We start from the raw sequence: 66,906 nt of genomic DNA, 5'->3' as shown, positions 1-66,906 counted from the left end.
GAGGCCCGCGTACCCCAAAAAAAAAAAAAAAAAAAAAAAAAAGATAATTGCATTTTACCTTCACATATTTTATTTAAGTTTTTTTATGAATATTTTCGTGTATACTATTAATTACAATATTCCTGTAAAATGACCATTGTTAACCTTATTTTTTGAATATGAGACAACAAAAGAGGTTGTTCAAAACCAATGAGCCAATAAGAACCAAATATAGAAGCAGAGTTCAGGCCCCCTGGTTCCTGCTCCAGGATGCAACTCCCTGTCCCTTGAAAACTGAGTTTTAATTAAGTCTAAGTCACACACACACACACACACACAAAATGTGAGAGAGAACTTTGGATAAGCAAGGAAAATAATCTCACTAAGAATGAACTTCAAAGAAGATAAGTCGTTATTTAAACACGGCCAAAGAAGTGGACAGAGCATAAGGAGGAAGCAGTTAATCCAAAGGAGTCCACCAGCTTGTTTCATTTTATTTCTTAGTATATTGAGCACAATGTCCATCTGTGGCTAAGGAAGAGACCCAAGCCCTGAGTCTGTGCTAAGGGGATCCTGAGTCTGTGCTAAGGGAATCTTGAAAGTCTTCCCCAGGGTGGTCAGTACTTCGCTGCGAGGCAAATGGAGCCACAGACCCCGATACCCGCTGGGTGAAGGCAAGGCAGTGACTGTTCATAATTGAATCATTTGTAACCCTTTATCTTGTTTTGGTTCTTAGAAACAAATCAAGGACACCACAAACAGAATGTAAATTGGCCTTTGTAGTCTTGCCCTCTGGTATAATTAGCAGATGTCTGGTCATAACGCAGACCAGTGCAGGAAAAATCTATTTACGTAATGAAATATGCTATTTCCACATTCTCTGGAAAGTGCTTCTTCAAGTTCCTGTGTTCCTCTTGTTGAGATGACTTGGAAAGGGGGTGTTTTACCATGTTGATTCCAGCATAGAATCCCCGGACCTGGAGTCTTCAAATTATAAAGGAACATTTAAAAAATATCAACAAATGAAATGGAAATGTAATATGTGTTGTGAGCTTCCCTAAAGGAGTCTTTCCTTAGATCTACAATCATGAAAACACTGACAGCATGGATAAAAAAATGCAACTTTAATACTCAATAAGTATAGCATCTTTTGTTAGGACAAATGTTTGAAACTTGAGGTATATGGGGAAGAGAGAGAGAGAGACTTTCAATTGAAAATGTTGGGAATCTTTCCCTAGTAGACAACAACGGCAGGCCATTTTCAGATGGAAGAGAAAAAGAGATGAAGGTGTGAAGGTTCAGAGACTCATAAAGGAGAGAAACACTGGGAGTATAAACTCTGTAGCACTGTCACAAAGACTTATCAAGGTCTGGAAAGCAACGTTTCAGTGCAACTTGGAATTAGAAGAGAGAGATGCTAAATTTTGTTTGGCTACCCAAGTCTTCTCTCATTTCATATGCCAAAGTACACTTCATTGAAAAAGGTGGAAAAGATTTCTAGCAGGTATTTTATAGGATCTCTTTACAATAAAAAATGTTCAGAAGTAGAATGCATAGCCACCTGTAAGCTGGCAATCTGCCAATTAATGTAAAGTTTACAATCAAATTTAGCTATACATAAAGTAGTAACATTTAAAGTGCAATATTTTAAAGCTAAGAATATAAAACCAATAATTAAAAAAAAAATAGCAGCTATGCTGAGATTATCACAGCCCTGGTGGTACTGCTGAAATATTAAGAGTAAGACTTGTGTCCATGATCAGTGTTGTTTAGAGTATTAAATAAAAAACTCCAGGCAGATTTCTTTTAAAGCTTAGATAAGATGGATAATTTTATAAAAAAATACTTCCAACTCAAATTGACCCCAGTAGCGAGAAAACCTAAAAAGACCAGTTGCCACAGAATAAAAGGGAAAGTAGTTAAAAAGCAAGTGACCTTGATGGCTTCATGCAAGACTTGCTTCATCCTCAAAAGTACACTTTAAAAATCATATAATCTCAATGTGCCTTAATTATTTGATTGCAGGGAAAAAGAGGTAAAACTTTTAAGTTTATCTAAAAATTAGTAAAAGATTTTTTTCCCAAAACTTGACAGATTTCACCAAAAAGAGAAAACTGCAGACCAAGCCCACCTATTACTATCTGAGTAAAAATCTTAGATCAATTACTAGCAAATAAAATTCAACAATGCATTAAAAACGTAAACATTCTTACCAAGTAAGATTTATTCTAAGAATTGAAGAGTGGTTAAATATTAGAAAATCCATTAATAAAATCTAACACATTAACAGAGTTATGATTTTAAAAAAATCTTATGGGCATTTCTGTTCTTCATAGATGCAAGAAAGGCATTGGACAAAATTCAACACCTATCATGTTTAAAAACAAAAGCACTCAATAAAGTTAGAATTGATGAATAAATCCTTAATATGGCCATGTATATTATAAGCCTCTGTTGAGCTGGACTGAGTTATATATGCTTCTCAGTACTACATAAACATTTTAAAAATTGAGGGAAAGTATTACATGGATTTAAAAAATGAAAAATAGTATTAAAGAAAAAAATTTGTTTCAATATTAAAAAATAGAGCAACCAATCCATAAGATCTTTTAAAGCGGAAGTACACTGGGGACTAGGCAGAACCTGGAGAGGGAGACAAACCCCAAGAGAATCTGAAGTGACATCAGTAGGACCTGGGGGCCTTCACCAGAGCTCCTCCTAAAAAGTGAGTCCACATGAGTGAAAGGGAGCAAGGGGCGCCCTGTGCTACTTGAACTTCCAACAACAGTGTTTCTTTTGTTTTTTTATTCGCCTCCAGTTTTTGATAGTTTGGATGTCTCGAGAGTGATATTGATAATTTTTGATATACCGTTTTTCACGAGAATCAGTTTAAGGAGTGTAATGTAAAGAGAAATCCATACATTATTAATCTTAATACCCTGTCAGTAAGATCCAGGTTTGCTTCCTTCTACCTCACTTAAATATTTTTTTCCCTATTCCTTTGCTGTGATTTACACATTACTCCGAAACTTTTGTCTTCCTGGAATTCTTTTAAAAATTATCACATCTTGTCAATAATTTGTAAATATGACAATTCAATTTACTTTGTAATGAGAAACTGTAAAAGTATTTTGAGAATTTGAAAGTGATATATAAGGAAAATGTTTTATAAGTATATTTCAGTTTCACATATAACAGAAGGTTAAGGATAGCAAAGATGTTGGTAATTTTGCATCAGAATGTATGCTGTTTGTCATGATTGTGTAAACACCTCTAATCCATTACTTCATTTTTCTAGCCTCTTTTGGACAGACATACAGAGAAAGGAGGATTAACATTCCTCTGAATACAAAAACTTGGGATATTCTTTCCCTTTACTTGAGGGAAAAATGCAAACTGCATAGGAAAAGAATCAGTGGTCTGTAACACAGACATCTCATCAGGTTGACAGTTTGAGTCAACCACAGGGGCAACGCCACTGGATGGTGCATTTCCTGAGAGTGGGTACCATGTCTGTTTTAGGCACTGCCGTGTCCCTAAGGCCTAGCAGTGTGGCTGGCACATGTTGGATTAGTGATGTTGGATGAATGAATGAATGATTGTTAATGATTTGGCTAAGTTGACAACCTTTTCCTCTTAAATATTCTCCCCATGCCACACTGAAAGTCACATGATATAACCTTCTTTGCAGAGGAATGGCTTTCCTCAGTCAATGCTAAATAAGTAATAGGGACTGACTACAAAATAACTCCTATTCAAGTTAGAATGAATGTCACCAAGGTTATTTGACTTAGCCATATCAAAGTTAGGAGTCAGACAAGAGTTTTCCATTTTGAGGAGGCAAATCAATGAGGAGTTAAAGTGTCTAGTTAACAAACTCAAAATTTGTAATCGAAAACGGAGCATCACCTGAAAATTGTAAGCTTTTTAAACAAACGCAGGACATGGAGGTAAATGTTTCTAATTAGATTCACTTATCTAAAATCTTTCGCTTTCCTTAGTAGCTTGACGCTCACAGCATAAGGTCAATGTGAGATTAGTGATAAAATACACAGGACTGTAGAGTTCGTAACACAGCCTGCTTGGGAGGATGTTATGTGCATGGCCCACAGGCAGGACTGTTTATTTCAGCCCGTGACAAACATGACAAATGACATGCCACTCTGACATCATTGCTACTGGTCACTAGAAATGCTGGCTGACCATCAGCCCAGAACCCAATTCCCACAGGTCCACTGCCAAACAATTTGAATAAATCCAGGCAAGTTTACAATTTTTGCTTTGGCTGAAAAGTATTTCTTTCCCTTGGCTGTCTAAATAACTTCAGAGTATTTGAGGGTGGACTGTTACCTCCCATGCCTACAAAGTACTGTTAGTCTTTTTAAAGACATCTGTATTGAAATATAATTCACGTATCATACAGTCCACCCATGGCTTTTAATATTTTCAGAGGTGTGCAACCATGACCACAATCAACTTGAGAACATTTGCATCACCCTAAGAAAAAATCCCACACTCCTGATTGGTCACCTCCCCATCTTCCTACCCCAGCTCTCAGCAAGCACTAATGATTCCCCTCCCCGGCTCTGAGGCTTGTTTTTGTTGTTATTTGCTTGTTTATTTGTTTAGTAACTGTTTTAGTGAAGTTTGTCTCTCCTGAAGTGTGAAACCCTGGGTGTCGGAGAGGGCACAGCCACACAGTTATCTGAGATGACAGCGTTTTTAGCAGGGTTCTGTTTGAGTGTCTCCTTTCCTGACCATTCGGCCTCATGTGGTATCACACCCACCTGTTAGGCACCACTAATTACCAGCTGATTACTCGGATAGTTTTTGACAATGCCCTCAGGCATAAATAGCTCTGTAGTCTGATCCGATTAAATTCAGACAAGAGTATATTTTTGAGAATAGTCTTTATCTTTTGTACTCAGGAGGGTACTTCTTAGTTATCTCTGTTTCTCTCTGGTGAACTAGCTGGCCTGTAGTTAAGCTTTTTACTCCTAATTAAGAGGAGCTATTGTTTTCAAGAACACCCTTAGGCTTGAACCTCACCAAACTCTATTTCTAATAATGACTTTATCATTTCCTTTGGATAAAGCTTCAGAGGTCTCTTACAAACTGCTTCTCAACCTGGGCAAAATCTCTCGCTCCTATTCCAGGGCAAGCTGCAGCAGTTAGCCTCTCGTCCTCTGGTCCTTTGACCTGACTCTCCTGGTGTGGAACTTCTGCTCTATGATTAAGTTGATGTCAGGGTGATTAGGACCCCAGTATTCTTGCCAGCCATGGCTGGAGAAGACCTTCCAGGTTCTAAGTGAGGGCTGGGTGAACCTCTCAGTAACTCTCAGCCAACCTCCAGTAATACCTGGAATTTATCCTCTTCAACTTGGAGTTGGAGGGAATGAGAAATTCTGGTGATGAAACCAAAGGGGGCCCTGTGGGGTGCCCAGGCACAGAGGCCTTTTTTTTTCTAAGCTCGTCAGCACAAACAGAGCTTTATTTAATTACAAGTGATGTAACCTATGTACACGTTAGTTTCCCTTCCAAGTTTAACTGCTAAAATTACCCTTACAGAGATTAAATTGTAAATTGTATTTCATTAGTGATTTATTAAATTTGCCTGTCAACTGACACATTCTGTATGGAGCCTAAAATGAGGTTTTGAGAGTTTATTTACAATCATTGAAAGCAACAGTTCTGTCAAACAGGTAATTACAGCTCTTTAAACTCACAACATACATATATTTAAACATTTAAATAGAAGTCCATTTTCTTCAAAAGTAATTTTCTACTGCTTTTTCATAAAAATATGAAAAGACAACATCTGTACTTTAAAAACCTATATTTAACCGAAATCAAGATTTTTCTACAAATGATACCTCTTTCCAAAAAGCTTAAAAGATATCACAAAATAATGTGATGTTAAACCAAATAATTTCGCCATGGCCTACTACTTTAAAGAAATACTGTGCAGTATTTCTTTTTAAACTTTCATGCTGGATTTCAACTGTGTATATGCTATGTAAACATACCAGATTAATCCAATTCATTCATATTTATGCAGTAGACTGTCATATACGACCAGTTACCATATAAACTGTCATACCACAATTGCAAAATGGTAAAAGGCAATCTTTATGAAAACTTAAGACTACTTTAGTAAAAGGCAACCAACGTCACTCTAATTTTCTATAAAAATTACCTCTCTTCCTCCTACCTTTTTTTCCCCTTTGAATGGTACCTTTTATAGCATATCAACACACAATGGTATTTATATCACTTTTACTTGAGTTAGCTTTTTAAATGACTTTTCTCATACACTGAATTTATCAAAAGGCACCAAGATTAGAGTCCTATGTAGTTTCATAATTTTGTTCCTTTTTAAGTTCCTCTAGAATAATTTTTGTCATAAAAGGGTAACTTTAAGAACCAGAAGAAAATGAATGATACAACACAGTAACTTGAAACTTGTACCATCCAAAAGGTATACATTTATAAATAGATTCCTTGAACTTTTCATTTAGGACAAGAAGTCAGAACAACTTTCTGAATATAAACATAAAAATAGAGCACATTTATTAACAGTAGGAAAGCTCTGTTTATAGAGGTATTTAATCTTACATGATAACATACAGCCAAAAGCATTAGAAATTCACTGACAGATAGATATTCTGAGGCACTCTCCTGAAAACATGTCTGGTACATAGCACACACACAACAAAGTATGGCATTTATTTCCCAGGGAGAAGAGAGAGGTTTCATCACAGAAAGATTTACTAGATTTCAGCTTTGATTAATTTTAGAGATATATTTTAAAGATGAAAAACAAGATTCACCCCTAAAATAAAAGTCTTTATATATATAATCCATTATTAATACTCTTTATGCTCTTACAATGTAAAACATTTAGAAGCTTTTGAACTCTAAAAATTTTCATCAGTTAACCTATTTGGTCTTAACACACTCTAACTTCCCTTCTGAGAATCACATTGATGTTTTTAGTCCATCAGTCCAATATGGATGGAACAATTCTATTTCTTTTTCTTCTTCTTTGGTGGTTTGGTTCATCCTCAGAGCTACTCTCTGTGCTGCTGCTGCTATTACTAGAAGAGCTGGAATCTCTTCTGCATCAGAGGACGAGGGAGAGCTTGTGGAGGAGGCTAAAGATGATGAACTGGAGGAGCTTTCATCAGAGTCACTGTCCTCTGAGGAGGACGAGGTAGACGGCTCTTCACTCCCTGATGAAGAATCACTGGCTGAACTGTCACTGCTATTGCTACTGGAACTGGTTACACTCTTAGACCTTTTTTTCTTGATCTTTCTTTCTACAGTAGTTTCTCCAACGCTTTCTTGTAATAATAATCTGTTTTCTTTTTCTTTTAAAGCTTTCTTTAGTTCTGCTCTTCTTGAAGGCCTATGTAGGTACTTTCTTTTTCCTGTACATTCATAAGTCCAATGCCCAAATTCCAGGCCTTTCTGACATCTTACATGTTTTACAGATGGAGAAAAACCATTATTAAAAGATTTTTTGTGGATAATGAAATTAAGGAGAAAATTAGTATAAATAACAATTCTTAGTGTATTAACTCTAAAACTTTTGGTACATTTAAAGCTATTTTAAATATTCCAAGCTGTATCACTCCCTGTGTAAGAAGATAACCTTTTATTTCTGTAGCTTTAGTATCAAAGTTGGAAGAAAACTATGGCTATCTATTGTTCTCATCTCCTTCACAGTCCAAAGTATAAAATTGTGGAAGGGGTTAGAATATTATTAGCATCTTAAAGAGACTTTAAAATATAACTTTCACTAGCTTTTCATGTAGAATAATGATATTAACTAATTTCACCTCTCATTGTTGTAAAGATTAAGTTAAATACAAGTTCATACATGAAAGGTCAAAAAATCTGGTACCTTGTCTACAGTAGACATTCAATAAATGTTAACTTTCTGTTGCTTTCTTTTTTTTTCTTTTTTTTTTTTTTATGCGGTACGCGGGCCTCTCACTGTTGTGGCCTTTCCCGTTGCGGAGCACAGGCTCCGGACGCGCAGGCTCAGAGGCCATGGCTCACGGGCCCAGCCGCTCCGCTGCATGTGGGATCCTCCCGGACCGGGGCACGAACCCGTGTCCCCTGCATCGGCAGGCGGCCTCTCAACCACTGCGCCACCAGGGAAGCCCTCCATTGCATTCTTTAGAGCCTCAGAAATGTGAACCGAGATTCATTATTTCTCTCATTCTGAGATTATTCTAAAGGCAGGTAATTGAGGTCATGACTGAAGGCAACCTCTCTGCCATTTTACAGTGAATTAAGCTGAAGTTTGTGTTGCTCTGATGATGACAGGAGAAGATTTATGTCTGTTCCTTTCTCTCAATTCCTAGCACTTCATTTTCTTTTCGATCCAAATGCAAAGTTTCACAATAATTCTGTTTTAAATTCCAAGTTGCCTGATGGTCCCGCCCATCACATATAGATGTAAATTTACAGTGGCAGATCAGTTATATAAATATTCTTAAAAGCCCTTGTTGTTAGGACACTTACATATTCATTCATCCATTCAGTTGTTTATTCAACAACTCAAATTATGTGTTAGGTGATGAATCTAATATCTCTAAGACACAGAGCCTACCCTATAAAACTCATAGTCTGTTAGGGGAGCTAGGCATTATGGCATGTGCTATGTAAGGGATTTTTACTAGGCAATTTGGGAGGAAGAGGAGGCGTGAGTTACGTAAGAAGTAAAGAAATGATCCTCCCTGCCTTATTTTAAGGATCAGTCCTTAAATATTTAATATATATTTAAGAAAAACATAAAATATATTAGTGGGGATGGAATTGGAAGATATGTGTATATGTGAGACTTTTTTTTTTTTGGCGGTACACGGGCCTCTCACTGTTGCAACCTCTCCTGTTGTGGAGCACAGGCTCCAGACGCGCAGCCTCAGCGGCCGTGGCTCACGGGCCCAGCCGCTCCGTGGCATGTGGGATCCTCCCAGACCGGGGCACGAACCCGTGTCCCCTGCATCGGCAGGCGGACTCTCAACCACTGCGCCACCAGGGAAGACCTATGTGAAACTTTTTGAAGCATCCGGACAGATCATATGTTTAAACCTGTAGAAGCCAGGTTACTGTTCAGTTAAGTCAATAATCTTGAATTTGGAGACTCAGCCTTTCATATGTTAAAGTGAAACTATACCTGAAATTTAAGGAGAAAAAGTCAGTGACAGGTTGAGGGCCGTGAAAAACTGAATTGAGAGAGCTTTTTTCTTAGAGTGGAAAAGGGACATCATCTACTTCAAAGTTATTTCCACATAGTTATACTCATTCTCTTTCCTCATTTATTTCCGGATGAGAGGTAGAGGAATAAAGCATATCATGAGAACTATCCAGGGTGGGACAAAACAATATGGCCAACATCTTGACCATGTGGATCTCAGGAAAAACTCTTGTCACCCATCAGCACCCTGCTTGGGAACACGCATAAGTTAGGACTGCCTTGAGGAAGACTATTAAACCCTACGATGAGTATCAGGCCCACAGAACTGAGATAGTCTAGAAGCTTTGGTCAGATTTTTGCCTAGAGCAATACTATTGACTTTGAAATTAATCTTTATAATCTTCGCCTGTTACATATGAGGAAATTAAGACTGGGAAAGCTGAAGCGTCTTGTCCAAGATCATACCATTACATGAGAGAGAGGTAAGAACTACAACCCTGCTTTTAAAGTTAGACATCATATCCCCAATACCAGGCTGTCTCATAACTGGGAAATGCAGTCTTCACTTCTACAGAATTTTCCAGTGTTATCATATTTCGGATCCCTCCCCCCCTTAATTTTACCCAATTGATTTGACACTACAAGTCCCTATACTCACAATTTTGCATACCAGGAAAATTAAAACTATTGTCTGCACTTGAACTGGTGGGAGCCAAAGAAGGAGAGAAAAAGTAGCCTCTCTTCTAAGTCTTGCATGGTCATAACATTGGAGTCACTTTAGTGGACAAATAGTGATAGAAATCCAATTCAGCATACATTGACTGAATGTTCATTAGGTTCATGTCTACACACTGTAGATACTGAAGGAGAGAAAAAATACAATATGGGAATTTCAACATGTTGTCACCCACCTGGTCTTGGTTCACTATCAAATTCATGGAAATGGAACTCTGTGGACAGAGATGGAAGGTAGACCCTTTCAAGAAGAGATTTTTCTAAATATAATTCACCTGTATTTTGTTTATTAATATTTTCCCAGTTCCTAGCACAGTGGCTAAATGAAACAGCTCTTAATAATATTTGATGGATAAATGAGTAAATAATGCAAAATCTTTGTTTCACATTTTGCATCATATTGTATTGGTATCCTGTAATGTGTTGCCAAAAGCGTCATCCCAATCAACCTCAAGACTGACTACCAGAATTCAAACTTTACAAAGATTTGCTTGACTTGGTGGTTTCATTTAATCATTCATTCAACATACTCCAAATGCTAGGAGCACAAAGATGACTTGGACATAGGCAAAAATATGGAGGCAATTAAGACATAATAGTTAAATACCTTCCCTGGTGGCGCAGTGGTTGAGAGTCTGCCTGCCGATGCAGGGGACACGGGTTCGTGCCCCGGTCCGGGAAGATCCCACATGCCGCGGAGCGGCTGGGCCCGTGAGCCATGGCCCTTGAGCCTGCGCCGTTGAGCCTGCGCGTCCGGAGCCTGCGCTCCGCAGCGGGAGAGACCACAGCAGTGAGAGGCCCGCGTACCGCAAAAAAAAAAAAAAACCAAAAAACTTTGAGTATACCTGAAGCCTTCCTTGTTTTATCAAAAACCTTTCCCTCTCCCCTGCCTGCCTCCCTCTGAATCTCTGCCAAGTGCTAGGGACGGCGGCTGACTCTGTCCGTACAGCAACCTCCAAATGAACAGCCTCAGCATATTCTGTTTGGGTGGTCTTTATTTATTTCCACATCTGAATGATGCAACAGTCTTATTGCGTCTACCTGTTCCACCTACATTCGTCTTGTTTAAGTTATAACAAAATGTGTAGTTTCGGTAAAAAGAGGGAGGGTCTTATTTGAAACAATATGTTGTGTTTAGAATCTGGCTGGACTGGCAGAGGTCAGAGGGGCTGGTGCCCTGAATGTCTGGCCACTTCCTAGGAGGTTTGGGAGGCCCAGAGTCCCTTGTGTAAATTTCCTCTGCCCCAGGCTTCTCTCTAATGAACTAAAGGGAACACCCATCCTCAGATAAGGCAAGTAAATAGTCCATTGTTTGCTGTAAATTTAAGAGTATCTTTAGAGATTTTATAGGTTACTCTTATCTCCTTAATATTTCTGAGATGGATCCTAGGCTTCAAGGCTGGGAAAAATAAACACTAGACATTGTGCTTCTAAAAGGGTAGAGGAGGAAAAGTTAGGAGCAGGGCAAGCTTTATTGGGAGGTAAGATGTCTCCAGGCTTAAGTATAGGCCAGAATGCTTTTAATGACAGTGGGACTTTCCCCATACTTCCAGCCTTACTTAGTACTACTTAATACAGCTGTCGCTTGGTATGGGGTGGGGGACATTAGTTCCAGTATCCCCACACACACCCTCCCCCAGTACCAAAATCCGTGGATGCTCAAATCCCTTATATGAAATGGTGTTGTATTTGCATATAACCTATATACATCTTCCCACATACTTTAATTTTTACTTAAATTTATTTTTTTTTATAAGGGCAGAAAACAGAAAAGGAATGCTCCTTTTCATTAAAACAACAACAAAACTAAAAATCAACCCCCAAAGCAAATGTTCTAAGAGCTTTCTAGGTGGCAGGCATTATGAAATTTCTCCCATACGCTTTAAATCACCTCTAGATTACTTATAATAACTAATACAATGTAAATGCTATGTAAATAGTTATAAATGCAATGGAAATGCTATGTAAATAGTTGTCAGTGTGTGGAAGATTCAAATTTTGCTTTTGGAACTTTCTGGAATTTTTTTTTTGAATTTTTTATATCTTCAGTTGGTTCAATCCATGTATGCAGAACCAGTGTACTGCTTTTGGTGTAAATAAACTGAAAGGGAGGAATCAATTTCTAAGTGGAAGCTACTGTATAATTACTAAAGGAATCCAAGGTATAAAGGTTCTAACAGATAGCAAGCGTCAATGTAAATGCAACCGGATATCGATTATATTAGGAACATTTGAAACTTTTACAATGCCTTCCAACTTCTTATAGGGCCAGATAGCATTAGGGCAGTTCATATTGAAAGTGTTTCCTCAGGAAACCAGGGCAGATAGAGTGTGAAGAGCCAGCCTAAGAGGCTGGTGGCACCTGAGGGGTCCTTGTACACATATTCCCTTTACTCACTAACTGGGTGTAAACTTTGTAATGCTTTTTTTAATTTTCAGGGAGCATTTCTTATTAAACTCTGTAATTACTCTATTTTTTGTTGTTGCTGTTGTTTTATTGGGCGCCTTTGTCTTCAAATTTAGCCCTAGTAAAGACTTTCTTTGTCACTACCAAGTATGACAAAGTTTGAATATATTTATTAAAAAAAATAATACTTTAACATTGGACCAAAGTCTTTTAGAATGTTAATACAGCCTCAGCGCTTTAGTTCTTAATTATACTGTCAATTAAATTCAAAACAAGCTCAGCTAGGGCCTACTGTGGATGCCATGCTCTATGAGATGAGGGGCTGTGTCAACCAATATGTACACAAATAATTACAAAGTTGTGCAGAGTGATAAATGACATCAGAGATGTAGGAACCAACTGTTGTGGCAATCCAAAGGATGACAATATTACTGTAATAGGGAAGAACAAGTCTGACTCCATACTGGATCTGCCTCTTTTACTTTAAGCTTTGTATTGTACTGCCTTTGCTACAAGTTAATCACTAAAGGGATGTTGCCTATAGCTTAATGTACACATAATGGCCCATCTCCGGAACCCTGCTGCCCATGCCTGAGTGTTAAGCTAAAATACTTTTGTTTAGCTCACGGGAAAAATCCTGACCGGGCCCACCTGTAAATGTCTATAGGAAAGAAGAAATTAACACATCCCCTCTGGAGTCTGGGCAGAACCAGGAAATATTTGCAACAACTAACTACCTTTTTTACTTTACCTCCTCACCTCCCCCTCTTTGTTCTATAAAAGAAACGAACATCCAAACCCAGGCAAGATGGTTCTTTGGGACACTAGTCCACCGTCTTCTCGGTCTGCTGGCTTTCTGAGTAAAGTCGCTATTCCTTGCCCCAACAATTCATCCTTCGATTTATTGGCCTGTCGTGCAGTGAGCGGTACAAGCTTGGACTCAGTAACATCACTTCTGGTTGGGACACACTGGGAGCAAGCGTTTCCAAAGAGGTGATACTTAAATTGAACCTGAAGGCATTGGTAGGTTTTGAAAGACACTGATGGTAAGGATATTGATAGCTGGGAGTATAGCCATGGGAAAGGAAATTAGAAATCAGAAGGAAGAGTTTGAGCCAAAGCAGAGAGCTTGAACGGGCCAGAGCAAGTTTGGAAAAGAAACAGTTGTCAGCTGTCCAGGACACATGGACTGTAGGAAAAGGAATATAAAGCCAGGGTGGTAGATATGGTTCTGATTATAGCTGGAAAAATCATGTGAAGATTTAGTATAATACTATAGGCATGGAGGAAAGTCACTAAAGATTTTTATGCAGAGAATTAACACGATCAAATTTGCATCTTAGAAATACCGTTTTGTGTTTTAGGAAGATGTGCTACATTCAGATTAGACTTATGATAGATATGCATGATAGATTTTGATAAATATGCAGTGATTTATGAGTAGTGATATGCAGTCATGAGAAAATGTGGTAAATCAGCATAAATGCAAAGAACATTTAGGCCTTGGAGGTACACTAATTTTATATATTTATTAGGACATATCACAAGATTATTTATAGTGCTTCATAACTTGTGCTTTTAAAAAAACAGAGGGATTTGAAATTAATCTTCTCTGGATTACTGCCTAAGTGGTTTTAAGAAAGAACAACTTGAGGAGCAGCAGCTTCTTGCTTTTATAAGTTGTTAATTTTTCTGAAGTATTTATGAATCTAGACCATGTGAAGATGGGCTTTTGGCACTCAGATTTGCCATTGCTCAGGCCTTTCCACATGCCCTGGAAAACTGAGTGAGAAATGGGGAGAATTTTTCTCTTATGCAGGTAAAATAAAGAGAAAAATTAGACTACTAATCAACTCTAGTTGAGTAATTTTTAAATCAAGGATAAGAAAATGCTAGGCGTTGGAATTTTGGTCATGTGAAAGAAAAAAGTAATAAAATGTAAACATTTTACTCATATAAACGCCAACTGTGCCAGTCACCAAAACACTGAGTTTCTCTGATTTCCCATGGAAGGTTGTGATGACCCCACTTCCACTGAGTTTCCTCTTTGGTCAGATCTGATACTGTTGAAGAAAGAAGGGAGCTCTGGATCACAGGAGTCTTACTGAGTCTTACTGAGCAACACTGAGTGGATCTACTCTGAAGTTCAAGGTCCTAAAGAGATTAGAAGTAAAGGCTTCAGGTACTTTATTCAGGATTCTAGGAAGCCCTCTATTTGCAAGGTGGTTGGAGTGTCAGAATAGACCAAAACTTCAGAATGATTCATAAAACCTTTACCTAAAATATCCCTGGCTGGAAAGATCTGGAGATCTTATGATTCTGGTGTTGGGTTCTCACAGCCCCTGAAGGCCTTCCTTTGCTCCCCTTTTATTTATTTATTTATTTTGCAGTATGCGGGCCTCTCACTGTTGTGGCCTCTCCCGTTGCGGAGCACAGGCTCCGGACGTGCAGGCTCCGGACGTGCAGGCTCAGCGGCCATGGCTCACGGGCCCAGCCGCTCGGTGTCATGTGGGATCTTCCCGGACCGGGGCACGAACCCGTGTCCCCTGCGTCGGCAGGCGGACTCTCAACCACTGCGCCACCACGGAAGCCCTGCTCCTCTTCATTTAGCCTGGCTACCCTTTATCTCACCCTTTCTCCCAGTAAATCAACCACTTGCCCAAGGCCTAGGCTGACCGCTGGATGTATTCCAGCTGCTAAATGGGGTTAACCTGCTCAGCCGTGCAAGTGGATGAGGAGGCCTCCAACTGGAGCATTTGGGTCAATTATATCTACTTTTACTCCTTTCCTTGCCATTGAATAAATTTACTAATTGTAGTTCACTTAGAAATGCAGCCTTGCTTTTACATTTTTGATAGTCCAGTCTCAGATGGTGTAAAAAACTATTAATGGGAAATCTCTGTGCCTGCCACTCAATTTTGCTGTGAACCTAAAACTGCTTCAAAAAATAAAGTCTAGGGCTTCCCTGGTGGCGCAGTGGTTGAGAGTCCGCCTGCCGATGCAGGGGACATGGGTTCGTGCCCCGGTCCGGGAGGATCCCACATGCCGTGGAGCGGCTGGGCCCGTGAGCCATGGCCGCTTGGCCTGCGCGTCCAGAGCCTGTGCTCCGCAACGGAAGAGGCCGCAACGGGAGAGGCCACAGCGGTGAGAGGCCCGCGTACCACACACACACAAAAAAAGTCTATTAAAAATTATTAACACACCATGATAGCATTTTTAATCATCTGTGATAGTTTCTTTTTATGACTTTGATGAAAATCATCCAGTAAATAACTACTGCTCATGGATGTATATATAACCATATTGCCATCTGTCAGGGGCTGTCCTGGGAACCAGATTTTATGATGAGCATTTGTCCTAAAAGACAAATGGGTGCTCTTCACAGATCAACTATACCATTTGGCAATGCATGGAATTTAGTTTTCCCTTGCTGTTAATGTATAGAACAGCAAACCAAGAAAGTCAATGTATTTTTTCCTTCAAAATCTGAATGAAGAATTTCTTAAACTTCTTGGAAAATACTAACAAAATTAAACTGTTGACAGGAAAATTCCTCCAGATCAAATTCTGTTGTTTGTAATTATATCATTGTAATTGACAGTGATAAATATCTTTGAAGATCTGAAGTGCTTGGTATAATTAAATCCTGATAATGATAAAACAGCATATTATTCATACACTGTCTCTAGTGGAACAAGTGGGACTGATGTACTGAAACAAAAGATATCAGATGATTCACTGATTTTAGATTTGATTTTAAACTGGCTGAAAGGTTTTGATGAAAGGTAAGTATGACTTAGAAGAGGAGGAGCCTATGTGCTGTTCTCTTTTTACTGCCTCCACAAGAAAAACTCAGATAATTATAAAATGAATAGACCTCATCAATTTCCATTCTACCTTTTAATCAAAGGACTATAGCAGATATTGAAGGATATTCATCTGTTTTCTAACTTAAATGCATGGTTTAATCAGAAGCTACATTGTGGTTCAAAATGGAAATAAAGAATTAGATGATATATTCATTTCTTCATATAAAGGACTATTATGTTATGAATAGATTCCATACTGTAAGATAGCATAGAAGTTAAAAACTGGCAGGACACATTAGGTCATTTGGTCGATCTCCATACTGAGGACAGCATTGTTTGGTACAATATACTTTTCAGTGTTTTGTAATGTCAAAATATTCTAAAAGACTAAGTCCAAGCAAAAATATCTTGTAACCCTGGAGTTGTGAAGTAACTCAAAGTGATGGGAGATTAGATTACTTCTCAAAGCACCATCTGTGCCCAAAAGTCTACTAATGCATGAAGAAGTCATTGAGCAAAGCAATCGTTAGAAGAATAAGAAATATAAAACACTGCCACAGCAGAATATGGAGCTGGAGAAGGCAATGTTTAAACAAGCTGGAGTCAAGAGAAACTCAGACATGCACTCAAGATGTAGAAGATATCCCCTAGGGATAGACACCGTAGTTCCTTTAGACCTGATTGAAATGATTAGAAATCACACTGAAATGTGAAATGACTTCTATAGCTATTGTGTGTGGGAGAAACAGGGGAAGCAAAGACTTCAAAAGGTTGAGAGGGAACAGCGGGGCCAGGCCATGTCCTTCCTACCATGTAAACAGCTTCTGACAAGCCATATCCTCAATGAAGCCCTACTATGGGGATTAGAGAACTATTAACTTCTCCATCAAATGATATCTAGACATGGATATGCAGACCTACTCTCCCCAGTGCATCTCCTACCCCTTTATTTCCTATTCCTAGTGAGGAGCAGAAAATAAAACACCTGTCAGGGATTCATGTATGTCTTATAATCCACCTTCACAGTAACCCTACTGAAGTAGATGGGTTCCATTTAGCACATGGTAAAATGAGAGCTTCAAGGTATTGAGGAACTTGACCAAGGTTAGGCAGTCACTGGTCTCTCTGATTCCAAAACTATGCTCCCTTCACCAAGTGCATCTATGTGCCCTCTAACATACTTTGATCATGAGTTTTAAAGGAATGAATGTCAATGTCCATATAGGAATTAGTTAATTATTATTTGCCCCTCTTGTCTGGAGGCTCATGATTGTGGGCCCATATTTTAGATTACCTGCTTTATGTATTGAGATACTCCTAGACTCTGGCCTCACACTCGTAGTTTAACTTCTGATTTACTGAAGACACATTCTCAAGCTCTTTTATAGCATGCCTTCCTTTCTCTAACTTCTAAACTCTAGAATCCTCAAAGGTAAATCCTAGGCCTTCTTCTGATTTCTCTCTAAATTCTCTTCCTAGATTTTATCTATTTCCATAGCATTATATTTCATCTGTAAAATATAAATCCAGGATGAACCCCATATTTATATTTCTAGCCCAAAACTTTCCCCTAAGTTTGACTCATATATCCAGCTGCCTGCTTGATAAGTCCATTTAGATATCTCACAAGCATTTCACATGAGCCCATCTAAGATAAACTCCTGATCTTTCACTGTCCCCAACTCCCACACTTTCTTCCTGGAATCTTCCCCATATCAATAAAAGTCACCATCATTCCACCCAGCTGCTCAAGCAAAACATCTGAGATTGAGATGAATACCCAGCCTTGTCCCATTTGTAGCCTTCATTCTGACTTTCCCTACCCTCCTGAGGATGGAGTTTAATTCAAGGATTCCTTAATAGTAAACTTCACAGACTTTTTCTGGAAGTTCTGGACACAGATTTTTCTTTCTCACCTTTCAGTACCATGGCAAGGGGGCTGCCAAGAATGGAGTCAGCGCTAATGAAGCAAAGCTGTGAAATGGAGAGAGAGAAGCTATTTGTAGCTAAGAAACTATTTCCTAATCACATCACACGAGGCACTAGACCAGGTCTGGAATGAATCTAACCCTACTTCTGGACTTTTTCAGTGACTTTTCAATTTAACAGACTTTTCAATACTTAACCTCTAATTGTTTATCCATTTCTATTGAGTTTTCCACTCCTTGCAACCCAAAGCATATTAACACAGTTGTCTATGTGAGTCTCAAGAAAGTGGAGGAGGGGGAACTCGATGGTAATTACATCAATGGACAAATTAAAATCTGAAAGTGGATCCATGTGTATGTAGAAATCTACTATACAGGCAAGGTGAAAGTTTGAAAATCTGGGTAGAAAGGGTGAACAATCCAATAAAACAGTTTTGAGACAATTAACTTTGACTTTGGAAAATTATTTGTAGACTTTTACTCCTCACTATTAGTAAAAATGCATTGAAAATGGCTTAAATATCTGACTATAAATACTAGATATAGTAATAAATGAATAAACTGACAAACAAATCCCAGAAGCAAACACAGAAACATGTACATATTAACTGGGGTAGGGATGGCTTAAAACAAAAAAACTATAAACAAAGTTATACTGGAAGCACCATAAATGAAAAAGACAAATTTGATTCTTTAAATCAGAATTTCAAGATTTTATGTGACAAAAGACATGCTAAGACTGTTAAAAAAAAAAACCAGGAGAAAATATTAGCAGAATATATAATAGACAAAGAATTAATATTTAAAACATATAACTTTCACAAATATATAAGAAAAAGACAACAAGATAGAAAAAATGGTTAAAGAATTAAACAGATAACTGACAAATATGGAATTACAAATGATCAATAAGAATGTGGAAAGCTAGTCAAGTTTTCTAGGAATAAGGGAAACTATCGATATTTGGACCAAAACTGAGCTAGCCCTTTTCACTTGCTAGAATGGCAATAACTAACTAAATCAGTCAGTCAATCAATCAGTCAGTCAGTCAAAGTCTTGGCCAATGCATAGGTAAGTACTCTGCTGGTAAAACTATAAATTAGTTCTACTTTGTGATCAATTTGTTTCTATCCAATTGAAGTGCACATAGCATATGACTAGCAATTTCACTTTCGGCAATTATTCTAGAGTAAGACACATGATGTTTTCATGTGAACAGGTAATCATAGATGAGGGTGTTTTTTGCAGCCTGAGTCTTAACAGAAATACAAAAGAGAAATTTTATATAAATGGAAAGAGCTGAACAATTTATGGTATATTCGTATTGTAGGATGTATTGCAGAAGTTAAAAGGAATAAGACATAGATTTATTCCTAGAACTTTCTACCAGATGTATTGTTAGAAGCACGATGCAGTTTGCAGCATGACACAGAGTAGTACTTTTAAAATGTATATATACAAAAGAAAGAGAACTCACGAAATTGTGCCGTATATGTAAATATAAAGAAAAAGAAACACTAAATTATACCTATGGCATGATACATACCCGAAAAATATAGGCATAGATAAAGCCCAGAGGAGCCGAGTGTAGAATTTCCAGGGATGATACTCATGTAAGAAAATCATTTAGAGTCGTCTTCTGGTAGGCACAGGGGCAGAGCGTGGCCAGGATCATAAGACCAGGCTTTGGAAGGTATTTAACACCTTCCGTGGATAAACAGCTGAGACCCAAGAATCGAAAGGTCCTGGGACAGCATCATTGGAGAAAAGAGACAAGTGTTTGATGACAGCTGAGTTCACTGACAAAGAAATCATTCCTTGCTTCAACTTACTCACTGTCAGCTCTAACTTCAACATCAACACAAAGTGTGCACGGCATTTTCACGTTTTGTTTAACAAATCCCTATCCCTCTGTTTCCACCGCGGACCCCAGGAATCCATTCTCCACCCAGCGCCCAAAACGATGATTTAGGAACGCTACTCACTCAGGTCACTCCCATGGCTTCTCATCATACGTGGAATGAAACTCAAATCCTTCCCTGACTCTCCAGGCACCACGTGATTCACGCTAGCCCCGCCCTCCAATCTTCTGCCCACACCTCCCACACTCACTCTACCTCCGCCACCAGGACTTCTCGCATTTCCTTAGACATGGATGCATTTCTGCTACTTCCTATTCCTGGAAATCCGAAATTATTCTTCCCCTAGACATTCCTATCTTCACTTCGTTCACGTCTGTTTACTTCCCTTTCAAATGCTACCTCCTGGGAGACTAGACTGCTTACATTGCTGTACTTTTCATCATGGCACTTACCATACCTGATGTTGTATTTCTTAGATGTCTTTCTTGTCTTTGTAATTGTAAGGTCCAAAGGAGTAGGAAATTTGTCTTTTTACTTCTCTCCTGTACAACTAAGTCTAGAATAGCGACTGGGCGTTGTAAATTGGGTTTTTAGTGAATGAATGAATTAGTAAACAAAGAATTGGAACTAAGAGACTAACCCAAGGTCGCAATCCTGCCAGAGCTAGAAGTAGAATTTGAATTCCAATTTTTTAAACTCAAACCCAGTGTTCTTCCTATTATATCAAAAATGTCACAATTATTTGTTTAAATGATTTTTTCGGTTATTAGGCTATTTAACAAAGGATTATAATGTGAGTAATTTTTTCTTGGAAAAATAATATATGAATAGACTAGGATTAAATACCTGCTTCTGACAGCCACCTATGCCTGATGAAAACCTTCTTTAGGGAAAGGAAAGGGGGTGGTTGCCTGGGGCATGGGAGAAACCCATAATCGGTGGGAGTGTCAAGATTTGAAATACAAAGCTGACAGGTTTCCAGGTTAACTGTGTTCCATCTGCAGTACTTGAACCATGAATGTCCATTAAATAACGAGGTTGAAGAGATCTACGGCACATGAATGTTTGCATTCAGATGATTCTAAGACGTGTCATTTCAGAACTAAAGCAATGGGAATAATATCTTCCAATGTTGAGGTAACCTAAGACTGTAGTAAGAAAGTAGCACTTCTAGAAGATTCCACCTGTCACCTGGTGGCTAATTGTTTTCAGACTTAGTGCACAGGAAGGGATTATATCCTAAATGTAGGAAACTTTCACTGGTATTGGAAGAAGTTATCAACTTCTGGATTTATAATTTATCTGCAAAATAATTCAAACAGTTCCCTAAAATCTGTATGTTTACCATGAAAACATACCATTGGTCTCAACCAACAACACTTAGCCCAAAGAACTTGGGTCCTGGAAACAGTTGCTTAACACTCTTGGTGTGCAGAGTCCTGGCCCAACTGTACCTTTTCTGGCTATCTCAAGACATTAAGTACATCATTGACTAATGCACTGTGTATAAATCCACCCATGCTTGTTGCAAGAGTAATCTCTTTCCCTCCCTGGCTAATTTTCCTATGGTAGATTTATTCCGTTTTGGGGAAAATGCATTTACCCCCTTTCCAAATATTTAGGTCAGTGAACTCATTTCTGGAATTCAGAAGTCTGGAGTCTTTAAGATTTGGCAGATAAAAGATGATCCCTTTTGAGACTGTAGCTTAAATACAGTGAGTTGTGCACACGCTAATGGAATCAAAACGTAAGCTTACACATCCAGACTTATCTCAACATTCTGTGTTACCATTTAAAGAGAGCAGTTTGTGTCAGATCTAAGAGGCAGGGACCTTATATTACACTAGTTTATGACTAAGTCAAATGCATGTCTGCTTATTAAATAATATATCTTATTATATCATCACTTGAGAGGGTATGAAGACAGAAGAAAATATATCAAATGAGTTATTGGTATATTATAATAAACTGCACTTGCAATTAAATAATCTGTAAGGGAAAAGTTCCAGAACTCATATTGAGAAAATTCAATTACTAGTCTCCATATATATATATATATATATATATATATATATATATATATACACACACACGTATGTATATGTGTGGATATATATTTCAAAATTAAATACATATTGTAATTATCACAAAAATCATTACATTTTATTTAAAACCTGCTAGGTGCCAGATACTCAAGAAATTGAGACTTAGAAATTTAAGTTACTTAGTTTGTAAGAGGGTTCCACTATTATCCAATATGACTCTAATGTGCAGAATAGCTAATATTTATTGAGCGTTTGCTAAAATGAAGTACTCTACCGAGCTCTTAATCCTCAAAACAACTCCATGTGGTAGGTACTATCATCCCAGCTTTACAATGAGTAGATCAAGACTTAAAATGAGTAACTGTGCCAAAGGTTGACAGCTAGCCTGACAGGGAGATGGGACTCTATCCCAATGCTGTCAGCCAGAATTCCAGGGATTTTAGAACCTCTTGTGTAGGGACCATTCTATTTCCTTCAGTGGTGAGGATTGTTGCAAAGATTGAGATAGGAGTTTAGGGAAGGGGTGGTGGATTGCAGGCCCAGTGAGACTTCCAAGCAGGCCTACTGTCCCATAGGCTCCCCCTGCTGCATCTTCCTGGAATTACCTCTGATGTTGCTCAGGGAATCCGCCTAAGCTGGAAGCTTTGAATGATGATGATTCCTGGGAATTATCATTTCCTTTTCCAAACACCTAGATCAAGCAGGGATGATTGACAAAAAGATTAATTACAGCAAATAGAAGGTATAGTTTACCCTTTTTGCGTTTATCTGAGTTGGCCACTGAAAACCTATTGACTCACTCTCATTTTGCTTTCTTTTCTGTCCATTGCTTACGAATTGTATTCTAAGACTGTTGTCACCTAATTTACTTAGTCCATATTGTGGGAATGCCACTATCATATTCTATGAGAAAATTCTACTCTCTGATGCTGTCTTTGGGGGCTGTGTAATTTATTTATGCAAAGGTCATGCTTATGGGGTACAGCATTCTCTTCCTTTGCATTCAGGAATTGAGAATTGTATCTAGTTTTCTTTCCTCAATCTTCTAAATTATTTTTACTTTATGTGTTGCCATCAGAGTCATGAGAGGGTGCCAGTTGTCAATCCAATACCCCTTCTCTCCTTTCTTACTAACAGAATGACAATCTTTAAGTGACCATAGGGCCACTTAAAATAATAATTCCCAGGTAGCTTGAGGCTATTGTATCCATCCAGTTTAGATATGTAAGAGCAAATGTGTTATGAGAAACTTCCAAGAAGACTCTTTAAAGGGATCTTAGAGGCAGACTCATTTAGCTTTCTCTTATTTTTCTTTCTGCTGTCTGGAATGTGGGTGAGATGGTTGGAACTCCAGCATCCATTCTGAATCATGAGGTCACCTTAAATCTGGAAGCAACACATCAAAAATGGTAGAGCAGAAAGATAGGAAAATCTGGGTATCTGGTGACTTCATGGAGTTGCCACACCAACCCTGGACTTTCTGGCCTTAGTCTTCTTCTACGTTAGAAAATACACATTTGAGAGTTTGTCACTGTTATTTTGGTGTTACTGTTATTCCTAACCTATATAAGACCCTTTGTAAGATAAAAATAATTATAATTTTTTGAGGGAGAGCCAAGTATATCCTAGACTTGTTGTAAATATTAAACTGTATAATTCCCACAATAACCTTATGGAAGAGCTAAGGTAATCTTCACTTCATAATTACAGACAGTAAGCCTCAGAAAGGCTTATTTGAATATTTACTCAGTTTATACAGTTAGGAAAAAACGCAGCCACAATTTATTTTATTTTAAAAATATTTATTTATTTATTTATTTTGGATGTGCCATGCAGCATGTGGGATCTTAGTTCCCCAACCAGGGATCGAACCCCAGGCCCCCGCAGTGGTAGCAAGGAGTCCTAACCACTGGACTGCCAGGGAATTCCCAGGGCCACAATTTAAATTCAGATCTATATAGTAATTAGATTCTACACCTTACTCTTTTCTCCTTTAACAGTATTGGCTACCTGTGCAGTTTATTCATATCTCTACAAACTCTCTGCCTTGATTCAAATCCTGCCTCTGACTTCTTGACCTCAGGTCATTTAACTCTAAGCCTCAGGGTCCCTGTAAAACAAGGGACCTATAAAACAAGACTATTAAGAGTCCTTATTTCTTAGGATTGTTTGGAAATCAAGTACATTAATTCATAAAAAACACTTATCAAAGTAGTTCACACATATAATCTTGTCGATAAATATTTCCACTGTATAACTTCATTATTTCTACATTGTAGTAGCATTAATAATTTGTATGTCTGTCTTACTTAATAGATTCTAAGGTCACAGTGACAGGAAATATACTTTTGTCATCTCTGTGTCCCTTTTAGATTTTACACAAAGCTTTGCTCTTGTTAAGTGCTCTATAAATGTTCGTTGAGTTTAACTTATTTGAAAAACAGTATTGTGGGGACACACTTTGCTTGATGGCTTGTTTAAACTTTATTTTTATGATTATTTAGGTGTATTTTATGATCATTTTTGTGATCCAGATAAATAGTTAAGTCTGAAGAATGCTGTTTGCCTGAGTGAAACAGAGGTCAATTATCACTCATTTCTTTAATCTTGTGGTCATTAGTTAATGGGATTTAACCATAAAAGCATTAATTTACAAAACATTTTAAGAAGCCAAAACTGTTTCATTGCCCATATTAACCATTTTGAAATGTTATACTTAGGCCAAATTCCATTTTAATTTGTATCATTGGCTTATAAGAAATAAAGAAAGAGTCTGTGTTATTTAAATTTAGCTATAAAATACAAGAAAATCTTTGTTTTGTCCATGTGAAAAAGTTCTAAAACTGACAAACTCATCTATTATTCTCAAAACTCAAGTTTCGATGCCAAAGAGCATCACAATAGTTCTTTCTTCAAAAGCCTATTCCATAAATGTATCTATCATAAAACATAAATAACTCAATAAAATTTGCATAAATATTTATTTTTCTCTTAGACATATTTCAATAGGACAATCTTGGATTCGATGTGAAATGCTATAAAAAGAAAACAACTTAGAAGTAAAATATAGTTCAGTGTCCCTAAGGATCTCACATCTTAGGGCATAATCTTCCAGAGTTATCTTCTTTATTCGTTAAAGAAACATGTGAACTTTGGATGAGGTGACATATTTTAGCAAAGGAAATTTCAGTGCTGAGAGCATGAACTTGAATTCGAACCAATTAAAACATAATTAAATTTATTTCTCAAGGAAGAAGTATTTTGGTAAGTAAACAAACAAAATGTTACTGAATCCCATTCTTTACCACTAGCAGAGGTTTTGATTGTAGCTATTTGATAATCCACAACAGGATTTTTCCTGCTGATACGTTGTATACACAGTCAGTAGAAAAAGGAGAGAATTCTCTGCAGCACTCCATAGGAGGTGGTAGACGCCAACGTAAACTGTTTATAAAATGTTGTTCTGGTATACCCCTGTGTTGAAGAGTTGATTACGGAGGGTCTCTGTAATCCAGTTATTACATGACTGGGACAATATTTTGAAAATAATAATTTGATGTTTTGCATTCTTCTCTCCCACAAATCATTTTCCTTGGAAGCCATTATGCCATTTTGCCTCAGGAAGCAGGGAGGGTAGATACTTCTAAGTGAAAGAGATGCCAAAACAATGATCAGTGAACAAGTAGAACGGAGACACCATCACCTCAGAGTTTCTTTAAGCAGCACAGATCCACAAAGACCCTTCAGTTCCTCTCCACCCCATAAGGCTCTAAGGGGCTTATGAGGCAAGTTTTATTTAGTTTCTTTGTTGGGGGCAAGAATCAGGGTAGTAGGATAAAAGGTAGAAAACCAAAAAGAAAATATGTCCCTACCACATACTCTGGCTCAGTTATTTTAAGGACATTTCATTTTATTATTTATTTATTAATTTTTTTGAAATGGGTTAAAGTTTTTTTTTTAACCTTTTTATTTGATATTGGAGCACAGTTGATTAACAATGTTGTGTTAGTTTCAGGTGTACAGCAAAGTGATTCAATTATACATATACCTGTATCTATTCTTTTTCAAATTCTTTTCCCATATAGGTTGTTACATAATATTGAGCAGAGTTCCCTGTGTTATACAGTAGGAGGATTTCACTTTAAATTGATTAAACTTCATATTTATAGCCAAGAAATTCTTAAAATAATTTCTATATGTTTTCTCCTTAGACATTGTATTTTTTCTCTTTGAAAATTCAATTTGGGTCTTTTTATATCTTCCACGTTTCTCCTCAAAATGCTTATGTTTTCCTCTACCTTCTTGAACATATAAAATATAGTTATAACAACTCATAATAACTCTCATGATACTCTTGTCTACAAATTCTATCAGCTGTGTCGTTTCTGGATCTGTTTCAATTGATGGATTTTTCTCCTCATTCTGGGACATATATTCCTGCTTCTTTGTTTGCCTGTAATTTTTTACTGGATTCCAGACATTCTAGATTTCACCTCAGTGGGCACTGGATATTCATGTGTGTGTAATATAATATCAGTTCTTGAGCTTTGATCTGGGACACAGTTAAGTTACTTGGAAAGAGTTTGATCCTTTCAAGGATTGCTTTCAAGTTTTGCCTGGCAGGTCCAGTGAAGTCTTTAATCTAGGGCTGATTTTTTTCCCCCATTCCTAAGGCAATATCTGTCTTCTATAATCTGTGAATTATGAAGTTTTCCCACTATGGCAGCTGGAAACAAACTATGCCTAGTCTGTGTGATTATTCCGAGGGTTGTTATGCCTATTCCTTTCCAGTGGTTCTTTCCCCAGTGTCAGGCTGGGGGAAACTCTCCGTAGGTCTCTTTGCTACTCGGCCCTGAGGACTCTTGGCCTCCCAATTCCATCTTGTCAACTCAGGAAGACCACGGGGCTTCATCCACATTCCCTTTCCCTGCTCTAAATCCTGGTAATATTTCCAGGCAGTAACCTGGTACCGTCATAGGACTCACCTCATTTGTACGCCCTCCTTTAGGGATCACCATCCTCCACTGCTTATTGTTCAATGTTTGAAAACTATTATTTCATATTTTTTTTTCCTTTATTTTTTCGTTGTTTAAAAAGGCAGAAGAGTAAATCTGGTTCCCTGGACACCGTCTTGGTAAGAAATGGGTCCCTCTTTGCTTAATAGCTAAAAAACCGTCAATTTTATCTGGAAAATTTGGAAAGTCACTATACAAAACTATGCTTTGTAATAAGATTGTTCATAGTCTTGAGTTTTTAACACTTACTGAAACATTAATTCATTTTGTCAACAAACATTTGTTAAATGCTTACTATATGGCTGGTATTATGCCAGGAACTAGATTTCACAGACTTAAGTTTCTAGTATTTTAGTCATTACTTCTCTAAGGTAAATTTTAGTTTATTTTTATAATCTTAGAGATTTTATCATCATTAGTATGAATTAATCTACATGACACAGTGTATCAGAATAAATTTTGCTCCTTTCCAAAGTTGTTTGGTTTTTCTTCAGTTATAATTGGCCCTGTGCATGCTAATGAAAATTTAAATTTCTATACATTTTCACATATAATTACTAATTTTAGTTGAAAACACAGGAGTAGGGAAACACTTAAAAATTCACAGAAAATCAACAAAAATGATTAAGAGATTGAGGGTGACAAGAATAAAACTTTAAAAAATGAATTAAAAAAAACTTGCACAGAAACCACATTGACTCTTGGCTCAATGTGTATGTTTCCTGGCTGAGCAACAGTTGAGAAGGGAAGAAGGACAGTACCTCTTAAGTGAAGTTTGGGCAGCCATAGTGGAATCCCAGGTATTGAATGTGCTTTTCTATCTAAATGAGGGTCTCTAAATACTCAGCATCTCCCAATTATTTTACCTCTCCCTACCCCCCCCAAAATACTCTTGCTTTGTTTCCTGGTTGTATACATAGCATATCTTCATTTTCAAAAAGTCAAACAAAACTTAAAAGAGTATATATTTAAAAAAATAATCTTAAATCTTATACTCTGAAGTAATCAGCATTAATTTTCGATGACTATCATGTTATATATCTTGTTACATAAATAGCAAGCATAATTTCATATAAAAAGAATTGTACATTCTTTAAAATTATTTGTGGTCAATTTTTAAAAAATTAATTTATTTATTTTTGGCTGCGTTGGGTCTTTGTTGCTGCACACGGGCTTTCTCTAGTTGTGGCGAGAGGGGGCTACTCTTCATTGTGGTGCGCAGGCTTCTCATTGCAGTGTCTTCTCTTGTTGCGGAGCAGGGCTCTAGGCGTGCGGGCCTCAGTTGTTGTGGCTCATGGGCTCCAGAGCGCAGGCTTAGTAGTTGTGGCGCACGGGCTTAGTTGCTCCGCGGCATGTGGGATCTTCCTGGACCAGGGCTCGAACCCGTGTCTCCTGCATTGGCAGGCGGATTCTTAACCACTGTGCCACCAGGGAAGCCCTATGGTCAATTTTTGTTTTCAAATTCCTTTCCCTCCCTCTCTCTCACATATATTCCTATTTTTAAATTAGTTAATTAATTAATTAAGGTTACTTTCACTGGAACCAGGGGTTAGGTTAGCCCTTCCAAAACCACAAGGAATGAGAGTGGGGAAGGCTTCTTTTTCCAAAGAAAATTAGAGGTACCATTAGCAGAGCAAGGTGGATGGATGCTGGGCAATTAGAAACAGCAAATGCTCACCACATAAGGATTCTGGACATGGCGTAAAGAGACATATTAGCTTTGTGACCTTGAACAAGAGCCTTTAATTTCTCTGAGCTTTACCTTCTTCATCTGCACCATGGGCTTTTGGAAACTAAATGGAAAATGTACATGAAATGTAGAGTAGGCATTCTTTGATTGCTCACTACACTCCTACCTTTCTGCACTCATTCATGTTTTCAACAAGTATTTTGAATGCCTGTTATGTGCCAGACACTCTACTAGGTGCTAGAAATGTAATGTGGAGCAAAATCAGACGCATCCTGTCCTCAAGGAGCTTACAGATGTGGATACAACAGATACTAATCATAGAAGCACATTCATAAATGTTAAATTACATAATAAAGGGGCATGAAGGAAAGCTACCTGAGGAAGTAATCACTGTCCTTAGATCTAATGAAAGGTCAGTAGTTGACTAGGTAAGGAAGTGGGAGAGTTTTCTAGGCTGAGAAAAAGCATCTCAAGGCCCTGCAGTGGGAAGGGGCACTGTGTGTTTGAGGAACTGAAGGGAGGCCTGCACAGCTAGAGTGCCGTGAGTGAGGGGTTGTCCAGTGCAGATGAGGCTGGAGACAGAGTTGCCTTGAGGGACCATAAGAATTTTGTTTTATTATCCTAAGGACAAAGGGCAGTCACTGATGTGTTTTCAGCCAGGCAGTGAATAATAATGTTTGCATTTTGAAAAGATCACTTTCAGTGCAGTATTAGAGAAGTGACAGCGGGAAAGGTGGCTGGTAAGAGTGGATTTGACTAGAACAGCTGGGGTGGTCCAGACCAGGGAATCTGGCCACTTAGACCAGGTTAATGTTAGTGAACATTCGGAGAGGTAGATGGATGAAGGTAACATTGAGCAGACAAGAATGGCAGGACTTCATGATGGCCTTGACCTGGGAGGTAAGGGAGAAAGTGTAGGTGCCAGAAGTGAGTCGGATATTTTTGTTTTGATGCGGGGATGAAAGTTTTTACCATTCATTGCTGTGGTCTGAAGGTATAGTGGGGAGGATAGCCAGAGAACTTGAATTTGCTTCTGAATGTTGCGGAGTTTTAGATGCTTTTGAAGAATCCAAATGGTGTGTAGTTGACAGGTAGAAGTATGCATCTGTATCCCAGAAGTGAGATCTGGGCTGAAGACATAAAATGGTGTGCAACATCTCTGTGTGTAATAATTTAAACTACAGCTGAGGAAGTGATCACCTCAGGAGAACAGGAAAAGAAGTCCTTTCTTACCATTTGTATTTGCATATATTAAAAATTAGCCCACAAGATGTTATGAAAAAAGTTACGTTGTAAGTACTGCTGAAGTAATAAAAGTACTTATAAGTACTATATATAAGTACTCGATATACATATTCACATTTAATGTATGTTTATGTAAATATTATATGAAATCACTATATATAAGTATGTATAACTAATGCTTCATTTAAGTACTATATATATATATATATATTTTTTTTTTTTTTTTTTTTTTTGCCGTATGTGGGCCTCTCACTGTTGTGGCCTCTCCCGTTGCGGAGCACAGGCTCCGGTCGCGCAGGCTCAGCGGCCATGGCTCACGGGCCCAGCCGCTCCGCGGCACGTGGGACCCTCCCGGACCGGGGCACGAACCCGTGTCCCCTGCATCGGCAGGCGGACTTTCAACCACTGCGCCACCAGGGAAGCCCCTAAGTACTATATTTTTTATAACTATTACTTTGAACTAGTTTCCTTACTCCATATTAACAGTCATTGTTTGACCTGTTGAAGATTTAGCCTATAGGTCATTTTTTTTTCCATTACCTTCGACGTTAATGATGCCATTCTAGTTTTGTAAAACAATGCAATATATGACATGCTTTTTATGTCTAAAGAGTCTTTAGCTAATCCCTTGGTAATACGCTTTTGATAATTGTTTTTGTGGAAGTTATATTCTTTCAGGATTTATGCACTGAGACTTGGCTGTAGATTTATTAATGATTTATTAATGTCCTCTCTTTGCATTACCCTGTGTTGGTGGTCTATCGTATACAATTTCTGCTGTGTTTTTCTTTTCCCTTCATGACAGGCCTGAGAGTGAAATTAATACAAAGATTTATAATTTCCTGTTTTTCCTTCCCTGTACTATCTTTTTGTAACCTTTAGCTCATATGCGGCCATTTCTTTAAATATATGAATTTGTAGGGATTTATACTGCATACAAAATTGACAGTGCACTGACCTTACTTCTTACTTATAGTACTGCAATTTGCAAAAATTTCATTGCAAACAGTGGACTTTGATGGTTATGGAAAACATCCAGAAACACAATCTAGAACTTTTGGATTAAATAAGAAGCAAAATGAGCAAAGTAGATCATACAAAAGGGATTTTTTGAAGTGTCATTTTTAATCTTAACAATTCATGTGAAATTTGCCTTTTTGTCTAATGTAATCATATGAGTTTTAATATATATATATCACACTCAAATTGTCAATATTTATTGATACAATTATGTAACTTTATCTCTCAAAATCTTAAAGTAAAATTAACTTGTCAGGAAGATATACTATATGTATCTTGTAGTGCTTACATATTCTGTGGCACAGAACCAATGGGGTGTAGGCCTCAGTGTTAGGGCACCATATACTGCTTTTGGTTAAATTGTCCTTAGGAGCATTGAACTTTGGTTAAAAGTTTTATCTACAACAGCAAAATGGGATAAAGATACTGCAAGTGTCTGTTTCATTCAGGCAAATGATTTGAACATAGACTCATAGTCAATTAAGTTTCATTTCTAGGAATTGAAGTTGTACTTCCAGATTATGTTGCCTAGTTTTTTTGTTTTTTTTCATTTTGTAGCATAAGTTCTTCAGTGATAAGGGTTGCTAGCTATTTGGTGTTTTAGCATCCAACACAGTATGTGGCACATAAGAGGTGATCAGAAAATAAATGTTACATAAAGGAATGAAGATGGATAAGTGAGTTACCTGTGTTCAGTATGCTCTAGCTGCAGTGCTTTCTGACCCACTTTTTAATTGACTACTAATATATGGAATCCATTTGGACAGTATTGAAAGTGTTCTTAAAAATAATGTTCAGAATTTCAAGTGTATTTTATAGATTCTCAGAACATGCTAACATAGCCTCATAGCATACAGTTATTGGACATTAGGGGGGAAATGGTATTTAGAAGATGGAGAATATCCAGTTAAATTTCTAAATTAATTTTTCTTATAGATGTAAAAGGTTGAAATACAGGCCTCAAGAATAAATGAGACTGTGGTTTTCTAATTAAATGAAATTCATTTCTAAATATCTGCTTCTTATTTTTTCATAAACTGTACTAAATGTTGACATTACTTTGGAGGTTGTCTTCTACAGCTTTATTCTTAATTACTCTGCATTTTTTTCTTTTATCCTTTATTGTGTATTATCTTTAAAAGTTGTTGCAATTCTTGAATAGTTGCAAATTTTCAAAGATTGGACTCTAATCATTTAATTATCTCCTTAAGGTGGTTGTCTAAAAAAAGGTATCTTCTAATTTTAAATATAGTTTTAAATTAAGTCAGAGGAAGCAAGGTTTGAAGTAAAGATATTTTCTTAAGTTAATTTTAATTTTGACAGCCTGCAGCTATTAGCTAATTATGGACAGCTGCCTAAAAGAAAAACTCATTAGTATGTGAATAATAAGGCCATGTTCCTCATGTTCAGTTCAGTGTTCTTATGAAAAAAATCTTGCAAGTAAATATATCCACAGTGTTTTGAATTCACCAGTGTCTTGAATTTACTGGACTTTCAAATTTTACTACAAAAGACAGTTTTCTTCATAGTAAATTACCTATCCCACCAAAGCTCCATGTTAATGCAAACTAAAGTTGAAACAGATGGAGTAACAATAGGTCAGTCATGTAGCTGAGATTTTGTGAAGCTTTGGAAACGTGTAATATATCTTGATGTTAAAAAGGATTCATTTATATCATTTTTATATCTTTATTATGTCTTCATAGGGGTCAATCAGTGAAGTAGATGAAAATGATAATATATGAAGCCTTTACTGATTTTATGAGACATTAATCCATGTTTAAAAGGATGTCAAGGGCTTCCCTGGTGGTGCAGTGGTTGAGAGTCTGCCTGCCGATGCAGGGGACACGGGTTCGTGCCCCGGTCCGGGAAGATCCCACATGCCGCGGAGCGGCTGGGCCCGTGAGCCATGGTCGCTGAGCCTGCGTGTCCGGAGCTTGTGCTCCGCAACGTGAGAGGCCACAACAGTGAGAGGCCCGCGTATCGCAAAAAAAAAAAAAAAAGGATGTCAAAACACTTCCACTTCCAGGAAGATGTAGTAAATACATTTTTCCTCTTCATTCCCCTAAGTACAATTTTAAAAAACTTGGACATTATACATAAAACGAACACAAGAAAACTGAAAAGTAGAAAGACCAGTTAGGGATTTGGGGACTGAAGGAATGATGCGTTGGTCAGTTCCCAGGCTTTTTTTTGGCCTCATACATTCCAGACTCGGGGCTGGAGAAACCAGAAACCAGGGATACCAAAGAGCTCAGACAAAAAAAAAAAAAAGAAAAGAAACAACAAAACAACCCAAAACCAAAAATTCAACAAAAGTCTGCTTTTTCTAGCCAAGGACCAGGAAAAGGACAACCTAGCTAGACAGAAAACCTTTACATAATAACCTTCTATTACAGGCAAATAACACAGATTAAACTGTGGCCTCACTCCTACCCCACCAGCAAAGGTTGAGTGAGGCCCCTAGATTTCCACTTTTGCCAGGCTGTAATAAGGTGCCTCCAAAACTTCATCCTCTAGAGAAAAACAAAACAAAACTCATGTTCGCACAAAAGCCTACACACAGATGTCCATAGGGGCTTTATATGTAATAGCTAAATCTGGAATCAGCCTCCATGTCCTTCAGTGGTTGAAAGATTACATAAGTTGTTGTATGTCTATACCATGGAATAGTACTCAGCAGTAAAAATGAATAAACTGTTGTTGATACATGTGACAACATGGGTGAATCTTCAGAGAATTATGCTGAATGAAAAAAGCCAATATCAAAGGCTACATTCTAATTAAAACATTCTTGAAATGACACCAGCATAAAAATGGAGAAGAGATAATGGTTTCCAAGGGCTAAAGAGGGTACAGGAAGGAGGGGAGGGAAGTAAGCATAGCTGTAGAAGGGCCACATGAGGGATCTTGGTGGTGATGGAAATGTTCTCTGTTTGACTGTATCAGTGTTAATATCCCAGTAGTGATATTGGACTATAGTTTTGCAATTTATTGCTATTGGGAGAAGCTGTGTAAATGGTACGGGGTTCTCTCTGTGTTAGTTCTTACAACTCCATGTGAATCTATAATTATCTTAAAATTAAAAGTGAAATTAAAAAACCTCAGGTGAAAAGTAGACATTTTCCATGAATGAGATCAGATACTACAATTCCTCGCACAAAGAGGAAGATTTCCCACTTACAATGATTCTTTAACATGTTCCTCTCATGAGCTGTTTAAACCTCTAATACCTGGTTTGGCTTGCCCTGGATTTGAAATGTAGCGGGGATAGGTGGAGATATGGCGGTCTTAAAAACTAGAGGGGCCATGTTGCCAAGATCTCTCCTTAAACTTCCTTAAAGATTCCTTGGTTGTCATTAGGCCAAACTTTTAAGTACCTTCAAATCCCAATTCTCGGTTATCCACTCCCTACTGTCTTAACCAGCTTCCTTCTTGAAATAGTTTGAGTCACTCTATGAAGAGTGCACACAGAGTCAGCCCATTAAAATAAAGATAAAAACCAAGAGTTGTGTAATGCAGGCAGGGAGAAATGGGAGAGAAGGTATTGTATTAAAAAATCTAAGTCCCCCACCACTTTTTGGGTAAAAATGAAAAGAATTTAATCTTGGTTTTCTGGTATCTTTAGCAAAAGGGGCACCATGATGGTTTACATAACTTCCATCATGACATAAAAGTGAGTATATTAGTTTATCAGGAGAGAGAACCTTTTGCTAGGAATAAATTCTGAATGCAATTTACTGTGTGGCTCTTAACTAGTGATCTTTAACAACAAAATTATTTTTTTTACAAATGTGCTTTTACAAAAACTGCATATTATAAACTGTGTGGCTGGTCCAAAAAAAATTAAAGAATAGAACCAAAGAGCATTGAACAAATGATAAGGCCATACATTGAATAAGGCCCAGGGATTTTTCCCATTGTAGATAGAGAGGGGAGGGTCTAGACTGAGTCACAGACTCAGGGCATCTGGCTGTCTGGTTGTTACCCTGAACTCACATCTAATCATCATACACTGGCCTCTACAGTCAGCTTACTGTCCTCACCATCCCCTGCCTGGTAGCCTGACAGTCACTCCTATGTCCCTGCAGCACAATGTATCCCTTGAATAAGGGGTCCTCATTACAGTTCTCCTCTGCTTCTCTACATCCCTCTTTCCCCTGACTTTCAAAACTGGGTCCTTCAGGAGTCATCACTGTCTACATAGATCCCCAGCTACCCAGGTTGCTTTCACTTCCATAACTCCTGTTAATGTAATTTCTAGAGCACAGTGCACAAGACAACTCTATATATGGCTTATTATTTTTCCATGCATGTTGATTATATATTCCCAATGAGACTGCAAATGTCTTGAGAGAAGGATATATCCAGCTATCTACTGATCCACCTCTTTGCTTATAGGTGCAGTCTCCAGAGTGAGTCTAGCTGGATTCCTGGCTCTGCCACTTACTAGCTATGTAACCATGAAAAAATTGCTTACTATTTCTGGGTCTTTGTTGCCTGATCTGTATGGATGTGGGGATAGTTGAATTACATACCTCAAGGGTTTGTGAGAATTGAATTAAATTATACATGTATTGCCCATAGAACAGTATTTAGCACATTGTGAAACCTCAGTAAGGTTATCTATTGTCATCTCTTCTCTGTATTACTTAGCCCTGTGTGGGAGAATCGTTATCCAACCTTACATAATTAAAAGAATATCCTAAAGACAGAGCCTGCAAGCTTCTCACCAGAACATAAGTCCTCCTTTTCATTCTGTGTCCTCAGCTGGACCTTCTTTCCCAACTCCTTTTGGGACTGAGGGTTGGCCAATAGAATGTAAGAAGGAGTGATGTGTATCATCTCAGACTTGATTCATTAAAAACTTCCCACATGTACTCCTCCATACTTCTGGCCAGTTAGAATGGAGGTGATTTGAGATGTGGGAGTCACGTGTTGAAGATGGCAGAGTCTTTGTCAGCCTGTCACACCAAAGTGTTCACCTACCTGGTCAGTTGTGTCAGGCTGCAAGAAATAAACTACTCTTGAATAAGATCCATAATGCATTTCTTTTTGTCTGTTTGTTATAGCAGGTTATACAACCCTGCTGTTTCTCACAATGAGGAGCTCTAACAACTGTGCATGTGAGAAGCAGCTTGACATACATCAATGTCTCTATCTTAGCGTATCTGCCCAGTTGTCTTCTAGAGTGGGCCTCCCATCAAACAGCTGCTTGTTTCCTGTCTACAACATGTGTACATGCATGGCTAATGTCTCCCACTCAGCGATCTCATGGGATTGCATCTGTGTCTTAATTTTAGCTCTGTTAAATAAGATTGCCTATCTTTCTTGAGCTTATCTCAGGATCCTCTGAAGCAAAAGTTGCCATTGACTGTGCAGCCCCAGTTTTAAGTAAGAGCATCCCAAACATTAAACACCACCCCCAAAATAGGTTTAGCATTTTTCAAGTGACTTGATGACACAGACATGTATGTGTGTGAACATGTGTATTGGTTTGTTTGTGACTTTCCTAGGTCATCTAGCACAGGGCTGGCTGGGCTCAATAACATATAAATTCACTGATCAGTTGAACACAGCCTACTCCCTCTTCCCATAACTGCCAGAGCTGAGGTAAAGTGTTCTGGGTAACAGAGGAAGTTTATAGGTTGGAAAAGGTGGGTATGCTTGAGTAATCACTACTTTCTGTTCTTGGAAGCAGACTTTTTCTGCTTATTCATGTTTCTCAATTCTCTTTCACTGCTTTGCTCATTCAACAAACTTGGCTTTGTTTGAGGTGATGGGCAGACAAAGATGCGTCAGTGCACGTGACATTCTTAGGAGAGGTGCCGATGCATCTGCCCATCCTGTGACTTTACTGAAGAACCTATTCAAGAGCCACTTTATGGGATATTTCTACATGGGCTTGGAATTTTAGGATAAGAAAACATGTAAGATAAGCCATCAAAATAATACTGACTGAGAAAAATTAAGTTCCAACATGGAAAAAAAAAACAACCCTTTAGTCAGGGTCAGAAGTAGATGCTTTCCTTGAGATATAAAAGTTTGTTATCCCTTTTAGCACCTCTCTGGTTTGGGAACTAAACTCCCTGCCCCAGAAAGTGAAGTGCATGGGCTATTTCTTTCTGTGAGGCACCTGAATTATAATAAAGTGACTCTAGAATTACTACCAGCGTGACTCAGTCCAAGCTGGAATGAGGGGAATTGTACGCCCTGTGACTGGGAATTCTCAGATTCCTGGAGTAGTGTCAGAATGACAGTATCTTGACCGATAGAGGCTTGTTTCTTTGCCGGTGCTTGACGGAGGGTGAACCAGTACTAGTAGCCAAAGAAAGTCAAGGTTGAGCAATAGTCACCCTCCTTTTCTCCTCCCACTTCCCTTCAGAACTGCCTTCTCCAAGTCCCAGCAGACGTTAGTGTTTGTGGGATGACATTGCAGATGGCTGTGTCAGGACAAATTTGTGAGTTCCTGAGCTCCTCTCTTCTCCCTTTCCTTCCCCTCCCTGCAGCTGACAGTGCTGGAGAAAAAGAGAAGTGTCCTGATGGTTGGGACAAAGCAAGGAACAAGTCATGAGTTTGCTATTTTTTGAGGGGCTACTGCAACATTGCACAGCGTCGCTCACTAGGCTAGTAGTCTCAGTATGACACAGCATTTTTTTTTGACCCTTAAATGCAGTCTTAGAATTTTTAATACCACTTTAAGTAACTCATCATAAGACTGAAAGCTTAATGTCTCCTGATCCAACAAAACATGTGAGTCAAGTACCAGCTGTGTAGTAATACTTTTAAAATTCAGGATCTTGATCCTGAGGCTTGAGATACAAAACAATTGAAATATACCCATTTGGAAATTTATTAAATGCTGTAACTACATATTCTCCTACAGTACTTTTTAGCTCCAAAAGTTAGTTCTTATAGAAATCATAGATAGTTATTCTAGAAGTGGGCCAAATCAGGTAGGCCCACTGACAATGGAGAAAGATAATCTATTTTCGACCTCAGTTTGAATGTGGATTCCTTCTCAAATAATCCTTTGAGCTTACTCATTGGACTTTGAAGGAAATAAGAGCAATACTATAAAATATGATGTATAAGCATGTGTATCTAAACATTGTTTAGAATAGGACTCATTGAAATTAATCTAAGTACCCACCAGTGTGATACTGGTCAAAAAAATTATGTTAGATTCATAAAATGGAATGTGTTGGATTCATTTAAAATAATATTTTATAAATATAAATTTATTTAATATATTTTATTATTATTATTAAAAATTGAAATCAATTTTTAAAGTGTTTAACATAAGAAAAGGGTAACAAACAAAAACTATATATTAATGTGGTAAAATAATATTACACATGTATGATATTTTATTAAAAATATATATATTAAAAGTTCTCACTCTATTATCATAGAAAAATACTATCTCAGTGTTAATGATTATCACTTCATGGTAGAATTACAGACTTTTTTTCTTTCATTTTCATACGTATAGAGGTGTGTGTGTGTGCGTGTGAGTGTGTGTATGTAAACATGTATTGCTTCTGCCACAAAGATAAATTAATATTAAAATATTATAGATTTCAGGCTGAAATGGAAGAATAAAGCTGGGGCTCAGAAGCTCTATCTATAGCAGGTAACAAAAATGAATCAAGCATAGTAATATATAAATAAAAGTATAAAATGTAAGCAACAATCAAACAAGTTCAAAATGTGATGTTTGAGACAAAACCCACAATTTCTCACATGGAGCCGAGTATAGTGGCTCCTAACGTTACCTCCACATTCAGGTAGTCATATTGTGTAGAAAGTCGAATCATCAAAATTCTCAGCATTCTCGTTAAGATCTGTACCCACCACTACTAGTTTACAGAGCTGGAAGCAGGCTGAACTGGGAAGATGAGAAAGTTACTCCAAGAAGAGTTAAGGACAAATCCTGTAGAGAAATGGCCACATTAGCAGAGCCAATAGAAATGGACACAAAAATCACTGGAGAGACTTGAGATTATCCAGGACTTCCTGATGAATTTTGGAAAAAGTTCAAAGCCCCAGTGCATTCCCTTTCAGGACTAAAACACTTTCCAAACTAGGTGAAATGATCCAGAACATTTAAGAAAATCCCAAAGGAGAGAGCAGAGCTGGTGACCTTCAATGAAGTATACACACAGACCCGGCTGAGTCCTCCCCACTCCCGTTTCCCTTCCTCAACATCACCAGTGCCTCTAGGCTACAGAAAAGCAGATGGAACACTGCTCAGCCTTCAAGATGGTAGAAGGGCAGACAAACAGGTTCTAAATCCAGCATGGTAGGGATCAAGAAAAATTTAAACGCTTAAAGGAAGACCACTTTACTCATAACCCTTCTGATACCCAGTGTGTGGGTTTTCCACACCAAGCAGTTCTACGATTCTCTGTAGTCACCAAGTGGTGTCCTACAGTTTAATTCCATTGTGACCCTAACTATCCGAAGTTAGCACAGATCCCACAGGTTAATGGCTCAGTCCCACAAGACTACCCCCGGCTTCAGATGCTAATCACGAGTCCCCAGGTTACCTACACTTCTGTCCAGCTTGGCTACCAATCAGAGAGTCCCACAACCCCCTCCTCAGTTTCTATAATTTGCTGTAAAGACTCACAGAACTCTGGGAAACACTTTACTTACATTTGTGGGTTTATTATAAAGGCTATTGTAAGAAATACACATGAGGAGGCAGATGAAGAGGAACACAGGGTAAGGTTTGGAAGGGTCCTGAGCTCTGGCGCTTCACTCCTCGTGTAGTTGGGGTGTGTGCGTTCACCAATCCAGAAGCTCCCTAAACCCCATTGTTTAGGGTTCTTATGGAGATTCCATTATGTAAGTATGATTAATTAACTCAATTTCCACTAGTGATAAACTCAATCTCCAGCCCCTCTCCCCTCCCTAGAGGTCAGGGGATGGTACAGAGCATTCCAACCCTCTAATCACATGGCTAGTTCCTCTGGCAAACCCAGCCCTCACCCTGAAGCTCACCAAGGGTCACCAGTCATCTCGTTAACACACAAAAAGATACTCTTACCACTCTGGAGATTCTAAGGGTCTTAAAAGCTCACTCAAAAAATTACAAGGGTTTTAGGAGCTTTGTGCCCTGAACTGGGGACTTAGACCAAATATATATTTCTTCTTTTTTTTATAGTATTTATTTGGCTGCGCCGGGTCTTAGTTGAGGCATGTGGGATCTTTAGTTGCAGCACGCGATCTCTTAGCTGCGGCATGTGAGATCCAGTTCCCTGACCAGGGATCGAACCTGGGCCCCCTGCATTGGGAGTGTGGAGTCTCAGCCACTGGACCACCAGGGAAGTCCCTATATTTTTTATTATATCAACATTACAATACTATATCCAAAATATAGGTCTGGGTAAATGTAGGAGAAATTCCTTTTAATTATGCTTGTCCATTTTGCCTTTCTCTAATATTTCATATTTAATTCATCAGCTAATTCTGTCAGCTCTACTTTCAAAATATATCTAGAATCCAACTACTTCTCACCATCTCAACTATTAACGCTTAGGTCCAAACCTCCATCACCTCTTGGCTAAGTGGGGACTGGTCTCCCCACTTCTGCACCCGCATCCCCTAGAGTCTTGTCTCAGTGCAGGATGATAACTATAAAGATGTTGGTCAGTCTCCTTCTATTTCATTAAATGGTGTCCTATCTTACTCAGAATAAAATCCAGGGTCATTACTAGGGCCACAATACCTTACATGGAGTTTGTGATTTCTTGCCCTCTTTCTGCCCTGCTTTACTTCCCTCCAGCCACACTCACTGATTCACACTTGGAGCATATGCCAAGCACGCTCTTACCGGAGGCCTTTGCATTAACTATTCCACGACCCTGGAATGACCTTCCTCCACATGTCTGCATGGCATTTCATGACCACACTTCATTCACATCTCTGCTCCAATGTCACTTAATCAGAAAGGCCTTTGTCGATCTCTCAGAATATAAAAGCACCCACCTTTCTCTCTTTACCTCATTTTAATTTTTTCATAATATACACCATATCCAGCTATAATTAATATATATGTAGTATACATTTTTATATGTATATAAAATGCATTATGTAAATACTACATTTGCTATACATCAATATATGAAAATACCTATCAAGAGTATATAAATATGTATACATGTTGCCTTATCATCCGACACACACGCCCACACACACAAGAATGCAAACAAGCTCCATGTGAACAGGGACTTTGTTTTGTCAGTGTTATAACTCCCACGCTCAGCACAGTATCTGGCACATAGTGGGTGTCCTCACTAATTATTTGTTTAAAGAATACTCAACAATTAAGGAAAACCAAAGATATACAAAGAATCTTTAAATATCTAGTAAAACATATCCATGTAATAGTAAACTATTTTTGATTGAAGGAATGGCAAGAAACGTGCAGGTATCCTCTTAGCTTTGCCCACGTGAAAGTGAGGTCCAGAGATATGGAATCATTTGCTCAAGGAGGTACTGAGGTATGAAGGAGACCCTGCCTGGGCTTTGGAGTCAGGCAGAACTGGAATCCACTGCTTCCTAGCCCTGTGACCTTAGGAAAGTTATTTACTCTCGTTGTCCCTTTACTTTCTCATGTGGAATATTTAGGCTTCACACCCTGCAGAACTGTCAAAATAATTAAAAGCAATATTGAATGCATGGAATTTTCCTGTTGCTATAGAATTAAGACAGGAATCCACAAATGAAAACAAAGAGGCATTAAAGACTCCCATTGTAAAGAGAGATGAAAGCAACTGGGTCCTCCTTCCCAGTCCCAGCGCTTACTATTGGGTTGGCCAAAAAGTTCATTCGGATTTTTTCCATACCATCTTATGGAAAAGCCCGGATGGACTTTTTGGCCAACACAATAAATGCAGCAGAGTTAAAACAGCCACCCCAAACAAAACCATTCTTTACTTCCAGAGTGGGAGAGGAATCAGAAGAGAGAAGGCCACTGGGGACGTGGGCCTTCAGGGGAGATTAGTGTTAGTAATTAAAGATTTTACTTTCCCACCCATGAAGGAGGAGGAAGAGTTCTCCTACCCAAGTGATAGGAAGGCTCCCACAAAATCATAGACGCTAAGGATGTCCATGGAGGGGGAAACTGGTGTCTACTCCCTGGCTGGATGCTTACTGAGCCATGGAATGTTCGGGCCCATCATCTTGCTTTGCTCAAGTGAAATAGAATATGGTGAAGGAATTCAGCATCACCTGGGATTTTAAATGTTGCATCCACGACACTGGTGACTGCCCCTCTTCCCAAGATCCCAGGATGTTCAAAGCTTATTGGTGCAGAATACGCTAGCATGGGTAGTGGATCTGGGGAAAGAAAAGCATATCCAGCCCTGTTCTCCACAACACTTGGAAGACCTCAGTGGTTCCTGTGGCTCCATATGAAGGAGAACAGAGTTCAAAAGAGGAAGCAGAAGATTCAAAGTTGACCAAGAGGCCATGACACAAAAAGACGGTGCTTACCAGGGAGGAATGGCCAAAGGAAGAGGTGTATGCACTACACTTTGAGGGTGTTTTTAAAGATGGGCAGGACTCAGTGAGCTGCATGTCATCTCAGAAAAACCACAGACAGAATTTATATTGAGACAGCATATCAGCAGAGGCCACCAGCAGTGATGGAACCAGACCAAGTCAGAGAATATCAGAGGTGCCTCTACACCACTGATGCGGGTGGTTATGAGTGGAGATCCCTCCCTCCTCTTTCCCCTTCCTCACTCCTTCTTTTCTTTCTTCTCCTCATCTTTCTTCTCTTTAGTATAGATATATTAGCAAGAGAGAATGTCAAAGACTGATTTGTGGAAAGTTGAACGGAGGTTTGTGTGTGAATGGGTGTTGGGGACTATGTAACCAGGGTTGGCATGGAGGAATATGGTAGGAGGCAGGATAGATACTCCTGATGCCACAGCGATAGTCTCAGAGGGGAAACTGCCAGGCCAGGTCCGACTATTTTAGGCTTCAGCATATGAATAGGTGTTCTCACCTTGCTGAAGCTGTTTGCATCTAATGGAGGACGACTTAAACTTTCAGAAGACTCTAGTCTAAGGTACTCTTTTTAAAATAAATTTATTTTATTAAAAAAATTTTATAAATTTTTTAATAAATTTATTAAAATTTAAAAAATTTTAAAATAAATTTATTTATTTTATTTATTTTTGGCTGCGTTGGGTCTTCGTTGCTGCGTCAGCTTTTCTCCCGTTGTGGGGAGCGGGGGCTACTCTTCGTTGCGGTGCGCAGGCTTCTCGTTGTGGTGGCTTCTCTTGTTGTGGAGCACGGACTCTAGGCACACGGGCTTCAGTAGTTGTGGCACATGGGCTGAGTAGTTGTGGTGCACGGACTTAGTTGCTCTGCAGCCTGTGGGATCTTCCTGGACCAGGGCTCAAACCCGTACCCCCTGCATTGGCAGGCGGATTCTTAACCACTGTGCCATAAGGTACTCTTTTTTTAAAAGCTGATGTGCCTGTCTTAAGACTTCATTCCTAGCAGAAAGTATTTAAAGTAATCCTTTTAAGGGAATTCCATGATGGTCCAGTGGTTAGCACTTGGTGCTTTCACTGCTGGGGCCTGAGTTCTATCCCTGGTCAGGGAACTAATATCCTGTAAGCTGTGTGGTGTGGCCAAAAAAAAAAAAAAAAAATTAAGAAAAAAAAGTAATCCTTTTAAAATATAGTAGAGAAGTTGTGGCAAATTCCAATTAAAAATGATAACTTCTGAGTAGACATGTTAGCAAGTAGAATTATTTTGATAATATTTTCACCAAATCTCTGTCAGGTAGAATATAGAGTTATTTAGTCAGTTGAGCTTTTTTGAAAATACAGTTTTAAATTCTGAATAATGGAACATAACTTTTTGTAATTCTAGCATAAAGACATTTCCCTATATAGTTATGCAACAAATTAGACAATCCCATAGTCCACTGAGGACTTTAACTTTGTTTCACATGAAAACATGGACAGTATGTCAAGTTCTAGATTAGGTATATAGCTTGTGGCTATAGAGACCAAATGAGATAGGAGGTTTAGGAAAGTATTTGGTTAAAATTGACAAAAGAGTTAAGTGCTATGTCATATAAAAAAAAAAAGTTTGGTTTTCTGATCTGAATTATTTGAATTAATTGCACAAAATGACAAACAGAAAAAAAGTAAGATAGAAAAGTGAAAAGAAAAGCACAATAGAATAATTCTTAATTTAGATGCAGATTTTATTAATATCTCCTTTCTCTAGTCCAGTTTGATCTTTCTTCATATCACTCACACTTTCAAGTTTAACTAACAAGAAAAAGTGAAATGTACATACAATTCAGATACCTTTTGTTTTGAGCCAGAGAGACAAATCCCTTCCATTAAATTCCTGAATTAAGAGACAGGAAGTTCGCCATGTAGGATAATGTGTTCACCTCTTACTCACAGAGAATGGGCTTTGATGAATAATCAGCTGGACAGCAGTTGTGCAATCACTTAGAGGACATCAGAAGTCAGTGCTGGGAAAGGGGAAGGAAGTCTGAAGAATACAAGAGGGGAGGGCTCCACCTCCCCTCCTGAAATCAGGATTTACAGGTTCACATAAAGCTAAGGTATTTTGGTATTTCTGGCTCAGAAATATACAGGAGGTTGTGCAAAAAAAAAGTGAGTGGGTCCACAGTCATTAATTTTATTTAGGAAAAACAAAACAAAACTAGAGAAAAATTTTAGGAGCATCTTTACACAACAAAGGTTAAAAAAAAGAAAAGTGCCCTTTGCTACTCTATCGGATGCAATATTCAGAAACATTACAAGATATTTCTGTCCCTCTGCAGGGAACCCTGATGATTTAGGGAAGTGATTCATTTAAATCTGTAACCTTTTTTCCATTCCCTTTTAGATTCTCATTTTAGCATCATAGTGGAGAAGCTTGAAAGTTCTTACAACTCCCCTTGCTGGCAGCAAATAAGAAGTGCAGCTTTAATATGGAAAACTTCAGCATATATACCCTGAATATAATGGCTAAATGTTAAGATCAACTTTTTATTTATTTTATTTTTTAAGTTTTTAATTATATTTTATTGTTATTTGATTTCATAGGCATACAAATTCAGTCAGGGCAAAATTAATATGTGCATTAGGTTTCATTTCTATATAGGAGAAAAAGATATTTGAATTCAGACTTTTTTTTTTTAAACAATAAAAAATTATCTCTCACAGTTCTGGAGGCTAGAAGTCTAAGATCAAGGTGTTAGCAGGTTTGGCTTCTCCTGAGGTTTCTCTCCTTGGCTTACAGGTGGCTGCCTCCTTGCTGTGTCCTTGCAAGTTCTTTCCTCTGTGTGTGTGCATCCCTGGTGTATCTTCCTCTTCTTATAAGGACATCAGTCCTATTGGATTAGAACCCCATCCCGAAGACTTTATTTAACCTTAATTAACACTTTAAAGGCCTTATCTCCAAATATGGCCACAGTCTAAGGTACTGGTGGTTAGGACTTCAACAAGCCAATAATGATTGTCTAGTGTGTAGAAAGGTCCTGAGCCGGGCTGGAGACTGAATCTGGACTCCTGGATGACTCAGCTGTTAGTGGAATTTCCTTCTGAAACTTTAAAAAGCTTGATGACTATCTTAGACCTTTTTTTTTTTTTGTGGTACACGGGCCTCTCACTTTTGTGGCCTCTCCCGTTGCGGAGCACAGGCTCTGGACACGCAGGCTCAGCGGTCATGGCTCACAGGCCCAGCCGCTCCGCGGCATGTGGGATCCTCCCAGACTGGGGCACGAACCCGTGTCCCCTGCATCGGCAGGCAGACTCTCAACCACTGCGCCACCAGGGAAGCCCAGACTTCTTTTTTTTAATTAATGTTTATTGGAGTATAGTTGCTTTACAATGTTGTGTTAGTTTCTGCTGGACAGCAAAGTGAATCAGCCATATGTATACGTATATCCCCTCTTTTTTGGATTTCTTTCCCATTTAGGTCACCTCAGAGCACCAAGTAGAGTTCCCTGTGCTATACAGTAGGTTCTCATTAGTTATCTATCTTATACATAGTAGTATATATATGTCAATGCCAATCTCTCAGTTCATCCTACCCCCCCTTCCCACCTTGGTATCTATACGTTTGTTCTACATCTGTGTCTCTATTTCTGCTTTGCAAATGAGATCATCTTTACCATTTTTCCACATATATGTGTTAATATATGAAATTTGTTTTTCTGTTTCTGACTTACTTTACTCTGTATGACAGACTCTAGATTCATCCATGTCGCTACAAATGACCCAATTTCATCCGTTTTTATGGCTGAGTAATATTCCATTGTATGGACCACATCCTCTTATACATTCATCTGTTGATGGATATTTAGGTTGCTTCCATGCCCTAGCTATTGTAAATAGTGCTGCAATGAACATTGGGGTGCATGTAGCTTTCTGAATTATGGTTTTCTCCTGTATATGCCCAGGAGTGGGATTGCTGGGTCATATGGTAGTTCTATTTTTAGTTTTTTAAGGAACCTCCATACTGTTCTGCATAGTGGCGGTATCAATTTACATTCCCACCAACAGTGTAAGAGTCTTCCCTTTTCTCCACACCCTTTCCAGCATTTATTTTTTGTACATTTTTGTGATATGGCCATTCTGACCAGTGTGAGGTGATATCTCATTATAGTTTCCATTTGCATTTCTCTAATAATTAGCAATGTTGAGCATCTTTTCCTGTGTTTGCTGGCCATCTGTATGTCTTCTTTGGAGAAATGCCTATTTAGGTATTCCACCCATTTTTTGATTGGTTGTTTGTTTTTTTGATATTGAGCTGCATGAGCTGTTTGTATATTTTGGAGATTAATCCTTTGTCCATTGATTCATTTGCAAATATTTTCTCCCATTCTGGGGGCTGTCTTTTTGTCTTGTTTATGTTTTCCTTTGTTGTGCAAAAGGTTTTAAGTTTCATTAGGTCCCATTTGTTTATTTTTGTTTTTACTGTCATTACTCTACGAGGTGGATCAAAAAAGATCTTGCTGCAATTTATGTCAAAGAGTGTTCTGCCTATGTTTTCCTCTAATAGTTTTATAGTGGCTGGCCTTACATTTAGGTCTTTAATCCATTTTGAGTTTATTTTTATGTACGGTGTTAGGGAGAGTTCTAATTTCATTCTTTTACATGTAGCTGTCCAGTTTTCCCAGCACCACTTATTGAAGAGACTGTCTTTTCTCCATTGTATATTCTTGCCTCTTTTGTCATAGATTAGGTGATCATAGGTGCGTAGGTTTATCTCTGAACTTTCTGACCTGTTCCACTGATCTATATTTCTGTTTTTGTGCCAGTACCATACTGTCTTGATTACTATAGCTTTGTAGTATAGTCAGAAGTCAGGGAGTCTGATTCCTCCAGCTCTGTTTTTCTTTCTCAAGATCACTTTGGCTATTCAGGGTCTTTAGTGTTTCTATACAAATTGTAAAATTTTTTGTTCTAATTCTGTGAAAAATGACATTGGTAATTTGATAGGGATTGTATTGAATACATAGATTGCTTTGGGTAGTATAGTCATTTTCACAATATCGATTCTTCCAGTTCAAGAACATGGTATATCTCTCCATCTGTTTGTGTCATCTTTGATTTCTTTCATCAGTGTCTTATAATTTTCCACGTACTGGTCTTTTGCCTCCTTAGGTAGGTTTATTCCTAGATATTTTATTCTTTTTGTTGCAATGGTAAATGGGAGTGTTTCCTTAATTTCTTTTTCTGATCTTTCATTGTTAGTGTATAGGAATGCAAGAGATTTCTGTGTAGTTTTGTATCCTGCAACTTTACTAAATTCATTGATTAGCTCTAGTAGTTTTCTGGTGGCATCTTTAGGATTTTCTATATATAGTATCATATCATCTACAAACACTGACAGTTTTACTTCTTCTTTTCCAGTTTGGATTCCTTTTCTTTCTTTTTCTTCTCTGATTGCCTTGGCTAGGACTTCCAAAGCTATGTTGAATAATAGTGGTGAGAGTGGACACCCTTGCCTTGTTCCTGAAGATCAACTTTTTGTTTTAAAAACAAGATCCCTTCCAGCTCCAATTTCTGAATAAGTTTGAAACATTATTTTAAAACATGAATAGTATCAATCAAATTTGTTGGAGATGCTAATTTCCAGATCAGACCAACAATAAATCTTACATTAAAGCATTTAATTCAGTAGCTTAGCTTCAAAAATTTATATTTCTGAAATCTGATTCAGAATAACCTTATGATTTGGGGGGCTTTTAGGTTGTACCTCTGCTTTCTGTCATTTTCTCTCCATAGATCCATATTATCTGTGGCTGACACAGGAGGTCCACTAGTCATTTAATGTCCTCCCACACACTTTCCAGCCCCTTGCTCTTCTTGCAGTTGGGCAGCTGTGAATGATGTGTGTCACTTATTGGTCCACAAGTAAAAGATCCAGCCCTCCACCCCAGCTGTCTCCTCCACTGCTGAGCTCACTGAACACATCTCAAGTAAAGTCCATTGGCCTAGGTACCTGAGTGCCTCTGTGGAGCAGAGTCCCCCTGTGTACCTCCTCCTCCTATTGACGTACAGTGGACTTTGTGTGAGTAAAACAAACCTGTTAGGAGTTAAGCAATGGAGATTTTGAGGTTCTTTTGTCCTGAAAATAACAAAGTACCTGAAGTTTATAGAACACTTGCAGCATATTAGGCTCAATCCTGAACACTGTATGTCTCACTTGATCCTTACAACAGCACTAGGAAGTATTTTAGATATTTTATTAGCCACATTTATCTATGACAAAACTGTGGCAAAGGTAGATTAAGTAACTGATCCCAGGTCACATGGCTAGGAAGCGATAGAACTAGGAATCAATTCAGTCTCCAAATTCTTTCAATTTTTATGTCTGTGCTACACTGTCTCATAAAATCCAGATTTCACACTGATTTAAGGTTAATTAAATTAAGTTAAGTGTTATCATTCTATTTAAAAAGTTATAAAAGCAAGTAATCATACACTGACCCAGTTAACCAAAAATATTCATCAAGAGTCTAGTTTGTTGAAAACACAGTCCTAAGCATTGTGAGATATATAAAGAAGTATGAAAGGCGTTCCTTTATCCTCATAGAGCTTATATTCAGGCTAGAGAGACCAATCAAGAAGCTTGAAAAGCTCGGTAGCAATAGAAGAGACTTACAAATAGTCCATGACCAGTTGGCAAATTAGCCTTTCACATGGTAGAGTATCAGGAAATATTTGTCAGGGAGAAGAAAGAAGGATGATCAGGAAGGAAAGGTGGAGAAAAACTGGTAAAGAAAGTAAATGATGAGATTACAGTGCTTATTCCCATCCTTCAGGGTGGGGGTGGTCAGGCTCCATGGAAGAAGCAGGGCTTGAGCATTATCTTTTTTTAAATTTTTGGCTGCGTTGGGTCTTCGTTGCTGTGCGTGGGCTTTCTCGGGCTTTCTCTAGTTGTGGCGAGCAGGGGCTACTCTTTGTTACGGTGCGCGGCCTTCTCATTGCGGTGGCTTCTCTTATTGCAGAGCATGGGCTCTAGGCACGCAGGCTTCAGTAGTTGTGGCACATGGGCTCAGTAGTTGTGGCTCGCGGGCTCAGTAGTTGTGGTGCACAGACTTAGTTGCTCCGCGGCATGTGGGATCTCCCTGGACCAGGGCTCAAACCTGTGTTCCCTGCATTGGCAGGCGGATTCTTAACCACTGTGCCACCAGGGAAGTCCCGAAAGTAAGCTCTTTTACCTGTCTCTTTTAGTTTGTGGTGAAAATTACCTTCATAACTCTAAATGATATACATCTACCCCTATTTCTTTCTTTTTTTTTTTTTTGCGGTATGTGGGCCTCTCACTGTTGTGGCCTCTTCCGTTGCGGAGCACAGACTCCGGGCGTGCAGGCTCAACGGCCATGGCTCACGGGCCCAGCCGCTCCGCGGCGTGTGGGATCCTCCCGGACAGGGGCACGAACCCGTGTCCCCTGCATCGGCAGGCAGACTCTCAACCACTGCGCCACCAGGGAAGCCCTACCCATTGTTTAATTTCAAAATTCATTTCCATCCTTTCTGGCTTTCAGACAATTTTTGAAATTTTTTTCATTGATAACAGCTTTCCCCAGTCATCTTGTTCTCTCAGATGCTATGGCTATATTCTTTTTGTATTTTATCTTACCCCACCTCAGCCTGCTGCCATTGGAGGTTGAAAAAGATGAAAGGCAAACAGGGATGCCAATCATAATGTCTTCTGTTTCTCACAGACTTCACATGTTTTAGAATCTCAAATTAAAGGATCTCTTAGTTCCAAGAGGAAAATCAATATGAAGGGTAAGAATTAGAGGCTGCTACTTGAGGAGCCAAGTGGTAGGAAGGCTGTGAACACACAGTGGTGATGTGCTAGTGATCATATTTCTCAGCCTTGTGAAGGGGAGCTGGCCAGGCTGATTTTTGATCAAGGAAATACACTTGTGGTATTTTTCTAATCCTGTATTCCTGTCCTTTCAACTGCATCTGTTTCAGTGTTTGCTCTATCAGTGCTTCTGCACATTAGGTTTCCTGACTCAATGTCTTGAAGAGGAATATTTTCTTTCACATCTCTCTTCATGATGTCTCCACGAAAGAATTTATCCAGAGTTTTTGTTTTATCACCATCAACATCATTGTTATTATTACTTAAAGGGTTGGATGTTACTGATTCCTATTTCTAACTCCTTAAAATCCCTTTGGATTTTTAATCTGCAATTCCCAGTGTTTGCCAGTTCAGTACCAGCTGCAAATTAGTTAATGTGCAGTTTAGCCTTTCTTTGAAATCAGTAATTAAGATGTAAAGTAAGACTGAGCCCAGTACTAATTCCCTGGGCTTCCCACTGGGACCCCTCCTGAGCTCAATAACTCTTTTACCACCACCTCTGGTTCATCATCTTCCAGCCAAGGCTCAAGCCATTTCACTAGGTATATAATTAAGTTGATTTATGAGGGTCGGTAGATTAATTTTATTTTGTAAATGTTGTCTGATACATATATTTATTTTTCTGAGCTTCATATTTACTTATGTTGAAATATTATAGCCAAAGAAGGAAGCATATTTTCAGCCAGGCTAATAAGCCTGATATTTTCTGATAGACAGTCACTTAGTCTGGAGATATACATAGATGGTCTCTTAATGTTATTAGTTCTATCATCTATCTGCAGACAAAGTTCAGCCTCTAGAAAAAAATTACAATTCAATGATCTTTTTTTCTTCTATCTTAATTATTTTTTATATCTTTTCAGTTTTCTAGTATCTTTCCACTTCTTTAGGATAAAGGCAATGAAAAAAAGTATCTCTATTTTGGTAAATTTATTCACTGATTCCCTGATCAACCATAGCAGAATCTTTTGTTTTCGGGTCTTAGGCATCTTCTATTAGCTGCCAATTATCTATGTCTCAGACTGACATTCAAATAATTAAATATTCAGGTGCACTGATCTTGCCACCAAGGGTTTTATGAGCGTTTGAGAAATTTGTTTAAGTTTAATTGGGAAATTAAGCCATGGGGCAACGTTACTGCAAAGCTATACTGCTGTGTTCTGAGTAACTAGACTAATCTAGGTCAGAAAAGCACAATAGGACACACAAACACCCAAAGAACTCAAAATCGTGCTTTTGATGGCTGACAAATTTTGAGATACTTTAATTTTCCCATTCTGGGACTCTTTCTTCTTTGGGCGTGCAGACTGGGCTCTGGTTTATAACCTAAATCTTCTTAATGATTTGTAGCCCTTGCCTCTTTCCTCTGGCTCTTCGTTCTCCCTTCAGAACTTACTCAAGGATTTTATTACTTGTGTGTTTGTGAAACATACTGCTTTTCTGTCTGTAGTATCAGATAACACTCCTAGCACTCTGAGTTAGATGTTGTTTCTCTGTTTCTGGGAAACGCAACCAGACAGTAAATATTTTTATTTCACTATAAATCCTTGAGAGTTTATCATGTATACAAGACTGTGGAATGATGGATTATTTTTTTTCCCAGCTGATTCTTGACCACCTCTTGGCAGAGAAGACCAAATGAATGGCCCTTTCTCACTTCATGTTTTCCTTAAGACCTGCCTAACATAAGTGAAAATTATCAAAAAGTAAAGGGAAAAATGGAAAAGAAGAGAAGGGAAGGGAAGGGAAGGGTAGGGAAGGGAAGGGAAGGGAAAGGAAGGAAGAGAAAGCATGAGAGTATGTAAACTTATTTCTAATCTTGAACACAAACTTTCCCAGCTGTTTTCTACCATCTCTACAGTCACTAGGCTTTAAAAAAAAATTAAAACCTCCTGAATTCTCCGTCTTAGTTAGTACAGTGATTAATTGAAGACATTAAATTGCTTTAAGAGACAATTTTACACATTTAAGATTTCTGAAATCATGAACCTCGTGAGATGGATCCAGAAGTATTAAATTCATGTTTTAATGGAAGCCTCTAAATTAGGAGTTTGAGTAAAATTGAAGAGAATTTTGTCAGTGTTGTTCCAAGCTCTGCTATTCTTTGTGCATTAGGTAGCTACCTGTCTCCGTCTGATTTAATGAGCTTCTGTAATCCTGATTTTAGTCTGTTATTATTGTATTCTTGTTTTCAACTATATACTATTTTATTCTTCTCCCCGCTATTTTACATTGATAGTGACTTAGAGCAAAGCTCTACTACACCTAAAATATACTATGTCAGAATAATACACATGCTTCTTTGTTTCTCCATGCATATTATATAAACACAGCATACACATACATAGATAAAATATATTATCTTGAATATTATTTTAATCATAATAGGCTCATGTTTATTCTGTGTACATTCTCTTACTTCGTGGTTAAAGAAATCATCTTGCAATCGCTTATTTTTCAGATAATATGATAAACCAGATTAGCAACATGGGGATAAGAGTGTTCTTAATAAGTAGCTAGAATTTATTTACCTGATGAATAATCATTATTTTCTACCTCTAGCTGTATCAAATGGCTTCAGGCACAGAACTATGACTGTAAAGACTTTTTGCCCGTGATGTCGAATTACATTATGATCCTACACGTATCCTAGATGGATATGACATGAAAATGACATTCTTTTAAAGCTATGGGGCAACTTAGAAATAAACTACCCTTTCAACTAGGAGGTAAGATAAGTGAAGTTCAGGAAGTAAATTCCTCAGCCGAGGTAATACAGAGTGCTTGAAGCAGCTACAGAACTGGAAGAAACTAGAACTAGAGCTGGTCAGATTGCTTTTCCGTTCTCCCTCCATAAAGATGACTACTTCCTATGAGTACGATAGAACCACTGAAGGAAATACATGCTTGTCTTTTAAGAGGAAATACCTATGGGTCTTGCCAGCCCCAAAGTAAAATCTCAGGAAATGTACACAAATGAAGAAATAAATCCATATGCTACTTGTGAATTATCAAATAATAGGGAGGTTGATAATTATTGAAAGTCTTTGGCTATAGCTCAGAGAGAAATGATCAGAGTACAAGCTACAGAAGTAAATATCCTGGATTAATCTGTTTGATATTAAAATCAGCTCTAAAGAATCCACTATTTTAATATGCAAACAACTTAAAACATGAAAACTGGTTTTAAATGTGTTCATTCTTTTCATTATATAAAACATTTTTTCTAAAAATTCTTCAAATCTGGGAATTGTGTTTTAATTAATAACTTGTTCTCCTATTAAATATGTGCAATTGGGACTTCCCTGGTGGCGCAGTGGTAAAGAATCCACCTGTCAAGGCAGGGGACATGGGTTCAAGCCCTGGTCCGGGAAGATCCCACAAGCTGCGGAGCAACTAAGCCCATGCGCCACAACTACTGAGCCTGTGCTCTAGAGCCCATGAGCCACAGCTACGGAGCCCGCGTGCCACAACTACTGAAGCCGGCGTGCCTAGAGCCCATGCTCAACAACAAGAGAAGTCACTGCAATGAGAAGCCCGCACACCACAAGGAAGAGTAGCCCCTGCTCAACACAACTAGAGAAAGCCCACAATCAACAATGAAGACCCAACGTAGCCACATTTAAAAAATTAATTAATTAAAAAATATGTACAATTAATTATGGAAGAAGTCCAGCATCATGGACACCATTAGATGGCAGTATGACACAAAACTATTATTTCCATTGAAAGTTTACAGCACAGTTCACATATTCATCTGCACTGCATTGACAGTAAGTTTTTAAGTTTAAAAAAAATGAAATGCAGATTGGAGATTCTGATACAAGAGAATGAGACAGAACTCAGGGAAAGTAAAAAGACTGAGAAAGAGCAATAGGAACATGAAAGCTGATGACAGGGAAAATATATATTCCAGGAAGGCAAACAGGACCTCTGTCTACCATGCTGGCTCCATGACCATGTGATGCAAATATTGCAAAGTTTGGTAAATATTTTTGGACAAAATTTTTATATTGAAAAATAAAGGAAAGGAAAGTCATTTAATTCCTCTGAGACATTCTAACTTCAAAATAAAAAGCAACTCATATTCCATCTATTATTAAGTGTGTGGGGATCAAAATTTTTGAGTTCCTAAGAGTTGGGTATTTACCTGAGTATAATTTTGTATACTAATAATTTAGCATATAAGAGAGAAATTTTTTAAAGAAAAAACTTAAGTTTAATAAATCTGTTTTAAAAATAATCCAATTCCTTTTTGGAGACAGGTGTTAGCCTATACAAAATTGGACTGTAGTATACGGTATGTGACTTACTCTAAAAGTTTGACATCCCTTGTAGATGGCCTGCATTATGTGTTAACAGGAAGAAAAAAATTGAGGGAGTGACAGAAACATTTTTACATCCAAAAATTATTTTGTATAATGTGCAATAAACACCATGTCTAGAGAGTATTCTTTGCTGATATAGAAATACTGTATTTCTAGGTAAGGATGTAGCAGGAAGCAAGGCTGGAAGGCTCTACTCCTGTTTTACTCGGGCAATGGTGGATATCCGTTTTGAAAGGCACAACATGACTACTCCATTTTAACACTTTTCACTCCTCTACTCCTTCCTTTGTATGGCCAGCTCCTGACATAATGAGAGAAAAGTAGCCTATTGGGACCAGCTCAATTCCGTGACATGTTTTAACAAGGCAAGCTCCTCATTAATACCAGGGGCTTTTGGGAATCCCAGTGGTACCCTCTTATAAACATAGTTGGTCCAGTACCCAGATCTGCAATAGTATATACTTTACTGCCACGGTCTTCCTTCTTCAGTTCATTCCTCATAGTACTGGCTAGTCTGATTAGTATTTTAGCCCACAGTCATAGACTCTGTTAAATTGAGAGTGCTATCGTTGCTGTACATAGAGATGTTTGAAGCTAAAAATTTTCCCCACCCTTTCAGAAAAAAACACAGTAAGGAGCTGCCTTATATTCAGGGTGCGCGATTCTTTCATGCTTCAGGGCATATTGTTATCACCAGCTGTGGTCAGGGAAAAAAAAAATCCCCATCTCTGTGACGTAATACAGTGCAATTAGGCACATAATGTAGATTTTATGCTTTTCCCCGAAACATCTGGCATGTACTACTTTCTAAAACCAAACCTCGGAGAGCCAGGCCTCCTGTAGCATTTTAATATCAATGTGCCTTTTCACACATTAGTTATCTAATGTTTGTGCCAGTTTTTGAAAAACATACCACATCCTCAATATCATCTCTTGAATGAGTGTAAATTTAAAATGCCTGCCAGGGGGTTATGTGTTTGGGGGAGAAACTAATATCTGCCCTCATCTAAATACCAAATGAATTTTAGACTGTCATTCTAGCCCAGCATTAGCATCGGCCCTTGGGAAAATCATTGTTTATGTATTCCTTTCAGATACTAAGAATTAAGAATCAATCTATTTAAACCTTGTTGCTAATATTACCTTTGTATAACTGACACATTAGGGAAATGTGTATGGAGTTATTACTTTTGTCCAGAGAGAAAAAGTTGGCCATGAAAAGTTTTAAACAAATTATCTCCAAGTTCTCAGGAAAAAAGAATTGAGTCACTTGGGGAAAAGATAAAATGTTATACTGAAATCCTTGTGAACAGAAAACTTTCTCACTGAGATTCAGGAACTCTTCAAGTCAGGGCAGTGGGTGTGAAAGTAACTGCCTTAGCAAGGTAGCAAAGTGTACTTTACCTGTTACGCCATCTTCATAGGATTCCATCTTCCTGTAAAATCCACCTCAGAACCAACCAAAAATAAAAAGAAACACAGGTTACGCAAAAGTAAAACCAAGAATAAAATGAGAGAAGAAAAGTTTATGTGATCCATATTGTCTGAGGATTTAATAATATAGTAAAATGTTGATAAAACATTTACAAATGTACCTGCAAAATGGCTTGTATTGGTTTATAAAGAATGTTAGTTGGCATTTAGTCGTTTCCATGAATCACGTTGAAATTTTAAAAAGAAAATGATGAAATTGTTTGAACCAAGTACAACGTAAACGAACTCTAGAACGTTAGAAAATTAAAACAAAAATGTTATATATTGCATAGACAACTATCCACATGCCCAGATAATAGCTTTAAGATTTATTGCTAATAAATTTAATGGAGAGATTAATAAGTTTAATTAAAGAGATACTTATTTTAACATTAGAATGTTGCCATTAGAATGTTGCTATTTTGATAGAGGTATTGCAAAGAATTTAGGAAATTGTTCTTGAACTCTCAGGGCCTTGGTTTTCTCATTTATAAAAGTTGGTTACAGTGAGATGGTTTTTAAGATACTTTCCAGCTCTAAAAAAATTGAGTTCATGGATTTTAATGTAATTCCGTATGATTGTGTGGTGAACGACTTGCTTTAGAAGAATATTGAGTTCATTATTTATACATTTTGGTACTCTCACACCCTAGTGGTTCTTAATAAAGGTCAAAAAGCATTGGTCACAACACCATAATATAAAACATGTTAGAAACAGATGGCAGCACTGGATATGTCTAAGTAGAAAGACAGATGGAGCAGGACTTAGATTCTGACCCTGGAAGCTTGGAAGGGGTTGAATGACATGACTTATTTTTTTTCCTCTAATTTAAGAAGTAATTTGGTGTAAGGACAAAGAGACCACTTCAACTATATGAAACAACATATAGACAGGGAAAGAATTGAGTTCCAGCAATGTGGTAGACTGACCTAATATGAACTACTTCCCCTTAACGAAAACTCACTTAATGCTGCATAAAATATACCAGTATTGTTTTAGTAAAAATACAAAAATGGGTTAGAAAGAAAGACAAGAAAAGTCCTAGCTGCAGAGTTAAGGAGAGTAACCATAGGCAAGTGTAAGCATATAAATGAAGGCTCTGGTCCTTGGGACACTGACAAGCAAATATAGATCCGTGAAATCAAATATAGAAGCATGGAAGGTAAAACCAGCAGCCTGGGAGGGCTGCCTCTTTCTTAAAGAAGAGCCTGGGAAGAGTCAAGAATGCTTATCTCTGAAAGAAGGTATAAATGTCCCATGAGAAATAAAACTCTCAAGTACAGAGTCCAAACTTATACATCCATGTTGTGTACAATTCCCAAGTAGAGAAGTTAGTGGAAGATCTAGTCCTAGACTAACAAAATCTCTGGGGCATTCTGTGTGAACAAACACAGGGATTCTTCCATAACGCAGAGTGTACAAGACCTCCAAAGGAAAAACAAACAAACTACGAAAAAACTACGGCGGCAGTAATAAAATACTAACTGAAGATGAGCTCACAATAAAAATTATAAACTACATAAGGAAATGGTAACCATAAGGGAAAGTCAGCAGAAACACAAAACAAGAAGCACCTCAACAAAACACAATCAAAAGTTTAATACAAAATACGTGTACGTCAACAATATTTAGATCAGGTGTTTGGCTTCTTGGATGGATGGATGCGGTCTTGGATGTCACCTCTTCCAAATTAGAGCCTTCAGGGGACTCTCTTACCCCCAGGGTTATAAATAAACTGGTATTTATTTTATAACAAGAAAAAGATCGTGAAGTTTTCTATTTTGCAGCATTCACCATACTGATTCTTGGGGAAATCTTTCAAGTTGCTCTCAGGTTAATGGTAACACAAATGTAAAAAATTCCTGATGAATCTATGTATATTTGAAATGCTGTGAACACTTCTAATATTTTGGTTTTTCCTGAAATTCTATTTTTATTCTTGAATAAGCCTTCCATCGCTTGCTTTTTTTTTTTCCTCTCCCTCCCATCCTTCCTATCCCCCCTCCCCCTTTCATTGCTTGCTTTTTTAATCAATATTCTGGAAATACTTTTGTAATCATGGAAATCATTATTTTCCCAGCTTGATAGTATATCCCAAAGATCTCTATACCTGGGCTCTAATGGCAATATAGAGGGTATGGCAGGCTCAATTATGAAATGATATTTTTATTAGTACATTGTCTTAATTTGATGATTAAAATATGACACTTCATTAATATCAGGGTTTTCAGACATTAGTACGTTAGAAAGCAAAGAGTGTGGTGTTAGAGGTAGCCATAGATCTTCCCTGTATGTCTGTAGAAAAACAAATAATCTTTCTTTTTCTTCAAAAATATCTGCATGGAGCCCAGAGGGGGGCACACTCAGCTCTCGGTGAAAGGAGGGGGCAGGGCTAACCAGGGGCTGCCTTCAAAGATGGTTGAAACGCAGGAGGATTTTCATCACAGGTTTTTGGCATTGGAAGGTCTTTGAAGATTTTGGGATTTTCGCTTAACAGGTGGTCTCCGAGCCTGCTGCAGTCTGCTGATCTGAAGCCACACAGCTCTGCAGGACTCCTACTTGCTTGGTTTTCTGGAGGTAAGGCCCCAGGAACCTCTCCCTGCTTTTATCCAATGATTATTTTCTTATGGGAGGGTTACGGTTTCCCTTCCCCACCTACTACCAACTGCCCCTCAATCGGACAGGGAAAGCCCCGAAGGAAAAGCGGTAGCATGGGAAGTGCCCACTAGATGGCAGAATTGATTAAGCAGATAACGTGTTAAGGCTGTGATCTCAGAACAAAAACAGGATGGGAAAGGAGTCCCAGTATGGCTTCTAACCCGCCCACGGGTGCTGAGCTAATCATGGCCGGACTGCTTTTACCTTCCAAAAAGGAAGTGGCACTTTAGAGAGGGACATCGTCGTGGCTGCCAGTTAGCGGTGTTAAACGCTGTGGTGCTGCCCATGAGGGTAAGAGAGGCCCCTGAAGGCTCAGATTTGGAAGAGGTGACGTCCAAGACCGCATCCATCCCTCCAAGAAGCCAAACACCTGTTGTTGAAGTTCCCAAGGAAGATACTGAGAACATCTCTTATTTTGAGAGAATGTATTGTCTACAAACTCGAAATTCTGTTTCAAATTGTCCCAACCGAAGCAACAGAAAGGAGACATTATCTCTTCAGTTAACAGCTCGGATTTACACTGGCACTTTTTGCATTGCTCTGTCAGCATCCATTAGCTTGACAGAGTACCTCAAGACTGAAACAAACATTATGGAAAACTGTGTAAGAATTCAGCATTGGGAATACAGGCTGAATTGTGTTCAGCTCTAATTTGGCCTCATCTCACATCCACCCACTTATATTGGCTTGCTACCTGTAGCCAGTTTCATTTAACAGCAGTTTTATGCTACTTAGAAGGCACACAGAGTGCTTTAGGGCCTGAAGTTTAGACCCATTCCCATCTATGACTCTCTGTTTTCACCAATAGCTTTTGCGTCAACAGCCCTGGGATTCCTAGTGATGAAGAAACTCTTATAAAATGTTACTGAATGCTTACTATCAGGAATGGGCCTCCATTACCTCATTTAATCTTTTCAGCAAACCTAGAACCCAGATGTTTTTATTACCAGCTCTGATTTGGGGGATTTTTGGATGAAGGAACTGAAGCATAGAGCAGTTGATAAATAAAATAAAATAAAATAAATAAAAGGGATTTCCTTCTGCAATGTGTAAATTTTATTCCTTTCTTAGTTGAATTTGAACACGATAGACATTATACCTCTATTTAATGGCTGTGTATAGGATCAATTTTAATTTTCCCTTATCTGTAAATAAACAGTCACCGAACCTTATGCTTGTTCCGAATAATGGCTGGTGTACGCTGTGGGGTCTCAATTATTTTAATTAATTGGGATCTAGAACATAGAGCTTATGTTTTCTGGACAAGTGTGGAATGATGTGTTAGACTCTATACATACAAAGCTGAGGGAAGAAAATGAAACTTGGACATGAGTGGTTATGTGAACCCAGCCTAACAATAGTCAGTTGTCTTTCACTTTGGCAATTATGGAAATTAGTGGTATTATAATTTCTGTGTCTGTTGATGGGATATGTTATTGAGTGATAATCTTATTTTAGATTTTATATTTCTTCTATAACAATGGGCCAACAGCTGAAGAGGAATCAAGAACTACCATTCTTGCTATCTCTCTCATCTCTCTTTTTGTTACTTTTTTATGTTGGAATAATTTTAGATTTAGAGAGATGTTGCAGAGACAGCACAGAGTTCCTGTCAACGCTTCATCTAGTTTTATTTCATGTTAACACATCACTTAACATGATATATTTCTCAAAACTTAGACACTAACTTTGGGAAAATACTATTAACTAAGCTACAAACATTATTCGGATTTCACTAGTTTTTCCACTAATACTCTTTGTTCCAGGATCTAATCTAGGACACCATGGTTCATTTTGTATCCTTCTCTTTTTATCCAGTTACTGCTGAAATGTGAGGTAGCATCATGCACTCCATCTTCTGCTGCCCATTTGCTTTGGTGTGAACCATCTAAGCCCAGATATTTAATGCAAGTCTCCTGGGTATTGGGTCAAATGGGAACCCTTCTCGATCAGAATTAGGCCTGGGATACTCAGATTGTATCAGTGCTTTTAAGCTCATTCCTAACTTCTCTGCTTCCCTGTCTCACTGAGCTACTTAAAAAGAGACATTTTCATCTCTTCTGTTGAAAAAAAAAAAAAAAAAACTCCAGGTAGTACTTTGCCATTGAGAAGAAGTAAATGAATTTTTATTTATTTATTTTTGGCTGTGCGCAGGTTTTCTCTAGTTGCGGCGAGCGGGGGCAACTCTTTGTTGCGGGGCGCAGGCTTTTCATTGCGGTGGCTTCCCTTGTTGCGGAGTTCGGGCTGTAGGCCTAGCTTCAGTAGTTGTGGCATGTGGGCTTAGCAGTTGTAGGTCGCGGGCTCTAGAGCGCAGGCTCAGTAGTTGTGGCACACGGGCTTAGTTGCTCCGCGGCATGTGGGATCTTTCCCGACCAGGGCTCAAACCCGTGTGCCCTGCATTGGCAGGCAGATTCTTAACCACTGCGCCACCAGGGAAGTCCAGCAAATGGATTTTTAAAGCATCCTTTGACCCTGTTCTTTTTCGTTTGTGTTTGGTTTATGCAATGAGTGAAGCACTGCTTCTTTAGGAAAAATAGCAAAGAAGTCTCCTTATCATCAAGAGATTTTGATATATAAAATCCAGTTATCCTTACTTTGCTTGTCTTACTTTGTTTCCTTGTTACTTTTCCAGTATCACGAGTCATTCAGTATCTACACCGCCAAAGGTGCTGCAATTCTCCGTTGGTCATGCAAAATAATTGTTAGCTGGAAAAAGAATAATACAGAATGGAGAAGAATAATACAGAATTAATGTAAATTTCTAAAAAAGGATCTCAGGACAAAATAACTTTTAATTTCATATGCAACAGGAGAGAGCTTCATACACTGACAACCACTTAGAAACAATACACTCAAGAGTCACTTGGGTGATATGAAAAGGTTACATTTTTTATTAGTAGTATTAATTAATTTTTTTGGTATAATGAATGAGGCTGCCTATATGTGATTGAAAAAATAACTTTCTGGTTTCTCAGCTGCCGTCTCTGTGCCGTGTTATGCCCGTGACAGTCACACAGATAGGAAGCTTATATTAAAACCAGAATCAAAGGCAACAGGAGTGGGAATCTGCCTTCATTAATGAACCATTGAAGCTTCTCTCCAGCATGGGTGAACACTAAATCACTGGTTAGATCTCTGGTGATTTCCCATTTGAGAGATGTGAAGGAAATGGTACATTCAGACTAACCTTAGAACATTCAGCACAGCCTTAGAAACTTGTCAAAATACTTTCAAACATGCAGGCTTTAAAATTATTTTTAAAATTATCTTTATAGAGCTACTGGAAATATTCCCACCAAGGGTTTGATTTGGCAGTGACCCTGGAAGGAGCAAGTCATTGCATATGGAAGCATTGGGATTCAGCTGATAAGTCTTCTCTTGCATTATCAACACTTTGGTCACAATAAACAAGGGTTCTTTTCTCAAAATTCATTTTATTGAAGTATAGTTGATTTACAATGTTGTGTTAATTTCTGCTGTACAGCAAAGTGATTCAGCTATACATATGTATACATTCTTTTTCAGATTCTTTTCTATTATGGTTTATCACAGGATATTGAATATAGTTCCCAGTGCTATCCAGTAGGACCTTGTTGTTAATCCATTCCATGTATAATAATTTGCATCTGCTAATCCCAAATTCCCAATCCATCCCTCCCTTTGCCCCCTCTCCCTGGCAACCACAGGTCTTGAATAAGGGTTCTTTTAATGGCTCAAAACAGAGCTGAGAGCTAAGTGACATAAAATTATGAGTCTTTCTCCAATGGAGTAGATCATTATGTTGACTATTCTCTTTTGCTTGTGAATACCTGCACTATAGTTGTACCATCAATTATATCATTTTTTAAATACAGAGTGCTCCACGTTGGGCTAATTTCTGGTGCACATTAAGAGACTGGTAGCAGATCTTGATGCCGATTGCTGCATCTTGCAATTAAGATTTACATTATAAAGATAAAATTCACTTTTTGGGGGTCTTCCCTGGTGGCGCCGTGGTTGAGAGTCCGCCTGCCGATGCAGGGGACGCGGGTTCGTGCCCCGGTCCAGGAAGATCCCACATGCCGCGGAGCGGCTGGGCCCGTGAGCCATGGCCACTGAGCCTGCGCGTCCGGAGCCTGTGCTCCGCAACAGGAGAGGCCACAACAGTGAGAGGCCCACATACCGCAAAAAACAAATTCACTTTTTGGTTCTTTGTAAAGAAGTTGTACCTTATTTTAAATTAAGTCAAAAATATATATTGAGCATCTGTTCTGTATCTGTTTAGCTACACGTATGGTTTTTTGCAATTTAATTATCATGCATTTGTGATACACATTCTGTGTACTATGCAATTTGGGGGTTTGAAAGTAGTGAAACTCATAGTCCTTAAATTTTTTAGTATACAGCTGGGGAGAGAAGGAAGGAAAGTAAATAAAATAGGGCAAGATGAAAAACAATATATCAATTATTATTTTGCTAAGATGTAATCTTAGTTGTGGAGAGGAAGAGTTTTGTTTTAGAAAGTCTGGAAGAAGAATCAAAGTAATTCCAAGTGGACATAATATGGCGAGAATAAAATTTCAGAGTTACACAATTATCAGATGTGCCTTGGAAATTATAGTAGACCTATTTTATATGGGCACATAAGGAAATAAAATTACAAAAGTGAGGGCAGATCTTTAGTGCCATGTTAAGGAGTTTAGGCTAGGTCTTGAAAGCATTGAGAAGTCACAGGTTTTTAACAGGATGACATGATTAAAGTAGTATTTTAGAAGGTTAATTTAGAAATAAACATGATAATGTTGATACGGAAATTAGTTAGAAGTGGGGTAACAAATTGGAAGGTTTTTGCAATAGTCCAGCTATGTAGCCAAAGGGCCTGTACCACAGGGGAATTGGAAACATAAGGAAAGAAAAGGATGTGAGAGGCATTTCGAAGCTAAAATTGTCAGGATGAGATTTTGCACTTAATAGGATTTGAGAAATGAGGTAGGGAGGAGAGTTGAAAATAGTATGAAAGCTCTGAGTCTCCAAGACTGAGACAATGATGATAAAATGAATTCAAACTAAGAACAAGAATACCCGGATTACAGGGCTGTCATGAGAAGAAGTCTAAATAACAATCAATAGGGTGAGGAGGTGATTAATTCATTATGAGGAATCTTGAGTTTATTGTTACCCCAGTGGAGATGGTCAGAAGTACCATTCTCAATTATCTTCATGGGTATAAACATGAAAATCTACTATTAGGAATGAAAGGATAGAGACCAGCATAGAATCAGCTGTGAACATTACCAGAAACATGATCCAAATGTTCAAGTCCATTTGGTGTTGGGTTGAATGAATAAGGAAGGCAACAAGGCATCACACAAGGAGAAATAAAGGAAGAGTATTTATTGAGTGTGTACGCAACATACCAAGTGCTTTCACACACACATTTCATTTAACATAATCATTATGCTAAGTGGCAGGATCCTTACTTTAGAGGTGAGAAATGTGGCAATCAGAGATTTTAAGTGAATTAACCAAGACTTCTCAATTAATAAGCATCAAAGCTGGTTTTCTGATTCCAAGGCTATTGTCTTTAACTGGACTGTCTGTACCTTCATCTAAACATCGTTGGGCAACTCAACATGGGCGATGTAACCCCTCTGAACTTTAGTTCCTACATCTATAAGGTGGGAATGATAACTTTTCATTTACGTGATTGTTGTAAGATTAAACTAATGTGAAAGAGTTGTGTAAATTGTTGTATAGTGGGGAAAATTAGTTATTATTAGTGTGTGATGAGCAACACACTGCTTTAAATATGCATTTGTACCATTCTTCTTGGAAGAGGTAGCTATGAGATGACTGAGGTATGGGTGACATTCTCTAATAATCTGACTTAAAATTTCCAAAGTTATTTTTTATTAGACAAATACCTCTCAAATATTTCTTCTACTTGATATATTTATGTAAAATGGAACCACAGAATTGTTGTCTATTCTGCTGAGACAAAAAGTTTTAAGAATCATTTCAAATTAACTACGAAATTCCCTGATCTCAAAACTTAAAAATCTTTGAATATATTATTCTAACATGGCTCTTTCACAAAGACCACACTCCCCTACTGAACTGATAGCAATGCTTATTTTAAAGCCTTTTGAATACTTAAGAACATGCCCAGACTTTCAAAATTATGTTTGCCATTTTGTTCCACAATATTGTTTGTCTTCTGTGAAATCCTGCCACATTCAATAGCCATATGTATGTTAATGAAAGAATAATCATGACAACTAATAGAAGACAAGAGCCATGTCAGTGTAGGACCATCAGAGCAAATCAAAAGAAAACTGCATAAAGACAATATGAATCAAGATCTGAAGCTTCGCGGGTTTTAACTAGTTTTATGTTAATGAAACAATTATTAGAACACACAAAACCCTTCATTTTAATTTGATAAATTGAGTGGTGATGTGAGTTAATTGAACCATTGGTGAGATAATAAGATGCAATTGGTATGATTTATCAGAGGATGACATGGTTACAGGCATTGCTTCCACAGAAAATAATGGCTGTTATTACCACTTCCTGAGGTGAGCAGGTAAGTCATAAACCTAGTTATTGCTACAGAGGTCAGAAAGATGAGGGGTCCATTCTGACTTTCATCTGAGTGACTATTTTAAGGCTGTCTTTTTAGAGGCACACATACCAATTTTGTACTTATTTTGCATTTCTCATAAACAATATCAATACTCTTTGTTTAGGCTATTTCATAATCTTAGTCTATTTAGCTAAGTATTGAAGTGAAAAACCCCCAAGTCTCCAAGAGCTTTCAGTTCTAATGTTGGTAATTAAGGGGTCATCTTGGGTCTTCCTTTCTAAGTCACATTATCTTGTGGAGATATTTTCACAAGCTGTTATTCTAGCAGAATAATCCTCTAGGGTTCTGTAGCTTAAGAAGCAAGGCCTGTGCTTTCTCATACGTGATTCAGAGAGAATATTACAGGCTACCCACCTTCTAGTGGGTAGAAAGAAAGAAATGATCACAAAGCCCATTGGATCGTACAAAAAATGGCATTCACATTGCTATATTTTTTGATATAGCGTTAAGATGCTATATCTTAAATGACTTCAAAATAAATAAAAAATAAAATCAATGTCATTAGATACCTGACATATATTTATATGGACATGGGATGTATTTCTGCCACACAGAGATACTGGTAAAAACACTCAGTATGTAAGTTCATACTATGATAATTAAGTTCAGGTTCAGGGGATAAGCTTGTGCGTATGCTAAGGAGGAGATATCTTAAAATACCAATTAAATCTCCATTCTCCAGTAATCTTATATTCATTTGTTGGATTTCTTGTTTTTAAAATTCCATTTATATACATCTAGGCAATTTTTTGTGCACAAACACACACACACGTTCGTTGAATTCTTACAACCACTTCTGATGTTGGCATGATTGATCCAAGTTTTAAAGATGAAATAAAATATAAGGTGATCAAAAAATGAATATAAATAATGAGAAACTGTTGAGAGGGAGAGACAGGACAATCAAGGACAACAAGTATGAACCAGGACTGCCCTGGGACCAGAAAATAGTCATTCTAGGTAAGAGGCTCATCAAAATTAAGAAATTTTACCAAGGTAATATATCTGGAAAGTGGCAGAGCCAGAATTTGGTTCCATGCCTTTAGGATTTAACCTCTCTTACTACTCTTTCCCAGTAGATTTGGTGATTTTCTTGTTTACTAATCATGACATGATTAGAGAGAAACAGGTCAAGAGAGCCTCCCTGCAATATATCAATGCTAAAGTAGATGCCATGTCTTGTTTATCTCTGCATATCTAACTTGAAACACATCAGGTCTTCAATAAACATTTGTGGATCTGAGCCAAATCGTATTGCTTGACACTTCATCACTTTGGATGCATCCCCATTCCTTCATATGGTAAGGATTTTTCTGTCTTTGAGAGTCAGTGAATGATTAGAACAATGCACACATACATAGGGAGATACATACTCAGACCAGCCATTCCCTCATTGTCTGTTCATCTTGTTTACAACATCCTGGACAGAAATTTTCTCCAAAATGATGATGACTGTCAGATAACTTCTAGGCTCAGAAGGATACAGAACACTGTC

At 38.1% G+C, this 66,906-nt stretch overlaps 1 pseudogene; it reads right to left on the bottom strand.

The window, feature by feature from the left end:
- Window positions 1–6,979: 6,979 nt before the first annotated feature.
- On the bottom strand, window positions 6,980–59,136 carry LOC113625304 (zinc finger CCHC domain-containing protein 10 pseudogene; annotated as a pseudogene).
- Window positions 59,137–66,906: the final 7,770 nt, after the last annotated feature.

Source organism: Aethalodelphis obliquidens, unplaced genomic scaffold, assembly GCF_003676395.1.
Source record: "Aethalodelphis obliquidens isolate GAN/ISIS:26980383/991018 unplaced genomic scaffold, ASM367639v1 scaffold15, whole genome shotgun sequence".
NCBI classification, from domain to species: Eukaryota; Metazoa; Chordata; class Mammalia; order Artiodactyla; family Delphinidae; genus Aethalodelphis; species Aethalodelphis obliquidens.
Note: the sequence above shows the minus strand (reverse complement) of the source record. Positions and strands in the feature narration are given on the sequence as shown.